The sequence below is a fragment of the Phoenix dactylifera genome, chromosome 16 (assembly GCF_009389715.1).
Source record: "Phoenix dactylifera cultivar Barhee BC4 chromosome 16, palm_55x_up_171113_PBpolish2nd_filt_p, whole genome shotgun sequence".
Lineage (NCBI taxonomy): Eukaryota > Viridiplantae > Streptophyta > Magnoliopsida > Arecales > Arecaceae > Phoenix > Phoenix dactylifera.
The window spans coordinates 514,622-586,019 of record NC_052407.1 but is presented as its reverse complement, the minus strand read 5'-3'; the positions used below and the strand labels follow the sequence as shown (position 1 = coordinate 586,019).

Below are 71,398 nucleotides of genomic sequence, written 5' to 3'. Positions count from 1 at the left end.
CTTGTTATGCCTAAGATATAAGCAACATCAGGCCTAGTACATAGCATAGCATACATAATCGATCCTACTGCCGAAGCATAGGGAATAGAATTCATTCTATTTCTCTCTTCAGATGTCTTAGGAGACATCTTCTTAGAGAGACGTATGCCATGACTCATAGGTAAGTAACCTCTTTTACTTTCTTCCATGCTGAATCTTTTCAACACATGATCTATGTACCTAGACTGGGACAAGCCTAGCATCCTTTTAGATCTATCCCTATAGATTTTTATACCAAGTATATAGGATGCTTCTCCCAAGTCTTTCATGGAAAAGCTTTTTGATAGCCAAGTCTTGACCGATTGTAACATTGGAATATCATTTCCAATGATTAGTATGTCATCTACATACAATATTAAGAAGACATGGTTCATCCATATTTTTGATAAAACCAAACTCTTTGACTGTTGTATCAAAACGGATGTTCTAACTTCTCGATGCTTGCTTTAATCCATAAATGGATCTCTTAAGTTTGCATACTTGATTTGCTCTCCCACTTGAGACAAATTCTTCTGGCTGTGTCATGTAAACCTCTTCCTCAAGATAACCATTAAGGAAGGCGGTTTTGACATCCATCTGCTAGATTTTATAATCATAGTATGCAACTATTGCAAACAAAATCCGAATAGATTTAAGCATGGCAACTAGTGAAAAAGTTTTATCATAGTCAATTCCTTGCTTTTGCCTGAAACCTTTTGCCACCAATCTAGCCTTGTAGGTTTCTACTTGGCTATCTGCTCCAATCTTCTTCTTATAGACCCATTTGCAACCTATAGGGTTTAAACCTTCTGGTGCATCAACCAAAGTCCATACTTGGTTGGCATACATAGAGTCTATTTCGGATTTCATAGCTTCTAACCATTTGTTAGAGTCATTACTCATGATAGCTTCCGAATAGGTCAGAGGATCATCATTTTCAATGATCTGGGCTTCATCATTCTCAATGATAAACCCATACCTCTTAGGTGCATTTCGCACTCTATCCGACCTTTGGAGAGAAGATGTGTGTTGTGGTTGTACTTCATCAATGGGTACATCTGGTTGAGGAATATCTTGTGTATCTATTTGTAGGTCTTGAACTTCTTCAAGTTCAATTCTCCTATCCTTGCCTTTTTCTATAATAAACTTTTTCTCTAAGAAAGTGGCATGTCTACCTACAAAGATCTTTTGTTCGGTAGGATGATAGAAGATGTATCCTATACTATCTTTAGGATAACCTACAAAAATACATTTATCTGATCTAGCACTTAGCTTGTGTCCAAAATTTCTTTGGACATAAGCTTTACAGCTCCATATCTTAAGATACTTAAGATTAGGCTTCTTTTCTCTCCATATCTCATATGGAGTACTAGATACAGATTTTGATGGTACCCTATTTAATACAAGTGCAGTAGTTTCTAGGGCAAAACCCTAGAAGAAAATAAAAAGATCTGTAAAGCACATCATGGACCGTACCATATCTAATAGAGTACGATTCCTCCGTTCGGCTACACCATTTAATTGTGGCGTATACGAAGGTGTCCATTCAGAGAGAATGCCCTTTTCTTTAAGATGATTTAAAAAATCACTAGAAAGGTATTCACCTCCTCGATCAGATTGAAGAATTTTAATACACTTTTCGGTTTGTTTTTCAACCATACTTTGATACTCTTTAAACTTATCAAAGGCTTCGGATTTATGTTTCATAAGATACACATATCCGAACCTTGATAAATCATCAGTGAATGTGATGAAGTAAGAGTATCCACCTTTAGCTAGAGTTGTCATAGGACCACATACATCTGTATGCACAAGTCCTAATAACTCACTTGCTCTTTCTCCATGTCCAATGAATGGAGACTTAGTCATTTTACCCATAAGACAAGATTCATAAGTTCCTAATGATTCATAATCATAAGGATCAAAGAACTCTTCTTTGTACAACTTGTTGATTCTTGATTCGCTTATGTGACCAAGTCGGCAATGCCAAAGAAGGGTGTTATTTACTTCTTCTCTCTTTCTTTTATTGCTTTTATCAATATGAAAGACATTATCATTAAGTAATAGAATAAGAAGACCATTTTTCATAATGCCATTCCAATAAACTTTATTAGAAAAAGAAATTGAGCAACCATTGCTCTTTACATTAAGTTCATATCCTTTCTTTGACAACAAAGGAATAGAAATTACATTTCTAATAATTTTGGGCATATAATAACAATCTTCTAATTTCAGGAGCTCTCCTGAGAGCAACTCCAAATGGTAGATTCCAACAGCTTCAGCCTGAATGGACTCTCCTCCAGCGCCATATAGCTCGAAATCACCTTTCTTCAAACTTCTAATTTTCTGTAGTCCATGCAAATATTTGCAAATATGAGAACCACAGCCGGTATCTAGTGCCCATGAATTTGAAATTGAAGAACTTAATGACAAATTGGCATGTAGCATAAACATACCTTTTGATGCAACTTTTGCATCCTGCTTTACACTTGCAAGAAAACTTTTGCAATTCCTCTTCCAGTGACCTTTCTTGCCGCAATGGAAACAGGTACTTGGTTTGGAGATTTTCTTTCCTTTCTTTTTCTTATTGATGCTTCTTTTAGGGTTCAACATTTTCTTAGAACCCTTATTGCCTACCTTTTTCCTGAAGGCACCATCTACAAGAAGAATTGGACCCTTCTCTTTCTTGATGTGGCCCTCAGTTGTTTTGAGCATGTTTAATAGCTCAGGCAAAGAGGTATTCAATTTGTTCATGTGATAGTTCACAACAAACTGAGAGAATGAATCAGGTAGTGATTGCAGGATCAAATCCTGACTGAGCTCACTATTCATAGCAAAACCTAACTGACTTAATCTGGTGATCAAGTTTATAACCATAAGACAATGGTTTTGCACAGATGTCCCTTCATTCATTCTAGCACGGAACAACTGCTTGGATATCTCATATCTAGCAGTCCGCTTTGCTCTTCATATAGTTCCTTTAAATTAAGAAGTATGGAGAGAGTATCCATGCTATCATGTTGCCTCTGTAGCTCATTGCTTATGGAGGCAAGCATGATACACTTGACAGTCAAACTGTCATTCTTCCACATCTTGTGTGTGGCAACCTCTTCTTTAGTAGCATCATTCCCTAGATCTCCAAGATCAGGAATTTCAAGAATATAGAAAATTTTCTCCTGAGTGAGTACAATCTTAAGATTCCTCAACCAGTCCACATAGTTTGAACCGGTTAACTTGTTGGCATCTAAGATGCCTCTTAGTGATAGTGAAGATGACATTTAATAATTCTACATAAGCAAGAACAAAACTACCATAAGCAGACCAATCATGATGACATATATGCAATTAGACTAGAACTTTATCTAATTGTTTCCTACTATTTTAATCGAATATCATAGTCCTCTCCTATGATAAATGGGAAAACCTAATCTTTCTTAGTAGGGTTGAGATCCTAATTCATCATAAAAGTCTTGTGGTTACACAGCAAACCCTTATGAGTTCAAAGGTAGGAAACTCTTTCCAATTGCATCTCATGCAATTCTTAACTTTATCTTGTCCTTTTAAAATATTTATAGCCTTCTGGTTGCACAACAAACTATAATGTTTTAGTTAAGTCAAACCCTTCATTTTCATACAGTCATATTCAAATAATATTACTCTTGTGGTTGCACAACAAAGCAAATATTAAAATATGCCATAAGCATCTCTATGCACCAAGACAGTATAACATCAGTCCCCATTGCAAGCCTTGTGGTTGCACAACAAACTAGCATGGATTTTGTCATAATAATGTCGAGGCATGAAGGAAGGCTATTAATAGTATTATATCAACATTAAACTTATCCATAATAGGCAATCAAACAATTAGCCAGGTAAGCAGGTAGGAGGCTCCCCTTACTCAGAGAGTAAGGTCCTAATTAGAGAACCACCTTTAGTGCTTTCCTTAGACACCAATTAGATTAATTGTTTTAGAATGGGTTAGCCCAAAGTTTTTCAACACTATGACTTAATATAATTTTTATTAAGGGCTAACTGGTCTCATGCACATTCTATAATTGTAATATATTGAATATGTCTTTGTATATGTTACAACAAATTATATATCTATCTCATAGCATATATATATCATAACCAACTATCATGCATCATATCTATCTCATAGCAAGTACAAATCATAAGCATTTGATTGAATCACTTAACATGCTTCAACATATCTTCATATGGAAAATTCATATCATGACATTTTATTACATATCATAACATATATGAATCATACATTTCAGCATTTCACTAAACATATGACATTACTATCTCATAGTAAACTAATAATCATACATCATACATAATCATTTGATTTAACTAATTAAGGACGGCTCTGATACTACTGAAGGGTTTTAGCATGTTATAATGCGCAGCGGAAGCTAGGAATTTTAAAAATTTCTTAATAAAGTCTCTTAACATTAAACCCTTATAAGCCTAGATCACCTTAATAGAAGCAATCAAATAATATAATATAAATGCAGAAATAGAAGAATACCTCTAACGCTAATCCAATGTGCAGAATTTTCACTAGGTGCCCAAATGTTCACCCTCCAACATTGATCCACACGAAAACTTAATTCAAGTCTTAAGCTCCAAAGACTTTGATCCTTAATGCAGAATTCTTCTAAAGAACTCTAATGGCTTGCTTTCCTTCCTTTCTATTTTTTTTTTTTACCTTCTAAAATCACTTCTAATCTTTTTGTCCTAAAGAAGACCACCTTGTCTTGGATTAGGACACCCTATAAGCAATGCTAGAAAGAGACAAAGCCTTGTAAGAAGAAGGGATAAGGGAGAGAGAATGCGGTGGAGTTGGAATGATGAAACCCATGGAGTGCTAGCCTATTTATAATAAGTGTAGGGATGCATCTCCAAGGGATGTATCCCATCCACACATCCTTTCATGAAAGGATATCATCTAAAGGGCCATATCAAATAAGAGGAGGCACAAATCAAGTGAGGAGGTGTATCAAATGATATGTCCTTTCATGTGGTGCCATATTTTGACCAAGTCAACATCACATGCCAATCACATGTCCATCATGCCTCACCCTTGATCTTTCATGATGATGATCCAAGGGCTCCAATGCAAGGCGCCATTCACTTGACCCATTATGTCTTCATCCAATGGTGAGATTAAGATCCAATGGTCAATTATGATAGCCATCCTCTTGGCTAACCCATATTAGAACATGATCTAATCAAATTAGATCAATTAAGAATCAAATTCGAATCCAATTCGAATCAGGAGCTAAGGGTTTGCAACACCTGCTAGGATGTTTATCTTGCAAACATGATCTAATTCAATTAAACCCTTGATAAGTTTTCTTGTGTGTGACCCATTGGGTTCCATACTTAGCCAGCAATAGGTGTGAGTGCAAGTTGACCCAACTTGATTAGAACTCTTCTAATCGATTTAAGTCCAAACTGCGCGAACCCGAACTTAACAATTAGAATCCTTTCTAATTGGTGATCGAATTAAAACTATTTAATTTGATCAAACCTATAAGACAAGATTGACGTCTAGCAACGTGTCATGTCTACCCAAAAAATATAGAATTTGGTAGAAATACCAAAAATACCCTTCAGTGGCAAGTTACCGTGCAATTCAATCCTTTAATCAAACTGCATCCCGAATATGTATATGAGTATGAATATATGTCAAACTCAATTTCATATTCATATCTTTCTCAATCTTTTAATGATAATTCAAATAATGAAACATTTGAAACTCTTTCTAATTTTCATTCTGCTTTGATCAAAGGCTTCCTGAATTATCATATGATTAGAATAAATAGGATGCTATCTTCTATTACTAGAAGTGATTAATTCCTTGTTGACCTACTCATAATCTTCGTACACAATTCACCATATCCAGAAAATCTCGTACGCAACTTATTGTCATGAATGAGCGTAAACCAAAATATGGGTTCATGTGCACAAGATACCATGGTGATCTCAGATCATAGGATGAGTTGCACAACTCCCACTAAGAGAATCATCTTTTGACATGTAAGTAAAACTTCATAAGATTTTTCTTTGTAGGTCAATTCAGTGAACTCATTCTTCTAATGAGCACCCACATCTTTGTATTAGTGTCTCCACACAAGTGATTGTGAGATCAATCACCCTCTGCATCAAGCATATATAAGATGTGCCAGTCTTTCTGGTAAACATTGATCCCCGACTCAATGTACCAATGACTTGGAATATTTAAGATTAGGATTTTAGAGTTTTAGGTCTTACTAGTATGATCTCATCATAGCCTCAAAACCATTGCCCTAATCTAAGGAGTTTATCACAAATATAATCAACAGCATATGATAAAACACAATGTCTTTATTCATATTTAAATGTTATGTAAATGATTTAGAAAATCAAAAGAAAATCTTTCGAAATACATGTTGCGATTGGCTTGTAGAGCATCTACTCTTTCAGCGGGCGCCATCAGCAACGAGCGTGCCCACACACGCCTGCCACGTCCGCTAACCGCGTGCATTCAAGGGTGACAATCATGGGCCAATTCGAATTCAAATGCCCGCCATGCGCACAATCCGCCGACCATGCTGCCTGCAGCACGCCTCACGCTCAGCAGCCCGAGCGCATTGCACGCGACCGACCGCGTGCTGTGCCAAGACCCCATGTAGATAGCGGCCATTGTGCGGGCCAGCCATAATCCGTGCAAACTTTGCCCGAATCAGCGCCCCACCCGTGCTTGCGAACCGCCCAACAAGCTATCATTCAAATTCAAATTCAAATGCTGCAACCAACCAAAAATAAACTTAGTACACAGAATTCAGAACTTAAAATAATGATCGGAAGACAACAAGTCCTTCAGGCTAGAATTACAGGAAAAGAAAAAATAGTAGATCAAGTTGTCAGCTTGAGTTGGTCATTTCATAAACAGGTTCTTTGATTCAAAGCAAAATTGTATCTGTAAAGACTGCAGTCCTTTGTGGCAATGGTCAGGAGAACTACAAGTGGCCGAATCACTTGCACCATTGTGATGAGACCTCCATAAAATTGTCTGACAAAGAAGTCCATCCAAGTGCAGTCCGAAGCATACAAGCCCACTCGGAGGGGCCAAATGCAGGCTCGGTCACCATGTTCGGCCGTCTGATGGCCATGGAAGCTAGGCCGCACCCAAATGGCCTGACCAAATTTGAGCGTAGCCTGTGCACACGCATCAGCAGCACACGTGCGCGCCATCAGCAGCGAGCGCGCCCACGCACGCATTCAAGGGTGACAATCATGGGCCCATTTGAATTTAAATGCTCGTCATGCGCATAATCCGCCGACCGCGCTGCCTACAGCGCGTCTCACGCCAAGCAGCCCGAGCGTATTGCATGCGGCCGAGCGCGCGCTATGCCAAGGCGGCGTGCAGACGGCGACCATTGCGCGGGCCAGCCATAACCCGCAACCCGCGCAAACTTTGCCCTGATCAGTGCCCCACCCGCGCTTGCCAGCCGTCCAACAAGCTACCATTCAAATTCAAATGCTGCAACCAACCAAAACAGCAGTTGAGGATCAAGCCACATCCAACTTGGCCAGCCAACAACAGCTCATGAGCCAACAGCAAACATTCAAATTCAACTTCAGAATTTGAATTCAAATTCTGCAACTTAATAATTGCAGCCAACAAAACCGCAGCCAAGGATGAAGCTGCATTCAACTCGGCCAACAAGCAACAACCCATATGCCAACTAGCAAGCATTTGAATTCAAATTCAGAATTTGAACTCAAAATTCTACAACTGAATAACAGTAACAATCAAGCTCAAGGATTACGCTCGGCAGCTCCATCCAAGCAACCACATGTCGCCCTCCCCTTTCTCTTTGTATTTCAATTTCAAATTCAAATTTGATTGCTTTTCAAATTCTGCAAGAGTCTTTGTAAAAGACTATATAAGGCTTAGGTTAGAAAGAGTTAGGCACCCTTTGAAGTATTGTTTTTTTCACCAAGAGTGTGAGTTGGCCGAAAGGCTTGGGAAGACATTGTGCCTTTTGTATTCGGCCTTCAAGCTTGGGCTAAGGTTGGGGTAAATCAACCCCTCCTTAGATTATCTTGTGTTTCTCTCTTTGGAATCAAATTAGAAATCTTTCCTCTCTTTGTGTGCCTCATGTGTTGATTCTACTTGGCCGACCAAAGGGATAAGCTATAGCCAGTAATCCCCTTGATTGATCAAGGATTCCAAGGAAGAAGCCACGCTCCTTCTTACGCCATTTTCAAGATAAGTTGCAGCCAGTAATCTTGGGCTTGGGGCAAAAGGATTCTAAGTATGCCGAACATCCAAATTAACTCGGCGTTGCCTACCCTTGATCGAGGCGGCACTACCAAATCCAAAGGCGGACGCCGAGCCTAGGACCCTAGTGGTGTGGAGGCGGCCGACTGACGCACCCCACCACATTGTTGATGGCACCAGAGACAAACTCCATCAGCTCAGGTTCAACAAATTCCCCTTGGAGAGTGGCCCCTCCATCTCCCCACTTGCCCTCCGCCAACAACTACGGGGAAGGGAATTGTTGTCTTTCTTCTTTTGTTGCACGGAGAGGATGCAGGAGGAGTTAGCAGCGATTAAGGCAAGAAGGGAAAGGAGGGCGGTGGTGATTATGTGGATGAATCAAGTTAAATGAAAGGAAGGAAAGAAGACAAAGAAGCAGCAGCAGCAGAAGCCATCATCATCACCAGGTGGCAAGTAACAACTCAACGATCGAAGCTTGTGGTGATGAGGAATGGAGTAGGAGGAAGAAGTGGTCCTAGACCACCATCTTTGTTTCGTCTCATGATAAACTTCTCTTATCTTGTGATGAAGTCCAAGATGGAAGCTCTTACTATGTAACAAAACATATCGAGCGACGAGAATGCACGATTTGTTGCAGCAGTTTAGATTGGCTTGCTTGTAATGAAGTCTTGGCTGCACTGCCACGTGTGAAAGCAGCCACTCGCCCTTTGCATTCACAAATCTCCACAAGCTGCAATAACGACGAGCATATATCTTGATATGAGGATGAATAACAAATGAACTGCGGCTTACAAGAGTCCCCATGAAATGACTGTGTAACCAAGGATTTTCTCATGCAACCACAATAAACAGTCTTGTGCGGCACCAGTGCGGTGCTAGGATTTCCAGTTCTGCAATATATAAAAAAATGCGCATTTCAGATGAAGGACTTGGTTTTCTGACATCGAAAAACCGGTTCCCTGCCGGTTCCAATTCAAGCTGGTTGGTGAGCTAACAAGTTTATTTCTCAATGTCAGTTCCAATGTTTAAGGGCTTCTGAAAAATAATACTGTTACATGTGGCCATTGTCTGGAATGCATGTAGCAGGAAAAATCCTATCAACAGCTGCTTCACTCTAAGCTTGTTTTCGGCTGCAAAGTTTGATAAACCATACACCAAGAACTCAGATCGTTCACCAATTACTGGAGTAATTGCCTTAAAATCAAAAAGTTCTACTTGTCTCTTGAAAAATCCTTTTAAAGACAGCCTAAACAAAGCGACTATTTGTTACACGCTGAGAATACACGGCCAGGTCTGGAAAATTTGGATTTCTTAAAGATAATAAGCAGTTGAAGGGTACATTGTCCCAGCAGGTATAGAAAGAAGAAACCGCAAATGTCATTCAACTGAAGGTACATAGAACAATTTATAAGCCTCGATGACTTCGAAATGCCACATTGCTTCCCTGTCAGGGTATCCTGAGAGATCAACTATCTTGTGAACCTGCATTTTGAAAGCCAGAAATCTGAACTGTCACAAACAATAACCAAACATCACATAGTTGATTTTGGTGGAACAATAATATAGTCATCCCTTTTATATATTCATTCCCCCGAATCATAGAAATAAATAACTAGAGCTTGTCTATTATATCTGTGTTGGGGCAGGATCAGGACCTATCAGAGTGGACCATATCATAGTTAAGTTCAGTGGTATATGCAGATTACAGTGTTAAACTATACCAAAAATAAAATAAAAATCGCTAACTAAGGAAAGGAAACGGCATATACAATCCAAAGTTGTATTTAATTTATATTAGCTATTCACTGTAACCACTAGATCTTCCTTTAATGGAAACAAATTTTGCTTGTAATCTCACATGAAAAGAAAGTTCGGTCAATCTGAATCATTCTATTATACATTGCTTTTTTCTTTCCAATTAGGAACTAAAGCAATGAAATATTACAATTTAGCGATAGATGGAGACTGAATTAGTCTAATTAGAAAACCCAGTCAAGGTTCTCCGTACCGGTACCGAACTCCGTACCGGTGCCGCACTAGTATAAGCGTACCGAATGTCGGTACGATATGGTATACGGTATGCCAGGCGTACCGACATTGACGTACTGATACCGGTATCTATCGGTATGGGTACGGTACGTCCGGTACCGACCGGTCCAGCATACCATGAACCCAGTAGTGGATTACCTATCAATGTTTTGATATAAAACCAACTATTCGATTAACGAAAATATTTTCAAAGAAAAATAAGTTTCTTTATCCATTCCTCAGCTCTTCAAGCAGTTTCTTCCATGGAGTTGAAGAATCTCCCTTGGTTATTCAGGAAACTAACTTCGCAGCCCATTTTCCTCAAAAAGGAAACTTAATTATAGGTTTGAAAAAAAGGACTTCTCTCAAAATGATGATCATTATCAAATGTAAGCACATTGCAAAGATGACTTTTTTCAATCAAAATTTCAACAAGCTCATTGATAAAGCTCATAACGAAATTGTCTACTTCACCCATCTGAAATCTAATACTCCCCTTCCACCATGACCATCTAGAACTGGGTTGCTTCCTCCACATTAATGGGCCTTACTAGATAGTGAAGACCTAGCCCCGCATAACTAAATTTTGATATCAGACGAATTCGGCAACGGCAATGATAACATAACCATCATCTTTACTCGGAACCCAAGTTTTCACTTTTCAGAAATTAAAGACAAATATAGCCATTACCACCTAACCATCAAATTGAAAATTTTGGTCCCATCAAAAGGAAATGAAGTACATTTGCAAAATTATAGATGAGCAATAACCAGCATTCCTATTTGTAATACTTCATTCCTATTTTTTTTTAAAAAAAAACAAAGATCAAAGAGGAGACCCGCTTCACAAAGATTGTGAACCAAGATCTCCCTTGGTTTCCTAACATGAGAAAGTGCCTTCTTAGGAGCATGAATTCAGTGCCACCAGGCCTCTATCCGCAATCCCAACACCCCATGATATCCACATGATGCACTCCATGCTCTCTCTATCTATCTCCCAATATCGTTCCTCTCTCTCTCTCTCTCTCTCTCTCTCTCTCTCTCTCAATTTCTTTCTTTCCCTCTCTCGTTTCTTTTGCCTTTTTACCTTTCTTTACTATCTAAACCCAGACCAAGACCTAAACTCTAGCCCTAAACCCAGCAAATTAACTCAATCTCATGCGATTCACTCACCCGTGCACTCTCTATCTCTCGATCTCTCTCTTGTCCTCTTCTTTTTTTCCTCTCGCATCCCTCCTCTCTCACACCATCTCTCGTTCACTTCCTTTCTCTATTTCTCAAGGTAGAATATTGTACGTTAAAAATCCGGATTGGTAAGCAAAAGTCGGTCTTTTTGTATTACCATCATGACTATAACTTCATGTATATCTTAGTTGCATATATTTTCTAAGTAAATAATTAGGGGATGTAATGTATTTGATGGGGAATGCAGGGAAGCTTAGATTTCAGCACTACGATAATAGGTAATAGTTTTTTCCTGTCAGGAGATGCCATTTTATAGTTGGCTCTAATTGAATACTATGTTGCATTATCTAGTATTCTGATAGTGTAATCTTGGCACCTTGTTGGAGGATTCTTTTGATTAGCTAAGTACTCTATCATCCTAGTATTTATAAATATATTTTATATTATTTATTAGAAAATTTATTATGGAAACATGGATCATGACTCTCACTGAAATGAAGATCTTACTTGAAAATCAATTTTACGTAGTTATGATTTGACAACAAATATTATGCTTAAGTTTACCTTGCACAAATAATAGATATTAAATACGGATCAAGCATGAAATATTTTTAATTAATCATGTTAGCTGAATTTATCATGATATAAATGTATTAAAAATATATTAGATTCATCTATCAAGTTGGAAATATCTTAAATGAAATTACTAAATTTTATCATGATGGAGATATGTTTGGAAGCTTATGAGCATTCGGAAACTTGATAATTTGTGTGTGGCTGAAAATTGGTTTTTGAATTGACATGGAAAAAAATGGTTTTTAATCTCTACTTTGACTATGATTCAAGCCTGGCCAAAAGGGCTCATTGCTAGCAAAGCATGTGTTCAGGCACTAATTTCTTTTGGGCCTCCATCACAGGACTAAATATGATTTCGGACTTACATCACAGAGCCAAAGTGGTTTGGGACTTTGTCATGGGGTTAATCATAGCCGTTGTCACAAAGAAAGAGAGATTTCATAATTGTCTAATTAGATTAGAGATTTTTTACCAGGCTGTTAGCTCATCGTTTTATTTTCTTGTTAACTTTCAAATGTTGAGGAGTAGCTCAGATCGCGGTTTTGCAATGTTATGGAATAAAATTCATGTTGCGGTTTGTTTAGTCTTGAGAGACAATGTTTCATGAATTATGTTGTGATGGATGTTCCTTAGTTTTGATGCTTTTTGAGATTAACATTGGATGTTTGCTATTAAAGCTATTTTGTTAGGGACTAACAGATGCTCTGAATTTTTTTTTTACCACTGCCTGTGCAGTGATAGTAAAGAACTCTATCTTGGATTTTCCATTGAGGAATTGCAAGCATGCCTTGCCAGTCTTGTCGGGCTATGCCCTATGGGTTGCGCGGCCATTTGTCATGTGTCTGGATTATACCATTGGGCCAGGGTGTGGCACTACTTAAATTTGATATTCTAATAATTTCTTCTAAATGTGACAACATTTATAAATTATGAGAAACAAAGTGAAGAGAAGAAAAGGAGACATGCAAAATGCAGCCTTGACTGGAGGCATGCTACTATCCGAGAAGAGAAATGCATGAACACAGAAGAATGTAGATCCTATAACTAAAGAACAGCTACACATTCTCTTGATAAGTCAGAGAAGACATCAGGGTTCAAGACATCCAAGTCCTCTTTAATAAAGTTCAACAACCATTGAATCTATGACACTCTAAGTCACTTTAAAACCCTACAAGATTCAGAACCATGGTCCAGTTCTTGCTGCAAGTACCAAGCGTTCTTCATCTCCAATTTATTCCTATCTATCTAGCTTAAAATGCCCAAGTTATAATTCATTCGGACTTCCAGCAACTCATTTGTATTCCTTTGAAATCATTTACTCCTTACTAAACAAAATGGTAACATACTGATAGAGTTTGGTCATGCAAGTAAACTCCTATTTTCGCAGAATGAAACATAATCTGGAGGTGGACTCCCAATTAATTAACACGGATTCGTATAATGTTTTAAACAAACAGGAAAAAGGCACGGCTACCTTGATCAGAGGAAGACCACCAGATTGAGCAGGAGCAGCGACAAAATGCCCCACAACCATAACATACATCCCTGAATGGAATCAGGAGTTCCGGACTTTATCTACTTGGGACCATCGAAAGCAAGAAGAGGAGTTAAGAAATAAAATCAAGAAACTCACCCGTCTTCCACTCCTGAGACCCGGACTCAGAGCACATGCCCAGTTCGATGACATCGGACCCGTCGTCGAGCACGAAACGCCCCTCCTCACAACCTGAAACCAAAACACCCTGCCTTCACCCATAGGTTAGCAAGCGCGCGCGAGAGAGAGAGGGGGGGGAGAGAGAGAGAGAGAGAGAGAGAGAGAGACCTGAAGCCAGGCGCGCTGGAAGAGGATGCCGTAGAGGGTCATGGCGGAAGGGGAGGAGGTAGTCGGGCGAGCGTCTTTTAGCTGGCAGCACAAGAGCTTCAGCGCTGCGAGGCTGTAATCCATGGCCGGATGGGGAGGGATTTTGGAAACCGAGCACTTCCCTCCCCGGCTCCAGATACTCCATAGGCGAGATTTTTATTTACAGGTAAGGATTGATGTGTTATTTAAACATTGTACAAGGGGCTATGTATATTAGTAGCCTATACCAATGTCGGCATTATTGTCGGCGTCTCAGTCAAATGTAATATTAAATCATGCGTAATTATTATGCCTTACAAGAGTTCTAACGGTGAATACGCTCGTGTTAATGTGATGATTGAACGGCGGTTTTATATAAAATGATATCTGAATATCGTTTGCCGATTGCAAACGACGTTTTACATTTTCTCCCAGAACCCCTTGTATAACATTATCATTATGTCTTACTGGTGGTTTCTATCTGAACATGCTTATATTAATATAAGAAAACTGACAGGGGTTTTTGTATAAACGGATTACGGCAAGATTGATGCCGAATTTAGATATTTGACAATTTTACAAATAAACCCTTTTCGAATATCAATTTTAGCAGCTATCTGCAGCACTTTTTAGTTTTACATTTTAGGATATAACCCCTTACTAATAGTACTATAGTTTTTGAGACTTGGAGGGTGTCGGTACAAGTGATCATTTCAAAATAAGGATGATATTGATGGAGGTGATGAGATCATCCTATTCCACAGTGATCCTAAATCATTCCCATTCTTCAAATTCTTGCCTAATTTAGTGACAATGAGCATCTAAGATCACCCCAATGTAATGATTTTGGACTGATATTTGAGGATACAAATATCCTTTAGTCCTTCAAAAAAAATTAGTATATGAGTATACCATTAATATATTATATCAATATATTATATTATATTATATTGATATATATATATATATATATATATATATATATATATATATATATATATATATTGTACTTATGATATATCAGTATACTATTAATATATTGTTCAATGATAATTTTAAATTATAGTAGAAATATATTATCATACGAAGTTATATAAATAAATATTACTTTGTAAATATATTACTTCTATTTATTCTATTTTTCTAAACAAAATAAATATTAATATTAAAAAATAATATATTATAACTATAAATAAAAATATTAATTCTACAATAATAAATAATATAATTTTATAGAATTAATAATTTATAGGACTAATAAATTTATTTTTATGTAATATATTAATAAATATATTTATATTTTATTATAATATATTAAATGTGATTAATAAATATATTTTATAAAATATATGTGGGGTAGTTTTAGTATTATGTAGTCTTGAATTTCTATAGAATATCAAATAGGTTACTCACAAATTACTAAAAAAATTTAATTACTAAAATATGTCATACTGAATGTAGTAATCTTAGATCATCAAGGATTAAATTATTTTGGGATAAAAATTACTGTAATGTAAGATTACCTTGGATCACCACGCACCAACTTAAGTTGGGAAATGAAATACAGTAATTATATAAAGTTTCATATTTTTGCATATAACCCTTAGGATATCAATATTCCTAGACGTAGGCAACGCCAAGGCGGAGAGCTTCCGGTGTACTTTTATTCGCTTTCCTTCCGAAAAAAACTAATAAACCCACTCGTTTCTCTTCGAGCCTCCCAACTCGGGCCTTCCCTTTCTCTCTCCGAGTCTCCCCCACTCCCACTCGCAGCCACTGCGACAAGGCCAATGGCGACAGGCCTAGAACAAAGACCAATAGAAGAAGACGAGGAGGAGGAGGCCCTAGTCGAAGAAAAAAGAGAAGAAGAAGAAGAAGCTCCTTCGCACCTCCCCCTCGCCCCTTCTTCTTCTGAGGTAAACCATACCAATCCCACTGTTTTAGGTCGGTGATGCAAAACCCTGGTCTCAATTTGTTGCTTTCTGCTTACTGTTTTCAAAACTCTGGTATAGATTATTGAAAGGAAAGAGGAAATACTCTCATTTAGTCATTATCTCAGACATTTGATGGGCAGCATTTAACAGATGATAATAAAGTTATTGCCTTTTTTTTGTCCTAATTTCTTTAAATTGATGAGTTGTCACGCTAAGAGGCAAAAACTATGAATATTGACTACACATACTCTTGAAGCTAGTAGAATATATTACGGTGCATATACATTTTATATTGTACTTTAGAACTTAGTATTTTTTTTAATTTGTTTATTTATTAAAGCTCACAACATTTGATCACTTTTGGAACTCTTTTTGGCGGCAGCGTCCACAAACTTAAAGAATTTGGTTCATGAGCCCCTGGGAATTTCAAAGTGATGTCTTTTCCAAGTAAATATCCTACCCACAAATACATATTGGGGGCGTTTGGTAACCCCAACAGGATCACTACGGTGATCTAAGATCTCCGGTGATCCGAATACTGGAGTGCTTTGATCTCCAGTGATCTGAGATCACTGTGTATGGTAGGCCATGGTCCAGTGATTAAAAATTTCCGGATATCTATGAGTAATTTGTTTGGTATGGTACAGGGATCCAAGATCACCGACCACATAATACCACAAATACCTCTGATATATCTTAGATAGATTTTTTATGTGTTTTTAATTCTCTTGAATCAAAAATGTAAGTCAATATGCTAATTCTTATAATAGCTCCATAATTTTGTCACATATTCTACTTTTAGTAGCCCTTATCACAAGAAAATCAAACCATATTTTCGTTCTATCAACTATACTCTTCATGACGTCAAGTTTGAACAAATTGAATTATAGTTAAATTGTTACAACATCCAACATGTTCTTATTATTCTATTAAGACAACCATGACTCGGCTCAATTGCCAAAGAATTTAGTTTTATGGTTTGGGTCCCATTCAAAAAATTTGTAGTCTTTAAGAACTATTCAAGGGGAAGGAATTCAAGATCTTTTCAAGATAGAATGGAAGTTATATGCTCATCTAGCTAGTTCAGATTTCACATGAATAAAATGTCTATGTTAATAAATGTAAAAAATTCGGTATACTAGTTCTATTGGATATTATCTATATGTATAATGTGTATGTGGCCAACACATGAATAAAATGGGATAAACAACACTACAAGAAGATAATCAATCAATATAGACTAAATATGCACATATAAAACAATTTAAACAATATAAAAAATGTTTAATAAGTATAAAATACTTAAAAAAATGATATGAAAATAGATAGCTGTCAAGTATACTATTTCAACAAAGATGCATGAATCTAACAAGAAGCCTCTTCAACTAGCTAGATGAGCATATTTAAGTATACTTAAATTATGACGTCCACTCTCCCACTCGGGGAGATGGTAGGCCAGGGCTCCCACCAAGTGCAATGTTTACCAAGAAGCCTAATTAATTATTAATCTAATGAATCAACAAGAAGCCTCTTCAATTTAATATAATTCTTGAATAGAAGCACAGAAAAATAATTACTCTAAAAGAAGGCCCATGAAACTGATTAAATAATTGAGATAATGTTTGGCAATACTGTTTACCATGTCAAGCAAGAGCAGAATAGGAAAAGGTTATCCCATGGCACTTCATGGTCAAGGTAAAGGAAAGAATTTGTCCAGAAAGGGACAAATTCACTCCATCTATAAGAGAAGGTAGGGGCATTATGAGAAATTCACTCCACCTAATTAATAAAAGTCCCATCCCACCATCTCCCCTTTGAGTACCCAAGCAACAACTGCAACATCACAGCACAGCAGCCATTCAACCTCAAGCAGCAACTGCAACATCACAGCAACTGTAGGCCAGGAAACTCTCCACCTCCCTTCCATCAAGGGGGAAGACTCGTGGCCAGCTCCTGTTCCCGTTTTATATGGGGCCTTTGCTTTCTTTTGGTCACGGCCAGACACAGAAAACAAGGCAAGGAACCTCCCTACCCCCCTTCTCTCCCTCTTTCTCTCTTTCTCTCCTCTCCTCTCTTTATTTCATCGCAAGTCGGTGCCTTTTTGCCTTCTCCCTTCTTTCCGTGGTTATCTTCTCTTTGCCTCCCGGAAGCCTTCCTTTGGGCGGAGGCTTGAGAGGTTATTGGTTCGACTTCCATCGCCGCTGACGGCCGCTTGGCGCCTTCGGACTCCTTTCTTGCGCTCACTGGAAAAGAGAGGGGAGAGATGGGGGAGATCGGAGTGGAGAGATGGGAGAGGTAACGACTCGAGCATAAAAAAAGGTTGAGGGGTATTTTTGTCTTTAATTTTCAACCCAGGATCACTACCCTGGGGTGATCTTGGATTTCCGACCTCAAGGACGGGTATCCTATCACCGGGTTGGGCGGTGATTTGAGGAGTGGAGGTAATTTAGGATCACCATGGTGCAACCAAACGCGGTGGTCTCATCACCTCCATCCACATCATCCTTGATCCTGGAACGATCACCCCATACCAAACGCCCCCATTGGCTTCATGTTAACGTTGGTACATTATCCGTAGTTTTTTGGTTTTATTATATATGGTTGAAAATTACTTCTCAAAAGTTTTGAAATAGACCTTATATATATGGATTCAAGTTGGGATAATTTTTGAATTTCTGTAAAACTTGTTTTCAAATATGCCATTTGCTGTTGCTTTACTTTTATGCAGTTTCTTTATCATGAAATAGGGTCTCAATGATGCATGTTGCATTCCCAGCCTTTTGAAATTTGAATTGTTTTTAATATCTGGGAATATGCTTGTTAGTTTTACTCTTGGCATTCCATGTTTAAACTCTTCACTGTTTTCAATTTCTTTGATAATGATGACCCTTCTCTCTTTAAAAGTAACTTTTTGACCTTTTTATCATCTACAAACAAATTAAGACAATGTATTCTTGTGAAATAAATTATTTTCACCATTTTCGCTGCAGTTATTTGATGTATCAACAACAGTTGATCCCAGTTATATTATCTCTCTCATAAGGCGTCTTTTGCCAAGCAATTCAAGTGTGGAGAAACAATGTCAGGGGGGAGATGACAAGGATTCTTCTGTCCAAGCATCAGAAATGAATTATCTGGAGCAAAACTTGAGGAATAAATTGACTGCTACACAGGTGCTTGAGGATCTTGTTTCAGATAAAAGTTTGGCTGATAGTCATGAAGGGAAGCTTGATGACCGAATTATTAGCCCAGAAAATTCCCTTGCTTCTTCTAAGGGCAATGGGATGAACCATGAATTTGGAAAGGAAGAAAGGAGTCGTGGTTTTGATGATGGGCAATCTGGAGTTGCAGAAACCAAAGACCCATGGGAGGATTGTGGCTGCACCCTGTGGGATCTTTCTGCTAGTAGGACTCAAGCTGAATTCATGGTATTATCTATGTTCTTTTTTTCTTCCATGTGCCTTTTCTTTTTGAAACTTACACTTCTTTCTCTTTAAACATTTCCAAAGCACTTTTAAATTTGATGTCCTATTTTTATGCTTACATGGTAAATTACTAGATTGATTTAAATCTTCCACTTAGCTTACCTTTTTTTTTTTGAGAAAATGATTGATCAAATTATACTGGATACTTTTTTTTAAACGCATGGAAATATATTTCGTAATCTTGTCGGTTCTGCATTTGATTGACCAGTAAGATTTATGTGGGCTTGTAATTAACACCTTGCAGGTGAATAATTTCATACTTGAAGTGCTTCTGGCAAACATGCATGTTTCCAAATCTTCCCGGATGACAGTAAGTTATGCGTGCCATCAGTAAAGTAATTTATATAGGTCTTCTTATTGAAATATTGATATTTCATACCGTTGAATAGTTATTTGGTAATTCACTTTGACTTTTCTTAGTCCATTCAATAATTTGAGCAACAGGATTGTCCTCTCATTTTGATATTTTTTATTATCCATCATTCACTATGTTGCAATGTTTATCTTCACAATAATTCCTCCAACCCCACAAAAACAGAATTTAATTATGATTTCTAGTAAATAATGCAACAATATATTGCAATCAGGGTGGATTGAAGAGTGCATGATTTCTCTTTTTTGGGAAACATAGGATCAGTTTTATGGGGAGAATAGGCCTGTTCTTAGATACTTGATTTCACATTTTCTTACACTGTAGATGGTGAGAGATGTAGGTTTCAGTCTAACGTATTATCTGGTCCAGATGTCTCATTCTGCATGATGCATGCATAAACGACACATAATTGCACTTGCCAACCATTTATCCATGGTTTCTTGGGTGAAGTAGGTCTTCATGAGGTAGTAACTGAGTGCAGGAGAGGAAGATAGAGGTCTTTTGCACTGAAGGCCAACGAAGTGCGGATAATCATGGTTTAAGTAAGTCTAGATGATGTATACTAGAGCAACACTGCTGATTAGGTTGCGTCAAATATTTCTTTCGGAAGTAAAAGGGAATCTGGGTGGTCGCTTCTAGTAAAGGACACTAGAGAGGGAGACAAAAAGGATGGAACAGTGTTTCCATAGCTTGAGAATACTGATCACACAACAAAGTTCTGTAATGGGAAACTATATATTTTGAATGAAAAATTTCTTTCGGAAGTAAAAGGGAATATGGTTGGTCGCTTCTAGTGAAGGACACTAGAGAGGGAGACAAAAGGATGGAACAGTGTTTCCATAGCTTGAGAATACTGATCACACAACAAAGTTATGTGATGGGAAACTATATATTTTGAATGAAAAATCAGATGACAGGAATGTATTTTGAAACTTTGAACTTGGAATATTTTATCTTTCAATGATAATAAAAACTGTTGAGGGGCTGTTTGAATTCGTTCAGGAATATCCTGCAGGAATCGGGCTTGTTGGCCCTTCTCAGAGTGCAGTATTCTAACGACACCCAAATCCTAGTCCTAGTCCCAACCTGTGGGCTTGTTAGTCTGCAGGAAAAAAAAAGGGCCCACGGGGGGTGGTGGGTTGATGTGGGTCATGCCCAAATGGGCTGTCCCACAAATCCAGTAAGAAATCCAGCCGCAATCTTGCTGCATTACCCAAACAAGCCATAAATAAGTAATCAAATGGTGTAAAGAGAAGATGATGAACTCCATCTTAGGTGGCTGTATAAGTTTGAGGGGAAAAAAAATAAAAGGTATATCATGTTTAAAAGCTCTCAAAATTTGTCGACCAAATACTAGAGCAACATCTCTTCAGCCATTGTGAAAACCTTGGTAGGTGAAGATGACCATATGTGAATATATTTAGTTAGAGAATTTGCTGAGGTAAAAAGAAGAACAAAGAAAACCAGTTTTAGGCTAAATTGACCCTAAATAAGTCAGATTCAATGACAAAGGGATGATCAGGGGACAGATCCAACCTATCCTTAAACTTGGTTCAGTGTTGGTATATATTACTGCGGATAGCCAGAGATAAGGTCCAGACTATAATGATGATCCAACATACAACAATGGTACAGGCATGTAAAGGAAGCAACATAGATTCAATTTAATAATTAGAATGAAAAACAGATGCCTGTACTGATAGGTTTTTGAGTTTGGCAGCGAAGTCTTGGGACACCTACCTTTTGGTTTGATAGTAACATTCAACAGCAACTGTTGCAGTGAATTCAACAGATTCTACAATGCAGCAAGGCCCTAACAGGAGGAAATAGCTCAATATCTGCACTTAACACAGACCACCTCTCATATATACAGTAGAGATAAGCATAATAATGAAAATCCATGGATGTATGTACACTATATCTTGCACAATCAATGCATCTCACAACACAAATATTTGAAACTTGCAATAACTTTTCATCTTCTTTGTTGGATTATTATGATGTTTGACATCCTTGTAGCCATGGAAATATGTAGTTTATTGTCCAATAATGAAAAGTTTCTATGAAGCTTAGATTTTATTCAAGTCTAAGTGAGATGCACTGTGCATGTTTGCAAGTTTCCATCTGTAAAGAGTCCTGCATTCTTCCAATAAAATTTTTGTTGCAATAGTAGCACATCTGACTCTAGATCAGAAGGTTACGTCTTCGATTCACATCAGTTTCAATTTCCAATCGCCACAATTTAGAGGGCAGCCTTGGGTGCAATGGCAAGGTTGCTCCATTATAACCTAGGTGTCATAGGTTCAAAAACATGGAAATTGCTTCTCTGCATGCAGGAGTATGGCTGCATATATCTGATCCTCCCCAGACCCTATAGTGATGGAAACCTCATGCACCGCGATGCCTTTTTTAATTCTTACATGAGAACCTTGGATCTGGTGAATATTACCGCCTAATATTGTATTCATTATCTTCACAACATGAGTAACCTTCAATTCTGTTTTACGATACTTACACACCTCTCATTTCAAGAGCTTCCAACATTGGATATTGTTAGAGCAGGAAAAGGGGATTGCGTCCCTGCACGTGGTATTGTCCGCTTTGGGGAAGGCCACCTTTCCAGGACGCCCCCTCACGGCTTTGCTTTTTAAAAAGGTGCCTCACGAGGGAAGGAGTGTACCCCTCCTTAATAGGGCACAATCCTTTTCGCTACTCATCCGATGTGGGACTAAGTTCCTGGCCCCCTCCACCCCCAATACTAGCCCCCCGAGCGGAAAGGATTCGTGTAGGGTCTATAGGGGGTCCACGATCACCGCACCATCTGTTAGAGCAGGAAAAGGGGATTGCGTCCCCGCGCGAGGTATTGTCCGCTTTGGGGAAGGCCGCCTTTGTAGGGCACCCCCCCTCACGGCTTTACCCTTTAAAAAGGCGCCTCGCGAGGGAAGGGGTGTATCTCTCCTTAATAAGGCACAATTCTTTCCGCTACTCAACCGATATGGGACTATGTCCGTGGCCCCCTCCACCCCTAACAGATATCATACATCATAACAATTAGGGTCAACAGTGTTGTATACATTACAATTCATTGGCTGCCTGAAGACATTTGATTGGTGTTACATCTGCTCTTAGAAATCATGTTATTTTTCCATGATACTGCCATCCAAAATCACCATCATAAAATTTTTTAAACTTCACGAGAGGCAGTATATTTTACGCTGGCAGTTCTATCATATCAGTAAGTCTTAGGAAGAAAATGTTCATAAGATATTATGATCTAAAATTATTTTGAATTTCGACCTATTTATTTATTTTAATTTTTTGGTGCAAGCCATATCTACCGAATGTAATAATTTTAAATTTTTTGCAGGAAATTTGCTTGGGAATCATTGGGAACCTAGCATGCCATGAAGTTCTAAGCAATGCGATAGTGTCTACAAGTGGTTTGATTGAAACAGTAGTTGAACAGTTGTTCCTAGATGATTCCGCTTGCCTTTCTGAGACATTCAGGTAGTAATTTTTTTTTTCAGTTCTACTATCAACTCGGAAAAGGTAGGCGTAGAGACTGTACCAATTGTCACATGTTAATTTAATCAAATGCATTTAATGAGCAGAATTAGATTGATCACCTTAGCAAACACGATGTTGAAAACCTATACCTGTTAAAAATACATGCTTAAGAACAACTGATCTATTAAAAGTTATGGATGATCCAAATTAATATGAAATATTTTTCTGTCATAGCAATGTAGTATCTAAGTGGTTACAAATATCTTGTTATTGATGGGTACTGTAAAGTGATTTAACCTTATCTTCATTATTAAAAGGTCACATTTTGATATGATGGTTGAATCCCTCTATCTAAGGGAATGGTTACAATTGATGGAAATGTTGTTCCAAAATGATTAACAGACTTGGAGATAACAAATAAAGAATTCATATTTGTCATGCCCTGAACCCATCACCTAGGTCGACCATATGATACAACTGCATAAACCCTAAAACAACGCCCTTTAAGACCTATATGACAAACACAATTCTAATAGACCAAATAAATCATAAAAATTAGCCGTAATAATAATCCCAACTAATTAAATCTGTCATTATCAATATCAAGGTTTATTCAATTACAAAATTTTAAATGTCTATCTGGTATCAGAAAATCATCTAGCTAACTAATGACTCCATTGCTCAAACTCCATGCCCAAACCCATCCGAAACTAGTTATCCTGCGACTCTGTAAAAATTGCACAAGAGATATAAGCTATATAGCCCACTTCACACACACACACACACACACTAGGATGAATATGGAAACTTCTTTTAGCAAATATATAGCTGATAGGAAATAAGTAAGATTCATACATCAACAATCCGATAATTGAAAAATGCTTAATGGATTAAGTGTATACATTTATACATTTATAAGACGCACATATAAGCCATGCCAGCATACGCATCAAGTTTTAACCATATAGCAACTCAGTTACATACGTATCGCCATAACAGGAGTCTCGAGATGCATGTTATGTATCTCTACAGTTTTGTTAAATACGCCATATATCAACAATTTTATTCGAAAGTAATTCAATGAGATTACTTGTGATTAACTAGTTAACATAGATTGGAATTATCATTCCGGTACTGGACTATTCTCGCCCACACTCCAGCCCATGGTAGGCCTAACACACACACACACACACCATATTTCAGCTCGTGGCCAGCAACCACAATATCATATTTCAGCCCATAGTTGATATCATATATATCATGTTTCATACGTGCTGGCTAGTGCAGATGCTCTTCTTTTTTCTGATCTTATAGTTATACAAAATTCAATTAAACATAATTTATCATCTTGATTTGATTTTGGCATTGGAGTAGTCACAGTTATGCTCCAGCTCGTGGCAGGCTAAACACATACCATGCTTCCGTCTATGGCCAACAATCACAATATCATATCTCGGCCTACGGCCGACACACCACGTTTCACACATGGCTGGCTAGTCCAGATGCCCTCCCTTTTTTCTCCACTCTTACAATTATGCAAAATTTAGATTAACTATGTCACAATTATGATTAAGCGTAGTTCATTTTTAGGAATTGACCTTCTAGCATTGACCTAGTTGCAGTTGCGCTCTTGCCCGTGGTAAGCCAAATACAATATTACACCTCAGCCCAAGGCTAACACAACATATATAGCATGTTTCTTGCATGGCCGACCAGTCCAAATGCCACCTATGCGCTGTCATACAATTATGCTAAAATCATAATTTCCTAAATTTATTTATACTTCATGTGATTTCTATAATTAAGCACCAATTAATAAGTTTCATATAGGGTTAGACTAAGTAACATCATAATTCATGCAACATCAAATCATCAATGCATAATACACAGACCCATATATATAAAATATACACAATTATATAGGTTACGTCTATGTACAAATTTTTTTATAATCATGTGGACGATTGTGTTGAGAGATTCTTATCTTTACTGAAGACAAACTCAATACAGTATGTATGGTCCCACACCATGACCTACAGATCAGGGTGTTGTGTACCCTACTCAAAGCCTTTTTGTACAGACGATTTCTTCTCTACAGAATTAAACCTCAACATCAAAAGAAAATTACATAGCGGATGTTAGCAACCTAGACCTTTTACTGGAGTCCACTAGGGGTCCATCACTAGGTCCTTGAATCCCCTTTACTAATCATTTGGATGAACTAGAGAGAGAGGAGAGAGAAAGGAAGAGAGAGGAGGGAGGAAGAGAGAGAATAGAGAGAAATCTTTCCTTCCTCAAATTAGAGGAAACTCCCACCTCTCTTTCTCAAAACATAAAAATGGAAAGGGCTAGCAGAGGGGTTGCAATGGCCGATGTGCAGTGACCTACAATGACATCCGCTGGTAACGGCGACGACCCAGGTGATGAGCCGCGGCTAGCGATGATCAGCAAAAACAAAGGAAGAAGGGTAAAACAGGGGAGACCCTATTCACGCCCATCCGATGGCTCACCAATCCGAATTTAAGCGGCGACAATGGACATGGAACCAAAAAACATGGAAGAGGAGGAGGTTTGACCCATTACCTAAGTCCAGCGAAGATCTAAGGATGGCCTGGTGATCTTTGCCGGTGGAAATCCAAAGAGAAATTCCAGGAAAAAAAAATTGGAGTTGGCGGCAATTTCTCGAGAGTTCAGTGATGGAGTTTGTAGGAGGAAGAAGGAACCTTTAAATAGATGAGATCCTAGGGTTTAGCCCGAATTTGGCTTGTCTTAGGACTCTAATAGTCCGTTGGAGTTGGGAGGGAAGAAGGCTCCCAACCGGACTCTTCTTCTCTGCCCAACATGTGCAAGGCAAGCGAAAACAACAGGTCCGGGCCTCTTCAGATCCGACCCATTGGTTTAAAAACTAGGTTATCACAATATCGTTGCTATAATGTCCTTCCAGATTGCCCTATGCACAAGAATCCATCTATGCATTTGCTTGCGTCACATGACATCGCATCCTCTTATATTTTATTGCATATATGCCTTAAGATTTAACATTAAATTTGAACTTTTTTTTCAAAACAGAACAGCAGTACCAAAGTTTATATATGGTGAGCTTGATGGAATACCATGCCAGTAGTTCTTTGTTGATTCCTTGCAAGGAAGAAAGGTTGATGGTAGAGAAGAAAAAAGGAATTTGTTCATTTGGTTTTGCCTTCCACTGTTTTTTTCACTTGCCCATTTGCTTCTCTACTTATTTCTTCTTTGTTTTCTTGGATGACAATCATTGATCTGTTAGAGATTGAGGGTATATCTTGTTCCGAAATTCAAAGTAAATGGCATGTATCTTCCAACAAACAATCCATCACATATCCTTTCGCTTGGGCAAAAGGGAGATCCTAAGACCCCAATCCATTTATTTATGCTACAGAAGCCTTGACACTTAGGTTCTAGTCACAGTTCCCAAGTCCATTTATGCTTCATTCAATGATTAAACCCCTGAAACTAATTATTGCACGGGAGTTCAGATTTTGAATTTCCTGAGACAACATATAGGTTATATTAAACCACTGCAGACAAGTTTGAAATCAATCTCTGTTCCCTTTTGGTAACAATTAGTGATAGATTTCATGATTTTTTTGGCTGCTGCATCTATTGTTTATCTACATGTTAGGCTGCTTTATATGTGATTGAGATTTCACGATCTCCTCAACAGCCTTTTGATTATTTTAATTTGTTTTGTATGTCTTTGTTGCTATCCCCTGCGCCCCTCTCTGTGTATACTTATGCTTTTCCATCCTTCCTATGTTATGTTATTACCAGTCCTCATTACCATAAATTCAGGTGGTGCTTTTTCTAACTCTCCTTATATCTAAGCAAACTATTAAACTTTTTATTGTGAAGACATCTTTAAGATTTGAATGGTACTTTTGGCATTAAATTGCTCGTCACAGTTATTGTTTGACACAGGTTGTTAGCTGCTGGTCTCCAGGGTAGTGGGTCCATTTCTTGGGCTGAAGCCTTGCTACATGATCAGATTCTTCTACGTGTACTCTGGATAGTTGGGAACACACTAAACCCTACTCTGTTAGAAAAGGTATTGTGGCAGTTTATGTATGATTTGTCTTGTGGATTAGTGCATATGCATCACCATTAAAGAACACTTTTAACATATCTGCATTATTAATTACCTATCTACTTTAATTAAGATTCATCCTAAAGTGATTTTCATGTTTCTTTTAATATTAGAGCTAAGAATTTTTGAACTTGTTTGAATGCAGAGCTTTTGCTTCAATTACCAGTATAATTATTAATTGATGATATGGCTTGAAAACAAAGTTCCTCCTTGTAAATGAAGATTAAACTATCTTTGCAGTTTTCAGTTCTAATTGTAGTTTATCCTAGATCTTGACTATCAAGTGAATGTGAGAGGGTTTATGGAAAGACATTGTTCTTCCAATTGATGCCTATAAGTACCTACCACAACATAAGTCAGAGGGCTTATCGCACCTATGTGGGTCGCCAGAATTCCTTAGGTAATTGCAAAAGGATATATATTGGAAGCTCTGCAACTTGTCAATAGGACTAATGGTGAGAGCAGTGCTTATATTGTCATCCTAGTTTATCAATCAATCCTTTACTATTTATGTAAGAGTTGCACTGACAAAGTGATCCCCTTGGAGCACTTTCTATTTTTATTGAGAAATTTAATTAATTACTATGGAAATTGCCTGAATTTTGTATCGGTTGTTTTCTTTTTTATGATATTTTAAATTAGGGTTTGGCATTGTTCTACATCCCTGATAAATGGTGATTGTTATTGACAGAGTATTGAGTTTTTGTTGGCCATCATTGATACTCAAGAAGTGGCAACTATTCTGATTCAACCTTTAATGAAGTTGGGTTTGCCAGAGCTTGTCGTTAGTCTATTAGCATGTGAGATAAACAAATCAGGGGATGATAGCAAACTGGAAAGGTGTGGTTAACTCCTCTATTAAGTTTTTATGATTTGACAAGTTTGTTTGGCTCCCCCCTCTCTTTCTCAGATTAGTCACTTAAATCTAATGAGAAGCATTTAAGCTGTACTGCATGTCTGGAGATATTGATAATGTTTCTTCTTCTTTCCTTATTTCCAAAAAATTACTCCCCAATCTTTTATTGGGATTTTCATTTTATTGTGCACTTGTATTTGTTTGTACAAATGCGCATTATGTCATTTATCTGTGATCATAGAGACATCTGCATCTGCATCATCTGCATGGCTATTCACATGTCCTTGCATGCATGTGTCTGCAGATGTCTTTGTGCATATATGTATGTCTGTGCTTTCATGAGCACGTGTTTGTACCTGTTGGTTATATATTTGAAGTGGAAAGAAAATAGATGAGAGATTGATGCTTGGGACATGTGAGCTTCAATTTGCAACTTATGCATAAATTGCATTTATATAAAATTATATATATTCAGCAGGTTTAATTGGTGCATGAGATATATAAAATGAATGAATGTAGCATGTGAATGTGTTGAAATGACCGAAAGAAATGCAGAAGCTTTTATTATTTAACACATTGTATGTTCATTTGCATGCCTATTCTTTTTACTTGTAACAAGGACTTCGAGTTTTTTTTTTTTCTTTTTTTGAGAGCTAAGATGATTAGGAATGTTTAAGTTGGGCATTTGGTTGTTTTCTTTTCCTAGTTTAGATTAATGTATACAATATTTAATATGTTTATGATTGCAGCATATGATTGTATGCAAATGATGCTGATTATTTTACCTTGTGATTATCTCAGGTCGTCTATTCTTGATCTAGTTCTTCGCTTGGTTGAAACACTTTCTGTTATTAATAATTGTTCACAAGTGATATCTTCAAATGAAGAACTTTTCCATTTAGTTTGTCGTGTGGTCAAGCTACCTGATAAATTTGAGGTAAGCATGACTCTAGAAGATGGATCGCTCATAGTACGTTTATATCTTTTTTCATGACCTTTTAACAGTGTACTCCCCGATACTAATGTCACAAGGTTCATTATTTGGCCTGCATCTTAGCAGTTCACTCAGAATATCGAATATTGGTGTTCTTTGTTTCAGTTTGTAACTGCAAATACTGTATTCTGTCATCTACTACTATTCAAATATAGAAGCTGAGACTATGTTAAAACAAAGCTAATCAACATTTAAACATTATTTTAAGCTTGCTTTGAATTATTTTTTTTCCATAATCTTGACCTGAAATATCTATCAAATATTCATTTGATCAACTAAAAAACCAGCACCTTCAAATCATCCATTTTATGCTGACTAATGCTGATAAACATACCCAATATGTAGATATCCAGTTACTTTTATAATTTATACTAAGAAAATCTATAATTTGTTGTATCATGAGATAGAAAATAATGTGCCAGTTTTATGCATTAAGGTACTCTTTCAGTGGCCTGGTGTATTACAACTAGATTATATATGTTTAGTGTAATTCATGAAGTATATATTGAAATATTGTTATTTTCGAGATGAAAGTTAGTCGTGCGCATCTCATGATAATCATATATAGCAAGCAGTAAAGATTGTTCTGGCTTGTGCATGCTCATCATCCCTTTACCATCTTGTTCACTCCAGGCGGGAAATGCAGATACAGCAATCTATGTAGGTTTGTTATGCATAGCAGCCCATAAATCTATGGTTCCTCAACATAGCTGATGCGCTGAATCAAGAATATCTTTGTTTTACAGCATGTGTATATGTGTGCGTGTGTGTGAGAGAGAGAGTTGACAATTTCTAGAGGTATGTTATCCATGCATGCATGTGTGCATGAGCATGTGCCTAGACTAACAATGTAAATCATAATGACGAGTCCAGAATGAAGTTGTGGTATCCAGTGCATACACATGATAGCTAGACAACCCAATAACAGCACAAAATCATGTTAAACATGACTAAATCTCAATAACCTTTTATTTTCTTTCTCCTTTATACAGGCTGCTAGCACTTGTGTTTCTGCTGTTGTCGTAATTGCAAATCTTTTAGTCGACATGCAGCACCTCATATCAGAGCTTTCACACGGTTCGTAGAGTTGTAAACATCAGATATGATGCCTGAAGAAATAGTTTGGGTTCCATTTTCACTTGCAGAGCTTTTTCTGATTTAGTCTTTTATTTCTGGTGTCAGATTTTTTGTTCCTACAGGGTCTGCTGGACATCTTACCTCTTGTTTCTTACGATTTGCAAGCCCGGAATGCACTTTGGTGCATCCTTGCAAGGTTGTTGGCTCACATTCAGGAGAGTGATATCAGCATATCAACTCTGCGCCAATTTGTGTCACTCTTCTTGGAAAAATCTTACCTTATAGAAGAAGACCTGGAAGGTCATCCAATGGATAATTTGGTAGAGGACTTGGAGAACTCTAATGCTCACAAGAAATCAGGTGCAACGGCCACTTCTGTATCCTTAACACATCCAGCACCAAGAGAATTTTTTTTGTGAGATTCTGTATAACTAATTGAGCACAAATTAGTCAAAAAATAAAGTTGGGTACGGAATAAATCTCTTGATTGCCTTGACCTCTAACACAGATTAGGAGAATTGCCAGTTTAATAGAGAAATGGATGGCAGAAAAGCCTTCTGTTTTGGAGAAAGATGTTGCAGGGACCGACGATGATGATGGCAAAGCTCACAGGTTGCTGAATTGCTGTCAGAAATATGGTCTATAGATGAATTCTTTTCTCCCATCATGTTATGGATGCAATTTCAACGTTGGAAAATAACACTGTAAATTACTTCAAAAATTATGATGTTTGTAAATTACTGCGCCCCTGCCGGCATTGCTGTCAATTTTTTTTAAAAAAAATAGAAACAGGAATCTGTCTCCACCTTTTTTTTTTTTATAGACTTCTGGCAACAGAAACATTGTTTGGTAGTCCCTATTTTTTTCCTTTAAAAAAACTGTTTGGTAAAAGCAAAATTAAGAATTCAGTCAATTATATTTTTTCTACTATTCTCTAATTCATCTACTGTAAGACCCACAATGAGTGATAGAATCATGCTTAACAAGTCCAAATTCAAAACTCAATGACTACTAAAAATGTTTTAAAAATGTACCAATGTTGTAATAATATATGTATCCATACAAAAATGAAAATATTAGTCCAGATGAAACATCAAACATACTTTTCTGGGTGATGGTAAATACCTAGCTTCATAATCATCCTTTTATATGGCCCCTTTTGAATATTATGGACTATAATGGGGAGACAAGATATGATACAATGAAAGACAGAGGGAACACAAGACTGAAGTAGGCGCTAGGAACATCGGCAGCAGATATCATATATTATGCCAAACTTCCCCTCCACACAAGAAACAGATCAATTAAATCCAGAACCCAAGAGTAAAGAGCAACCACACTGATGAGCAGAATCTAGACTTATCAGGCATGTTGTTAAATACTGGTAGATGAAGAACTTGAATTGGTGATGATTACCAGTTGAGATTAAAGTACCAAATAAGAAAGAGGAGACAGTATCACGGCGGCAATATTCCCTTTTTCTTTTTTTTGGAGGTGATGCTCCTTGAATATTATATTTTAGTAACAAATGTGAGAGGGGGAGGAGATTGTTTACCTGCGGTTTCAAGTGAGGGTGCGCCAACAGACACTGTAACCCTAAACACGTAATTGACCATAATGTCAGGGACCTACATTTTTTTTCCTGACAAGTTCCATATAAAATCCTGTTATCAGATATTAGTAATTAATATTTCTCCGGTAGATTTCGCATAAAATGAAGCTGGTACTTGTTGCCAATTTCATGCGAAAATCCTAACTCATCTTCCAGCAGGGACGTTGAGATAGCCATCAATTTATCATCAATTCATATGTAAAATAAAGTCGATAGGTTTTTTTCTTTCCAAATGAAAGAAAAGATTGATTGATACCACATCTACGGGTCAGGTGGGGCAAATCGAGTTACCCTAAATTGCGAAAGTTTTTGAATCGAATAAATTTCATGCCCACCCCACTCCTGAAGTTAGGGGATCGGAGCAGACAACATGTCGAATCTCTAGTCCGGGTCATGACAGGCAGGAGGAGATCTTCTCTCACAATTTGCATGTCTTTCTAAGAAAAATATCAATTTTTAAAAACGCCCGGCAGACATTCTACGTCCGTCAGCAACCTTCTAAATTATTGATTTAAAAAGAGACAAAAAGCTCTAACTGGACATCCAGAAAACTTCACACCAGGCTCTTCCAGCCGGCGGAGTCTCACTAGGCAACCCTTACCTCCCTTTATAGATCCTACTCCACAATGTTCTTCCACAACAAAGGGCCTCCAAATTTCCAACAGCTGAAGCCACCCAAACTGGGCGTTCAAGAGTGAGCTACTTGCATTTCATACAAGATACTACCAACACCCATTCGTTGCAAAGAATGAAATTCATCGAACTATGATAAAAAATCGAGTAAAATTGAGAGACTAGGATATATTTAATAGAACAATTATCAGTTTATTTACCTCTGTATTTGTATCTATCAAGCTTTTCCAATGTACCAATATTAGTCCATGTTATTAGAAAAGAATCAATCCTGGGGATGGATGCGAATGTTTAGTCTTCTCAGCCATATTGAGTGAAGGAGCATATGATACAAGTCAAACCTCCGTGGAGGGCCATTTATCATGAAATGCCTCTGCACTGTCCTTACTCTCCTCTGCATCCTTATATACTGTCTTGGTGATATGCTCATCAGAATGTTCTTGAGGTTTGGGATGTCCTCAACCGAGACCTGGACCGAGAAGGCCTTCCAGTTGAGGACATCACTGAAAGGCAGCACGTAATGGGCATTGATCGTAACCGGCACGCACTCGTAATAGATTGCCTCCATGATTCTTGGGCTGGCAACTTCGTATCCACTCGGGCAAAGGCAGAACTTGCTCTTCTTCATCAAGTCAACGTAGGACACTCCTTTGGGGAGGTACTCGTGGACCTGGACGTCGCCGTCTCTGTCCTTCCAGTGCTTCAGGAGCAGCGGCCGGACGGGCCCGTGACTTCCTCCGGCGAAGAAGGCAAGGATCGGACGGCCTGAAGCGGATGGTCCTCCGACCTTGACGACGTGGGATCTCACGTTCATCTCCGGAAGTGTTACGTCTCTCGAAGCGTTGAACCACTCCGATGTGTTTGCATTGCACAAGACACGAATGGAGTTGAAAAATAGCTGAGGATGGCCGCCTGAGGCATAAGGCCCCTGCAAGAACCCCAAAACGCAGTGATTTACTAAGAATTCGAAAGCTCCATCGATGCCGTTTGAACAGCCTCCTACTGCATTACTCGGGTCAAGAACATGAATGACCAATCTCCTACTACTTCAACTGTGACGGAATTATCAAAGAAAGAGGAAGTACTGCACTACTGCCTTGTGGCAAGAAACTTGAGAGGTTTCTCTTACCCAGTCATGGCATGAAAGCATGAAATGATCTGCACCAAGACTCCTGTTCCAGTATGGATATTTTCCAGAAATGACATTGATATAATCCAGGACGGTCCGTCTCAAAGGTTTCATATCATGGTGATCGCGCGGGTAGATGTATTGAACCATCCTCACCACACTGAATGGAAGGAAGAACACGTGAGCTCGGTCAGGATCCCTCGTTCTCAGCCGGCTTTCCATATCCATGCTGTTTATAAAAAATCCCTCTGTGGAATATATACTCTTGCAGGGGCCATCATGGAATATCGGAGGTTCGCCTTCTTGGTAAACATACACCTTGAACAACTTCTCCATTTCCAAGTAACTCCTGCAGTTTCTCCAAAAGGTGAGGAATTGATAGCAGAAAAATACTTACGAAGGTTATTTCAGAAAGATAAGGTCATTAGTCATTACTTATGAAACGCATAGGCATTTCTGTATACTGGTCCTTTAGGAACATAATCTTTATCCACTAATGCTGTTCGGTTTGGATTTCGAACAGCTTCTTTAATTGCAGCTCGAGCTCTCGCAAGACCAAGTTCAAGCCTCTCTAGCTTTGTATCTTTTCTCCTTGCTCTTCTAGTGTTGTTTGGACTGGAGCCCTCAAAGACTGGTGCTGCCTATCAGATTGTGAGCATGAACTCAAATGCGGTTAACATCTCATTCCAATAAAGCATTCAATTCTATAAACATTCTATCCGTTATATAACTCAAGAGTGTAAATAAATGATAGATAGATGAAGCAATGAAACTAGAAACAAATCCTTCATGCTATCTAGAATGTAATACTGGAAACAACACAGTTTCCTGCTATCTATTGCCCATCAAGAATAAGAGGAGTACAAGAAGACATAAGTTGGACCAAATTGGCTGCCCTCGGGCTGTTCCTATTGAAGATAGCCCTGTTCTGAGCCACCCCAACAAGATTCATAGCATGCACCGCTACAAGATACTCGACAAAAGAAAGTTATAGGCTGGTTGTTTATGCAACAAGAGTGTGACATTTCAACCAAGGAAAGCATTAGGATAACCACAACATTCACAATTACTTTTCTTAATGACACATCAATTGCATGGATGTATTTTATGAATATATTCAATTAATTAGGAATCTTATACTAAAACGTGGCATCAAAATCCCTTTCAAGGACTTAATGATTGGATAGAGTGGTGTTGGGGAGACATATTATTGTAGCAATTAGCCTGGAACTAGAAGGGCTCTAAGCAGAATGGTAACTTTCCCCCAATGTTTCCTAAATTATAAAGTGGGCCCTGAACGCTAGAGACATACTAATCCAAAGAAAAACATGAGGTGATATTGATCCTTAGCATTCATCTACTTATAACTAGAGTTATTCAAAAATTCTTTAACACTAGATGCATGCTAGACTTCAATGTGTTAGATTGCGACGAGAGACAAAATGATCGAGTAATATTAATCGCATGTAATTGCACTTGTATCAACAAAAGAATATCAAAATCGAATTAGACCCAACATGTCTTATTGTGTGATCTTTATAAATGGTACCACACCATGAGAGGCCGGCGGATACTTAAAGCAAACTTGTTGACAAAAAAAGAAAACTTGCAATTCACCTTCGCATGTGCCTCCTCATCCAAATGTAGCCCGAACTACTAGCATCTATTCTATTTGCGTAATGCGAGCACTTCAACTGTACAATAATGGATGCATGCATGAACATCATTAATTAATTTAATAGACCACTAGCTGCTTTCTTGCTCTCCATGCCAAAAATAAAACAAGATGAAACATTCCTTGGCCCCTTTTACTACATTGAGGTCCATGCTCGTGCAAACCTAGTTATCCATTGCTTAGCCATCAAATGTTGCATCCTCCGCCTAGCTATCCTTGATCACACTTGTTCATCACCTACATCTCAACCATCTAATTAATCTAATCACCTACATCACACTTGTTATAACATTACCCATGATCCAAACCAGACATAGTCACGTAGATGGCTCCAAGAATAAGCCCTATCAGTTGCAGAGCAAACTCAGACTCAACCAGCCTAATTGAGTCAGAAGATGTCAGCTAGTGCTTGGTAAAGACTCCTTATGGTTGTAACAAAAACCCTAGAACAAAAATATTTCTTTCATCATAATTGTGAAATTTTGAGACGTAAGGGTGCCGGTTGAACACCACTTCATGCATGGTCGTGCCGAGGACCAAGAATTGGCCGCTGTGTTCATCAAAATTGTGGGGTTTGGAGGCTTCCAGTCTTCCCAAATAGCATGTTCTAGTCTTAATTTTGTGAGCAATTATGTCAATCAGCTACAAAATTCCAATTCACCCGGCCCAGCCTAGGCAAAGAAGACCCACAGTATGAATGCTCAGACTCCAAATCTGGGTCCAAAGTTGGTTCTTGTTATCTTCAGCCTACTATACCAAGAAACATCCATGGTGATGAAATCAGAGTGATCATGGACATCTTCATCTATTCATGATATGAACTCACGTCTTTCATGCATGCAAAGGAATTTCCTCTTGGTTGTGGTAAAGATGCATGGAAAAGAGATTGATGGTCATAGAAAGGCACCACAGTAACTTGCTTGACCTCCACCTATGGGAGGACAGAAGGAACTTCTGGCAACCCTGAGTACCACAAACCCTTGATGTCTAGATATATCCAAGGGTTCTGATATCGTCATATCTCTCCATTAAAAAAAATAAAGAACCTTCAGATACTTCGATTCACATACATGTATGTACATCTCCAGATGCATGCATCACATCAATTCATTAGACATGTTCTTTACTGCTTTTCCCCCAAGAGGAGGACCCCTTGGAACCGTTCCTTACTACAAAATATTAAAATCAATTCTAATAAATACAACCACAACAGAAATTGTATTCGCTATAGAAGATTTTTTTTTTATTAAGGTTCTTGCCGTTTATCAGTAAGTATGTTGAATTTTTAAACGTTTTTTAAGTTTTTTCAAGTGCTGAAAAGTTGGTCCACACGAGGAAGGAAAACGCACGGGGAAGAAGAAAGAGGAGAAATTTTGAAGAAGAGCAGAGGAGGATAAGGAAGTATTTAAGGAAAACTATAAAGTAACAGAAGAAAGAAAAGTTTAAGGAAATAGAGATACAGAAAAAAAGAAGAGGTTGAGAAGGATTGAGAAAGACTCACCGGTTCCGGTGCGGGGCTCGGCGCTCCGACGGGCACCGGAGAAAAATAAGAACCATGGCCGGAAGTATTTACTTTATTCTCGAATTCCACAGGCCTCTCATGGCTTCCACCAGAACCACCTCCAGAAGAAGGAGAGGGAACCGAGAGAGCGCCCCAACTTCCCGTTGCGTTCCCAGTCAAGGAAGAAGCATAAGAAGAGAGCCAGGAGCCATAACTCCTAGAATCCAAGGCAAAAAACCCCAAAGAAACCAACACCAAAGGAAACAATGTGCAAAACACCACAGATTTCGCGTTATACCCATGGAAACATGATGTAGAAGGAGGAGGAGAAAAATCTCTCATAATGATTTCCAATGCTTTGCACACCAGCCTCGCCTCTTCTTATATATGGCAGCGTAATTAATGTATCATTAAGATGTTCCATCAAAAATAGGTCCTTACGACTTGCCAAATATAGATTTGATTCCTAACTTAATAGAAACTCCTGTCATGTTGCTTGTTTTGGAGCGAGATCGAGAGAGAGAGAGAGAGAGTCTAAGAGGTGGCTCAGAAGAAGGTGGACGGGTGGCACGAACCGGGCTACGGTGTAGAGCCGCGAGGATGACACGAGAGATGGGGAGAGGCGACAAGCGGCGCTTGGACCCTGAGAAGCGAGCCCAAAGGCTGCTTCTCTCTTTTATATTTGTGGGTTGCAGGGATTCCCATGGGAGCCCAAACCATGCAAAAGGTCGCGTAAATGACTTCTCGCTTTCCCACCCTGCAGGCTTCCGCCACCTTTCACTCTTCTCCTCCTTCGGGATTTGGATTCGGAGGGAATGGTTCTGAGTAACGGACGTTATGACGGCATCGGCATCTCCGGATGGAGCTGTCACTCACGATCATTGGAAAATAATCTTCTATTTCATGAGAAAATGTGGAATTAAATCGGATTGTTCAATGATGATGAGATTGGATTCGAGTCGGCAATTCATTAAATTTCATCCACGCAATTAAGGTTGTGAATCACCATTTATTTTGTGTTTTGGGTACTACCATTACAAGGTATTACAGCTTCCTCCTCCTTTTTTTCAGTGGGCATTTCATTATATAATGTATAGATGAACTAAACATCCGTTGTTATATAATGTTATGAGTGTTGCTGTTCCCATTTTCCCCAAGTCAATGCATGGAGTTTTCTATGTTATCAGCATGACAAATAACATCCAAATATAAATATATGGCAATTTTTTAGATGTTATTAACTTTTGCTCGAGTGAAAATATAATAATATTGGAAATGGTTGACAGTGATCCATATACTACTATTAGGTCTAAATCACATCCAATGCACATAGTTGGTATCGAAGAATATAAATTATATGATGAGTCATTGTCATATCAATGATTAGGACTAAAAATGGGCTTGGGCCCGCTCCGGATCCGTCTTATTGGACTGGTTTTGGGTTAGGCTTGGGCTCATCATTGCATGTCCAAAGCTCAAAGCCCAAGCTCTGAACCCAGCCCGGTCTTAGTTTGAATTCGTCATAAGGATCTTGTTCTAGAAGGCTTTAGATTGGGCCCAGTATTTTGGGCCAATGAGGCTAATAACTGTGGGGTCAATTGGGTCGATTTTGTTTCAGGTCTAGCCTTTTAGCCCAGACGGGCTTCTTCGGGTTGGAGCCCGGTTGGTGTTTGGGCTTGAGCGCGGGCAAATGCACAGCCAAGCTCAATTTTAGCCCTATAAACAATTTATAAAAGATCTTATAGTAATTTCTTGTTTATATTGATGGTTAGTAGTGCTAATATATCAGTACCTGTGCATGATCTAAGCAGTTGGATGTGATATAATATTTTTAAATCACTTACTCTTAAAAAAAAATGATTTGGAGATCCTACACTTCCCTAAATTTTACAGCCATCATCAAATTTAATGTTGGTGATCAAAATTAAAAATATAAATTGTTGGATATAATCTAGAAGTTCTAAAATGCCTACTCATGAAAAATCATATAATTTCTAGGTGTCTAGCTTATGTATTAAGTTGTCTTAAAATCAATATATTATACAATCCTATTATGACTATATATTTAAGATGCCTTGATGCATAAATTAGAATTTTTAAAATATGTGGTTTTTCTATATAGGTATTTTAAGCCTTTTAAATCACATCCAACAATTTATATTTTCTTTCGACCGCCCACATTACATTTGATGATAGGTATAAAATCTTTTCTCTATGCCTTATATATTTTAAAACTACATCCACATACACATATATAGGTCAAGATCAACATCCACACACACATATATAGGTCAAGATCAAGTTACACCTAGTATGTATCTTATAGAGTTACACACATTTATTTTTTTCAATTAAATGGTTTAGGAGTCCCACATAATCCAAGCCCTAATATGTGAACTACTATCTCTAAATTACTTCCACATAAAAAAATCATGTGCTTTTGAAACTCTTAACCTATGCATCAAATAGTAAAAAAATAGTTTCTTGCTATTTAGACTATCCAATTTTTGAACCACTTGATGCATAAATTAGGAGACTATAAAACATATGATTTTTTATATGTAAGCAATTTAGAAATATTAGATTATATTCAGCGGCTCGAATTATCAACATGGGATCCTCATCACGCAATTCATAAAAGTTATAATTCTATGAGAGTTACATAAGATGTAACTTAAATCTTTTTCTATGTATATATATGCATACATATATGTGTACATATATATTCTTAGCATTTTTTTAAAAAAAATGAAAAAAAAACAATGAAGTACATAATGGTACCTATGAGAGGAGCTTGATATCCTTACAAACATACATCCAATCATGTCGAGATACTCAAGAATTCTTATAATAAAAAAGTGTTAAATAATATTTTTAATGTTTTAAATGATAAACTGTGACAATACACATAAGTTTCAAGAATACGGGTTATGCAAATAGTGAACCTGGCAATAGATAAATATTATGCCCCTTTATTTTGGAAGATAATTATATATGATAGCTAGAAGCACAAGATAAATTTTTGGCACTAATTTCTCCATCAATATGACATCATCCTGATCTATAAAACATAATTTTTCAAATTCATGAAGGGGATGGGCATAATGCCATATTTAACTATGGTCCCCATCTTTTGCATCTATTTGTCGCCACACATCTCCATGCCATATTTTGTTTCTAATCTATTCATCACTGGCCATGTATCATATCTAGATGGATAGCAACATATGCATAAAATTTCCAAACTACACCTAGTGGCTGATTCGTGTTCATTTATTTTATAGACGTACCCACAACTTGAGCTAGCTGTTACGTTAATTCTAGGCAACTGGATGATACATGCATATTTTGAGATGGATGTTATTATTGCCATCTTCCAAGTCATGTATGATTGGAGAGTGGATTCAAGATAAGATGTAGCCATCATCAGCCACACCATCATCACCCATGCAATCTTTGTGTAGAGTTTATGATGTTATTTATTATCTAATATTAATTTTATTATCAAAATAGGGTGGGAGATTCTGAGAGCAGGCTGTTCTGAAGCACCCTATGTTTGGCTTGAAATTTAATTTAATAAAAGCTTGTCTAGTTAGTGAAAAGATCCAAATCTCGATACTTGCTTATCATCGAACGTCAATGTTAAATTGGCTTAGGTTGCTTCTGAGAAACTTTCCCTGCATGTAGCACTACAAATCTACCTAAATCTATTTTATCAACAAAAACATTGCTATTGCCAATGTCAATGAGCAGAAAGGTCTCCTTCTTGAGATTTTAAGGAGGCATCATTTCTTGAGAAATATAACGAGGATGCTCCCACTAGACTTAAATCATGACCTTCTCTCAAATAGAGAGGAATGCCAATTAGCTGAGTTAAGGCTAGCCAACAAGTTTCTAATTAGGTATAAAAAGTAGATGCAAGACAAAGAACATTGAATCGATTTTCTTCACCCGTGTGGAGGCTAATACTATTAATAGGATGGCGGGTGGATTTACTCATCTTATCTATTAGAAAATATAGGATTAAGTTCAATTTGGCATAGCTTTTAGAAGTTTTTAGTTTTTTTTTTCTTTTTTTTTTAAAAAATAGAATTTGAATTTGAAATTCTAAACTAAGTGTTAGGGCAAGAAGGCCAAAAAATCAAAAAAAAAATAATAGTGAGAGCAACTTTAATTTGCACAATTATACTTAGTCTAAAATTTGTCAACTACAGGTATTAGGAGTTTTATAGAATTTCATTGTGCAATCAAACACCTTGTGTTACAAAACATACATTATGTTATGAAAAAATATAACTAGAATATTTAAATTTAAAAAAATGTTCATAATTTTCTTTTGCACATCCCGACATGCCATATAAAAAGTGTTGTTATGGTTTTAGGTCTTACAAAGTGACCTTGCCATCTACAGCAATACAATGATTGTCATCTCTTTTTTGTTATATTTCATAGATTTTAGTACCTTCTCAATTTTATCCCAATATATTATTGCTAGATCTGCGAATAAGAATGTATAAACCCGATCTCAAATATTTGTAAAAAAAGCTATATGATTATAATTATAATCTTGTTAATCGGTTTATGTTATTCCATCAATCTCCTTTAATTATAGTTACATCTTTTAATAAAGCTATGGATGTGCCAGTCTAGACCATTCTTAGGATTTTTCTTTCCATGGTATGAAATTGAAATTGCTTAACAATAAGAAGGAATAATCTTCCCCAACCATGGAAAGTTGAGATGATAGAATTCTAAAAACAAATGAGATATGAAAAGTCACCTTTCCAATGAAATGGAGAATCCCAATTTTTTGGGGTTATGGGCTCTACAAAAGCCAGATAAGTTTGGTTTTAGTCATCAAACTCTTTATCCATGATATGCTGTGTCTGCATCCACTGTCCAAACAGACCCTAAAATAAAATATCGAGAAGACTAAAGTGCAAGCTCGAATTATATCCTTATTTAGCAGGATACTTCAAGGATTTAATGGACCAAAAATCTAACAGAAAATATTTACTTATCTGCAATGCAAACTCTCTTAGGCCCTGTTTGGGGGAGCTGTTGGCAGTAGAGCTGTTAGAAGTAGAGCTGTTGGAAGTAGAGCTGTCTGAAGTAGAGCTGTTATAAAAAGCTGTTTGCTGTTTGGTAACTACATTCGTAAAGTGCTCTGGTACTTTGTTTTGTGTTTGGTAAACAAACTGAGGAAGTACTTTTGTATGACAAAATTACCATAAAGGACATTGCATAGTATTATACAACAGAACATAATAAAACATAACATAAATTAATACATAAATATACGATATAGTATAATATTATTGTAATATAAAATAATATTATGTTGATATAGCATAATAGTGATATAATTATTAGAGTAAATTAATATTTGGTAATATAACATAATATTATATTATTTAACATAACATATTAATGTATTCTGATATAATGTAATATATATTATATTTATAGTATAATACAATAATAAAAGTATAAACTATTATAATTATTAGTATAAATTAATTTCTCATATTATAACATAATATTAAATTATTTAAAATAACATATTAATGTATTATAATGTAATGTAATATAATACAATATTTATAGTATAATACAATAATAAAGGTATAAAATATTATAATTATTATTATAAATTAATTTTTCATAATATAACATAATATTAAATTATTTAAAATAACATATTAATGTATTATAATGTAATGTAATATAATATAATATTTATAGTATAATACAATAATAAAGTTATAAAATATTATAATTATTAGTATAAATTAATTTTCCATAATATAACATAATATTAAATTATTTAACATAACATATTAATGTATTATGATATAATATAATATGATATTATATTTATAGTATAATACAAAAATAAAGGCATAAAATATTATAATTATTAGTATAAATTAATTTTCCATAATATAACATAATATTAAATTATTTAACATAACATATTAATGTATTATGATATAATATAATATGATATTATATTTATAGTATAACACAAAAATAAAGGTATAAAATATTATAAAATTAGTATAAAATAATTTTTCATAATAATTTCTCATAAAATAATTTTCCGCGGTCCAGGGGCTCTTCTTCGTGGTCCACGCTCGAGGAGGACCTCAGCGTGGGCCGCGAGGTTGATGATAAAAAAAAAACAATAGATTGATTTTGGAAGGTATGGAAAAGGATTAAAAAAAAAAAATTCTAAAATGTGGTTCAAGAGATGCATACAAAAATTGAAAAGAAAAATATATTTTCTTATGGAAAGGAGTCTGACGGCTAGGGTTCTTGGCTCCAGCAGATTTTTAGGTTTATAAAGGGACAAACTATGTAATTATGTTATTTTAATATGGACATATTTGTCAAAAATACAGTTTTCCGAAAAAGCTGAAACAACTTCCTCCCAAAAGCTCCAAATTGGAGCTTCCTCCCAAAAGCTGTTTTCAGCTTCCCGCAAAAGCTGAAACAGCTTTTTGAAAAATTTACCAAACACAGTTTTTCATCTAAAAGTGCTTTCTGTCCCTCCAAAAGCTCCCCCAAATAGGACCTTATTCCTCAGGAAATAAGAATTCCATGTCGGTCTTCTTCTCGGCACCTTGATTTTCTTGTGAACTCATACTTTATTTCATTCATTCTTAACATCGTTTTCGAGCAGAGCATTGGAAGAGACCGCCACATATTATGTTTTAGCATCAAATACGTACGTCATCTTTCACGTATCCGTTGTTTATTTTAGCTATCGATCTAAAAAAATTTATGGGAGACTTTAATGCTGCTGCTGATGTCAGCCTTCTAATTAGTCCATCAGATGTCAAAGAGGAGACCATCTTACGATCACACACACATCGTGCATGTGAATCTATAATATAAGACTTTGGAGCATATAAGCATCCCAAAATATTTTTATTCTATATTTTTAATCAAAATATGCAGTCTCAATGCCGATCTTTTTTTTATCGGTGTTATTTTATCATTTGTCGGTATATTTAGTATAGAGACCGATTCAATATACTGATATTTGGTATGTCCTCCAAACTATATACCAGAATCGAATCAGTATGGTACAATACTTTTCATACGGTATGATATGGTGTACTATATTTTTAATTTTTAGAATATAATCGAATTTATTCAATTCTAAAACTAGTATCCGAGATGGGCCAAAACTGAGATTTTTGACTAGTTGTTGGGGTCCAAACTCACCTTAAATAACTTGATCAAAACCGTACATGGTTGTTGGAAACGATGGCCACAATGTGCCTCTCAGTCCAAATTTTTTAGCTTGGGGTGGTAAATACTTGACCAAGGCCTCCATAAATGGCCAATTTTAGAAGAGATGACAATGGGACATGCCAAATTTTGGGCTCAAATAAGTACAATCATTAATAGAAATCAAGATAGCCAACCCTAACCATATGCATGGATTGGTCACTGATAGTTCGATGCCACATTATAATTGAATGATGGGTGTTTCAGACCCCTTGAGTCCCAATCAATTGCTTGGACCATTTGCACTTGTGTGTGTTTAATGGGATGACTGCCTGACCTTGGCAACCTACCATCCTAAAGATGCTACAAGATATCCTTCTCCGTTTGCTTCTTACTCCTAATCCTTGTAGCTTGTATTGCTTAAGAGCTAGATAACTTTATCCCAAAATCTTACCCAAAAAAAAAGGAAAAAGGATAAAAAACCTCTAAGTTGTGGATAAATTATGTATGTATGTGTGTATGTATGTATGTATGTATGCACTCGCGCATGCCAACGTACACCTAGTGGAGAAAGGTGAAGAGAAAATTACTAATAATGTGAAGAAACCAACTCGTATACACAAGAAAAATAGAGATAGCGGAGAAGAATGGAGGTGAAGAAGGCTTACAGGTTGTGGCGCGGGGCTCGGTGCACTGACAAGTGGGGGAGAAATAAAAGAAGCAATGGGTTCAAAGAAAACTCTTCTCTCTCCCTCTCCTCCTCCTCCTCCTCCTCCTCCTCCGCTAGCATAAATAAGAGCAGAGGAATTCAATGGAGGATGAACACCTTCCGACGGATGCCCGGAGAAGGAAGTGTACCAGAGGGAAGATGTTTTGGAGTCGGAGTTGAGCACCACCAAGGACACCAAAACCAAAGGAACAAGTATACAGAAAACCACCAAAGAGGAAGACCTTGTGCTCCAAAAAGTATAGAAGTTGGGAGAAGACGAGTCCCTCATGGCCACCCTCTATCTTTCACGCTTATTGGAGAATAGTCTCGTGTCTTCCTACCATTAGCAGCACAACTAAAGGGTTCCTTCCTTCCTTAGGTGTTATTCTTATAGCATTTAGTTTAATTTAAACTAAAGATGAAACGGGGTGGGACAAAAAAGGAGGAAGAAGAGGAAGGGAAGACCGGGGAAAGGAACCAAGCTAACTTGATGGGTGTAATGCCAGCTCTCTCTCTCACCTTTTCTATTTCTCTCTCAAATATTCTGTAACGAAGATTTTAATCTCAACCGATACCTCAGCTTGTATCGGTATCGTGCATCCCCCGATACGTTATATAGTATATCTCGATGCCAAATATTTAGACTGATATCAAAAAAAATCATAAACACTGATATTTATTGATCATCCTTCTATCATTTTAAATATTTTTTTTCAAAAATAGTTGTTAATATTGTATTTACTACATCGACGGCAAGATTTTGATATCTCCAACCAAAATCTTAAAATATCTTGATTTTTTTTTCTCAAAAATTTTGGTTCATCTCAATCTCGTCTACCCACCATGAGGACTAAGATCCTGACCTTTTTCGGATAAGTAATGTCTTCTTTGCTTAATTGTAGAAAATGGCGAGCTTAATTTGGTTACATCTTTCCCTAATTAACAAGTAGATCCCAGAGTACATTTAGGAGAGCTTTGTGAATACTTAAAGGTATAATATAGAAACTTGACACAATAAAGCCAGATAAAGCGTGACTTCCCAATTGTTCCAATTTGCAGCCTGTACAGCATTGAGTACAAACTGCCAGCAAATGGTATGGTCACAAGATCCTATTTAACTATTTAATGTTTTAATATGTGACGTGTTATAGAAACATTGGTAAATTTGGGCAAATTACATCGGCAAAATTATCAATGTCTTCACAAATCATTAATATTTGATCAAATCTTTATTTTATATGTACATTTCTTTCCACCTAGGGCTTACATCCATCATTTCTACAGCAGCCAGACAGATCACTTGTTTTTTTTTGGTAAACTGGATACGTCGTACCAAAATCAGCAAAATTAGATAGCGAAAAGAGGTGCTGAAGACTCATAGCTATTTACAGCTCTAGGCACTAGAGTATTGTGCAACAAAACGATATAACCCAATCAGCAGCTTTATTCGTCTCGTGATATGTTGTGGATATCCGTCATCAGCCTTAGCATGGCCTTGAATCTACCTAATCACAGTCGTCGGATCTCCTTCCAGGTGAATCTGATCCGCTCTCAAGGTAGGCCGCACATAGGTAATACCCTTTGCAGCGGCTCTAAGCTCAACTTCAGGAATAGTGGTATCATAGAGCCAACAACCTCTAGCTGCAACCAATATGGAATCAGTATTTCTGATCACAAAATCGGTCACTTCTCTTCTTTCATCATCAGGCATACTGCCATCGAAGTTCATCTCGAGAATCATTCGAATTAAAATAAGTAGCATATGGGTTCGTCCAATTTGGAGGTAGGATTTTCTGTTTTTGGAGGACCATGTAATTAACTCGGGAAGCAGCTTATTTAGCAAGTGGGCTCGCAGCATTACGTGCTATTGTTGACTGGGTTGTGCAACAGGTGTGTGAACACAAGTGGGTTATTCCTACATTGGATCCAACCCATGTCATGTGCATTGGAAGCAACATTTAAACATGCATGTGAAGCCAATTCACCTTGGGGTAGCAGCTATTTGAGTTAATTTTATGAATTAAAAAAGAAATTTCGGGTAACATGAGCTCGTTTTTCTAGTTCTTGGACTGGGTTTGGAGCATAATGGTCGGATGGCTAGTATTGTCATACAAGCATATGGGTAAATTGATCGATCTTGCTTAGATCCAGCAGCCTTGAGATGCGTGTACATGCGATCTATCTATGGGAGTTGATCTATCTTTACATGTAATTGTCACTCTTGAGAATTAATGGAAGGGGCATTAACCTTCTATTCTCCAAGTAAACATTTTTTTGTTTTTCCAGCTAGCAAAAACAATAGATTCTCACAAGCAACAATGTCAATCCATTATTTTTCTTAAATTAATTGCTTCCTTGCAATGATGCACTAACTTCTACTTCTCGATCTTCAATTAATAGTAGTCCTTACCATATTTTGAACCAAAGTCAATACTTTAAATTTATCCAAAAGTTGTCGCCACCTAGTTTTATACCCAAGTCTATCCTTTTCTGATAGAAAAAAAAAAAAAGAAAAAAGAGGGAAGCAACCAAAAATAACAGCATGTTTCAACCAAAAAAATATCTTCACCTTGGAACTGTAAAATTCTTTTTTTCTCATTCAAGTGAAAGGCTTTGTAAGTGTGCTTGTGATATACTACTTTTTTTTTCTCTTTTTGATGTAACTTGTGGGGGCATATTAATGCCCAAGATGCAACTCGTCACGTGCTCATCACCATCTTCTTCTTTCTTCTTCTTTTTCTTCTTCTTTTTTTTTAAAAAAAGAGGGATGAATCATATACATCTGGTATTAATATATCTAATAAAAATCAAAAATTAAAATATCACAAAGAGCAACTGATTTAATGACAAATAGGTCCACAATACCAAATCCAGTCCATAATTTTACTTGTCTTTCTATAGGTATGTCTGATATCCGGAAATGCATACTTCACGGTAATCCTCATAATGATGCCCAAGCGTCCTCGTCTACTTTCAACGTCTCAACTTACAAGCAAGGCCAAAGCCATGTTCCTCCCGCGAACTCCAAGGTCTTTACTAATCTGCTACGTATACGCTAAGCTTCCCTGCTTTTGAGACGGAAGATCCCGAGGTTGTACGTCAAACCCCAAAGGTCCAACTTCTTCCTTACCGCCATGGCGATTGACCCTAAAGCTAAGCTATTTTGTCAACGTGAAGGGCAACTTAAATAGGGTTGAGCCCACTTCATGAACTTAAGGATCTCTAGAAATAGTTGCACTCATTTCTGAAAAATGATTTGGATGGACACATACGTTAGACTAAGAGTTCAAATCCATTCAAATCTAATCACAAGCACTATAATTGGCTCGTGGTCAGTTCTAATAGTGTCGTGCTGCAGTATTTCCCAGTCTATATAGATTATGAATGGAATCCGCTCTGATACCATTTGTAACAATCCAAGACCTCACCCAAAATGACTAGCCGAAATATATTATTTAGATTTTTTCGATCCTATATAAATACCCAAAATCTATCCCGTGAATAATCGGTATGAGACTAAATATATATCCGCATAGATCCTTATAGATACCATGGATCAGATTTCCACTATTCTCTGTCCGTATCTAGGGTCATTTATTTGGAACTATTTTTTTAAATTTAAGCTTACTTTTTTTTTTCTGGATCTTAGATTTCCCTCACATCCATGTGTTTCATATCTAGAAGGGATTGTAATCGCACATACATTGCGACCTAAACTAGTTATGTTAAGGAAATCCATTATTTGGACCATGTCCTTGATCACTTTTTTTTATCACCTTAATGAGTTCTCCGAGTTCTCCTACTACCATCAAATTTACCTTATTTGATTGGATATGGAGCTCGAAACATGGAACACCTCGCTGATAGCTAGGAGCTCTCTCGGCTACTCGCCGTGCCATACCATCATGGTATAAATATATAATAGTCTCACTATAAATAAGTTATTTCGCATTATCTTTAATTACCAAGAGCATTATTATATTTGGAACATTAATTAGAGATGTATATTCTTTGATGTCTTGGAGGACTCAAGTTCCATTATATCTTTGTGGAAGTCTTTCTTGGCTTATGTATTGAAGCTATTTATTGCTAATATGTCACATGTTTTAGTGACTATTATCTTGTATGGACCTATTGCTCTGTGAGAGATCTTATTAAGATTGCTTCTTGTGATTCATTCCTTTGGTTATATAATATAAATTTTCTTAAAATGAAAATAATGCTGGAACTTTTATTTTTTTTTTTGACTTTTTTATTGTTTTTAATAAAGAACTTAAAGTTCATTTGCTATATTTTTTTGATGAACAATATTCATTTGTTATTTCTATTCAACTATAGAGCCAAAATTTGTTGTGTATTTCTGAAGCTTTATACCCCCATCCCTCTATTTTTTTCCCTAAATTCATGAATTGCATGTGTCATATTTTGGTAGAATTAAATTCAATTAACTTCTATGTTACATGGTTAGATAGATACACGCAAAATTGTAATTTGAAACATAATAGTATTTTTTTTTAACATGCATTTTTACTTGGATGCTTACTAGCAAATCATGTGTTTTGTGCAAAAAAACTGGATTCAGAGATTGTGAAGCTAATAGAGACTTATGCAGTTTGGCTTATGGCTTACGTCCACATATGAAGATGATTGAAGAAGCTTATTTAATGATAGACAAAGTACAAGGAATGGAAAATTCCAATTGCAAAAGCCACTCTCATAATCTCTTGAATGCTCTAAAGAAAGTGGCAAAATCTATACATATATGAAGCTTAAAATGGATCTTGGTTCCTTAGATAAATGCAAGAGCCAATGTAAAAAGAGATTATTGTTAATTGGTCTTGATCTTTCGTACAATAATACATTTCTTAACTCGGCACTTCTAAACCATTCCTCTAACGTTGCAAATAGAAATGTTATTAGGATGTGGATCTTAGGTGGTTTCACTAACAAGTATGATTAACTTCATACATGCTTGAAATCACATTTATATTCTTTCACTCGATAATAATCTCTCAAGCTTCGTGGCACCAGAATTTCACAGTTCGGCCATTCTGTAGAATTAGCTCTACAACAGAGCAAGAAGGCTTGAGTTCCAATTGATAACAATGATACGATACAGTATCATAATATAACTATCTCAATAAAAAGGTAAAATTTTTGAGGGACGATATCAAGCGGGGAAAAAAAAAAAGAAGCAAAGGTAGAGATTTTTTTTTCGCGCGTTAAAATATGTATTTCATCTATTACATGTACGAATATATCCAATAAAATTAGAAAATAAAAAATCGTGAAATGCTCGAGACAACTTCTCTACTTCGGCTCACATAATACTTCAGAAATGATTGGTTATGTATACAGACATTCAATTCGCAGTCCTGTTAGCCTCTCTAAATAAATGCTTGGCCTAGAAGGTCCTCCATTTCTTACCATCATTTAAATGTCTCAAAGCAAGGGATGATTCAAGCCAGCACTTCTGGATCTCTCTCAATCCAACTGATCACCGTAGCCCTGTTTTTGTCTCTGGATGTAGTCCTCACAGCCATCGCTAATCCAACGGCCCTCCTCTCATCACCGCATCATAGCGCCCAGCCGGTGCCCGCGTGAAGTCCAGCAGCGGACAGTCCACACGCGCTTCCCGTGTTTCGCATCATCAAACCGCAATCCAGCGGCTGTGATTCCCACATCACGCCATCACCCCCTGCTAGCCCTCCTGGACTCCCGCCTAGGGTTAGGGTGTCCTCGCCGTCCGCCACCCCCGCCCTCCGGCCGCCGTGTCCCTCCCCCCCCCCCCCCCCCCCCACCGATCGCGAGGATGTCGGTCGCGAGCTCGCCGGATACCCAGATGTACGGTCACGACGGCGCGTCCGGCGACGGCAGCGCCGGCGCCGGCGGCATCGAGGGCGGGTCCGGGGTCGAGATGATGGAAGTGGCCACCACCGCCGCGGAGCCGGCGCCGGATCAGGACCACCTTGCGGACGCCGTCGACGCGGCCGTGCCGCTCATGAGCGCCACCTCGAACCAGCTCACGCTCTTGTTCCAGGGCGAGGTATATGTCTTCGATTCCGTCACGCCCGAAAAGGTGCGCGCTTTTCCCTCCGTCGGATCTCTTTTACCTTTTTGGTCCCTTTTCCAACGTTCTCTGGAGGGATTTGCATTTTTCTGTTCGCATTTGGTTAAAGGGGATATCTTTTTGCTCGATTACGATGCTGTTATTTACGAGCTTAGTAAAACAGCGTTTTGTAACTTGATTGGAATTTGTAAAGTTCTTTGGGTGTTTGCTTGCTCTAATTGATGGATTTTGATGCTATGTAATTTTAGGAAAAGCACATGCTTCTTCTGACAGCTGATGTGGTCCGTGTACTGATTGTTGCAATGCTTACTTGGTCCAAACCGTCCAATTGATGATTGATTTTCAATTATAGCATTATTATGCTCATTCCGAACTGTTTGATTAATATACTTCTGCTAAATGAAACATTTTTTTTACTGTGTTTTATGACTGTTATCCAAGCCAGCTAACTGTTTGATTTTTTTTTCTTTTCTTAAGAGAAAGATAAGAAATGGATGCTGCTTACAGTTCAAACTGATCTGTCATAACAGTAAGTATATTTTCTTTAATTTGCAAACCCATTGGAAGCCATCACAGTTCGATCACTTGTCCTTACCTCATGATGAAAATCCTATAAGAGTCCAATTTAGCTTTTAAAATTTTCATCAACATGAATTTAATCTCCATGCTATCTGGGAGATTCCGAAATGTTTCATTGTCCTGTTAACTCTTAAAAGGCTGCGGTTGTTGTTTTCTGATAGAACGCACCAGTTCAGATGAGTGTCAAGATAAGTGATCTTCATGATTTTTAGGCTTCAGTTGTAACCATCAAAGCATTTGCATGCTGATTAGGATTTGTTAAGTGATTTTTTGCTATCATTCAAGATTTGATCCAACTTCATTGTTCATTTACAGATGTTTTTTTTTTTTGGAACTGTAGTTCAGGAGCATGCACATGCTGTAGTGACCATTGAAGAGCTGGCACTACACTCTCTCTTTCCATGGAATCCTGCGACTGTTGATTGGCGGTCTTATTTTACAATAGTATAATACTCAACAGAACGTAGTAGAAAAAAATGTACAATGTAATTGACAGGATTTAGTGGAAAAGGCCAAGCCTCTATGTTGCCAGGCTTTTCTTGCCTGCAAAATCGGCTTAAACCTGCTCCATAAGAATTAGTATAACTTCAGGAATAATATCTTTTAATATGCTGGATTCTTCTTCCATTGCTTTTTAGGGGACTAAAGGAGTATCACCAGAAAACAATAGATTTTACGTTTCTACTGAGCACCAAGTTTTGCTAAGCCTGCCCATTTTCAAAGTTTAAATAAAAGTCATAATGGCATGACTAGTTATATGATTTAACAAACAACTTACATGACTCAACTTGTCAAGCATTACACAGGAGTGCTCTCAATTGCTTGTGGAAAACTTGGACAAGTGTTGGCTATAATGCCAAAAAGTTATGTGCTACTTTACATTTATTTTATCGCCCTTTCCATTGCTCTAGCCTGATAAATTTGTATATGTGTATTTTTCCTTGGACTGTTCTGCTCTACTTTGAGATCACTTTTATTTTTAAAAAAAAAACACTCAAGCTACTGCTACGTCACTAATTTATTTTCTAATGTGCTTGTCACTAATTCATACAAAGGACTTGCTGTTTTATTCTTTTTTTCAAAGTCATATCTATGTGGACAAGTATAATATGGAAGGAAATGTTGGTGCACTAGCTGACATTTTGCTGATGATCAATCTGACATTTTGCGAGTTATATTTTAATTTGGCTTTTTAGCATGCAACTTGCGGGTAAATATGATTATAGTTTCCAAAACCAGATGCTGCCTTCTTCCTCTTTATGTAAACTCTTATCAAAACATAGAATGCTGGAAGGTTGGTCCTGGATTAACATTAATTTATCTGGCACTCTTTGTTACTGATGCAAGTGTGGGAGGCTACAATCTTTTACCATTCCTGTGCTCAAAAAGTTAGCATTGCTTAAGAGAATTCTAGATGATTGTATGATGTAGGTATATGGAGTCAGAAGTAGTTGTTATGAGTGCTACAAAATTCGGGGCCAGTTTAATGATTGGGAGAATCATTAAAATTGTAGCATATAGTCTTAACTGATCAAGAACTCCAACTCAAGAGAACTATTTCTAGAAAATTATTATCAGTTCAGTTGACAAGGCGGTCTGATTAGAATCCTAATCAACTGATTGATTGGTCAAGTTTGCAAATGGCATGCGTTTTGTTGGGTGCTATTGATTCTCTTACCAATAGAAAGGCATTTTCTTCAGTTCAATTTGTCATTCATGTTTCTACATTGCTGCTAGAATGAATCTTTTTTGTACCTGCTTACTGAAATTTTTGGTGAAGGATTTCATGTTGATGATAGAAAAATGGACTGAATGGGTGTGTTAGTGTACACAATAAAACTTGTTTAAGATACTATTATCACTCAAACACTTGGTGCCTTCTATGGCAAATACCTTCTGAGTGCAGAAAACTTGTTCATTCAAGTCATTGTGGACCCCTAACTACACTTGCTGCTGCTCTATTCAGAAGTAATTCTCTTTTAATGGTATTTTTGTGCTGCAGGTGCAAGCTGTGTTATTACTGCTAGGAGGGTGTGAAGTACCAACTGGTATAGCTGGCATGGCAGTACCCTGTCACCAGGATGACAGGGTATTCCCACATCATTCACTTACATCATTGAAATGCTAAATTTGTTTATTTTTGTTCATTCTTTTTAATTGCGTTCTGCAATAGGGTTATGATGATATACTACGACGAACAAATATTCCTGCAAAAAGGATTGCTTCGCTGATTAGGTTCCGGGAAAAGCGCAAAGAAAGAAATTTTGATAAGAAAATCCGGTATAATGTCCGCAAGGAGGTTGCTCTCAGGTATGTAAAGGATGTCACTGGTTTTGACTAGTTAATAATGAGGACTGTAAGCGGACTTTGGACTCTCTAGGAATGTGTGGAACATGGGATAATTTTTGACCAAACATCAATGTCTAACCCAAGAATGATTAATATAGTGGCAGCAAAATGGTCATTTAACCTATTGTTAGGAAGAGTGGGGGCAAATCAGTTTTTCTTCCACCTCGTTCAGATCTGCATTCAACCTTTTATAGCTTTTCAGTATAATTCTTAACAGCTTTATGGGTAAAACTAAAAAAGTCAAAGCATAGTTAGCAATAATTTTGAGAATAATGTCATATAGAATCACTAGTTTCTTAAATTTACTTTGAATATCTCTTTTTCTCTCAAACCATTATTTTATTTCATTTTTTCCTTTTTGTTTTTGTTTCTTAATAAACTTCAAAATCTCAAGATATTACATAATCATTTCAAACTACAAAGGCTCGGGCCTTAAACCTTATCATTTGTGCCTAAGATTGCAAATGGGTTGAATTGATCTGTTTAGATCCGTTTCGATCCATTTAGACCCGACCCAACCCAACCTGTTTAGATTCGACCCAACCCATTCTTGAAGACTCGTGGGGTTTGGTCGGGTCGGGTTAAAATATTAGACTTGTTCTATATTTTGGATTTGGATTTCATAAACTTTGACCCAACCTGACCTGACTTGATCTATATACTATATAGATCTACTTTGGGGCTTCCTATTAATTACCTGATCTGACTCGACTCTAATTAACATGAAGAAAGTTTTCCAAGTCATTTCTTCTTTTCCTCTGTTATGAGAAAAGGGCTCAAGTTAATCTCACTACATTAAGAAAGGCCAGCTATTAAGGTTATTAACCACTTGAAACAGCTAGATAAACATTAATTCATGGAGTTTTGATTATGTTATCAAACAACTTTGTGGTACTCAAAATTCAGTTTGATTTACAAGTAAGAATATTCTTTTTTCGTGAAATCTTGTTAGTAAACAAATGTAGACCAAGACTTGAACCAGACTTGAACTGGACCGACCTGGACCCGAATATTTTGAGTTGAAGATGGGTCATATATGACCCTGATTCGATCCGAATGATCCATTGGGTCTAAAATATTTTCCATGGACTCGATCCAATTTGACCTAATCATCTACTAGATTGGGTCCTTGTCCAATGTCAAGGCTCGTAGATGAAACTTGGTCGGGTCGGGATCAAGCATGCCCCGGTCCAACCCAACCTATTTGCAGCCCTATTTGTGTCTTTATGTGCTTGCATTTTAATTAGAGTGGCATGGGGGGTGAGGGTGGGCACACGGAAGGTTGTCGGTAGCTACTTAAAAAATCTTTTACTTAGTACCTCCTCTATCCTCATAAGTAGAATCTTAACTTTGGGCCTAATTTAAATTATTATTACCTTGTTCAATTGGATAGGCAAAAGGTCTCGACATAGATTGGGGGGCTTAGTGCAAACTTCGGAGTTACCCGGCAAAAGATTAAAATAAGCTATGCAATAAAAAAAACAATTAAAGCTAAAATCTTAAAAGCTTAAAGGCTAAGAAATAGGAGAAGGGATAACTAGTTGCTTCTTCCTTTGCTACCAAGGGGTCCTCATTGTTGCCAAGGACTCCATCAACCGACAGTTTCGAGATACCCTCAACTAAGGACTCCACCAACTAGCTGCGTCGCCAATTCTCAGAATCCACCAGGTTCATAGAATTTACCATGCTGAAAGAGAATAATATAGTGCACTTGGAAGAACATAACTTTCCTAATTATTCAATGATCAAAGCTGAGACATAGGAGGGATATTTCTAGGGATGGATTCCATAAAATTCACAACCTCCATATGAATATAGATTTTTGAAAAAAATAAAAAGATAATAAAAAATGGTTTTCTAGGTCTTGTTGGACCTATAAATTAATTAACGAGTTTTTGTGGAAGAGAAAAGCAAGAAAATTTGACCAAAAATCTAGAAAAATCATCCTTAATTTGGCATGACTAAGAAATGCTATTTTTGTAATTAAGTTGAACTTCATCAACAACGTATCAGCATGATAGGCCATCAATAAAATGGCCATAACTTCCTTATCCAAGCTCTAATTGAGGTGATTCAAGATGCGTTAGAAAGCTAACTCGATGTCGGACATCTTAGAAATAATTTGAATTTGAAAATTCAACTTGTGCTGACTATAATGATGCTATCTTTGGGACTGATGTGCGCTAGACCGTAGCATGGACTAATATTGACTCATTCCCGAAAGTTAAGCTCATTGGACACTTATGAGTCAAATGTCACCTTACATCTTTCCTTCATCAAGACTTAAAAGAGCTCCAGAGACCACCCAGGAGGCTTGTGGTAGTGAAGGGTGCATGCTTAGCCCTCAAGCTTTTTTCAACACAATATCTTATGCACCCATCACTCTCTCTCTTCAGTCTTAATGATGTTTGGCCATGTTTACCCACCATTTGAGGCCTTCGATTATAGAGCTTGTTGTTATAGGGTCCAGGATCGAATAACCATAAGGTCGAGCATCTCCATCTTGAATCAAGTCCACAATACAGCACACCTTATGTGGCTATATTTTGATAATTGAATAGGAGAAACTGCCACTGCCTTTGGTGAATAGTGTATAGCTTTGTGGATCTGGTTTGGCTGGTATTGTGGGAAAAAAAACCATTAAGCAATATAAGTTGATATTATATGATGTTGGTGTTTGCAGTTTATACGAAGGTGGCAACTAGTGTAGTGGCAGTTCATTTTTATATTTGTTATAATGCAAGGTGGCAAATGTGGTTGTTCTTGGCTATTTAGACATACTGAGTCTGTTGCTATAACCACAGTCCACAATCTAGGAAAGGAGTTCATGCAGTTGAACTGGCTCTTGGCCTGCAATTATGTGGGATAAGGTTATTGCCCGTTAGCATTGCAAACAAAGGGGATTCTTTGTTTTGTATTTCAAAGAAATCTTAGATCGATCATCTTTTTTCTTTATGAACATTTTTAAATCTGGCAAATATTATATTATAATTAAAGGGATATTGTTTACTTATTATTTTTCAGTGACCATGGGTGCAAAGAGATTTTAAAAACCAAGCTGAGTTTGCTGTTAGATTTTTGTATGGAGGTGTGCAATGCTATAACTTACAAATTACCAGACATGTTAGAATTTGTTCGTGATGGGTATTGTAACATTGCTGAAAATTTGAAATTTACATAAGTTCATAGTTTTATCCAACAAAAAAGGGAAGTTGACCAAGCTAAAAGAGGAGAAAGATGGAAAATAAGAAACAAAAATTGAGTTATTTTTATTTGTTGCCTTTTGATTTGACTATAGTTGCTTTTGATGCCAATTTGGAACGTTCATTTTTTGCTCTTTATTTTTTTTCTCTTTTGACTATAGTTTTCACGCCCGAACGCTTTTCCATTGTATTGGTGATCATCAACAGCTTTTTAAAATTGGTCCTCCGAAAATGTGATTGATTTTTATTGAAATGCAATGATTCAGTCATAATTTATGGAATCATGAACACAGACCAATTTTTCTAATGACTGAGGGTCTTTCTCTTGTTTTGGAAATTTCTTTTGTCTCTATTGTTTAGTTCTTACATCTTTGTTCTAGTCATGGTGAATTCAAGTTCATGCTCCAATCATATAAATGGCTTTGGCAGAATGCAGCGTCGGAAAGGGCAATTTGCTGGGAAGGCAAATCCCCAGGAAGGGGCATCTGCTTCATCAAGTGTTGATCCTGCTCGGAGCTCAACCCAAGATGAGCCTCCTCGAGAATCAAAGTGAGTCTCGTGCCATACTTACAGTTTGGCAGATATTGTAACTCTCAGTTATAGAAACTTATTGCTTCCCTCATTCCTTCCCTGCATGTCTCCCCCATCTGTTAATTGTTTTCTATTCTTTATGTGCTGCCACAGGTGTCAGAATTGTGGCATTAGTGAAAAGATGACACCAGCAATGCGTCGTGGACCGGCTGGTCCTAGATCTCTTTGCAATGCTTGTGGACTAATGTGGGCAAACAAGGTCTGTACCACTTTCTACCTTTACTGATATCATCTTTGCATGATTTATTGGTAAGTACTTTTCAAACTTGTCCGACAGGAACCATGAGTCGACTATTTATTTATTTTTGGGAACTTACTATTCCCAATTGGCTGGTGTTTTTTTGGTACATGCACTTAGAGAAAATGTTTTTAAAAATATAAAGTTGTCAAAAATGTTTAATCTAAGCTGCATGATGTAGCAACTATTAGAAACTCACTAGTAGAAGAGAACATGTATTTGATATGCCTATACAATGATGATACAATGCAATCTGCCAGGAGGCATATAATACACATTGGGTGGGATTTGTGATCATAAAAGCATATCCATGCACACACATATATGTGTATACGTAATATGTGCATATATGTGTGTATATCAACACATATATACCGAGGCATATATAGACATTTTAGGACTAAGCCAAAAGTAATGACATCACTGAATCCATACGGATGAGTATTTGATGGATCGCTGTGATTTAATAAAAGAATAAAAAAAATAATTATTGGAAATTCTGTTGTTTAGGTGCACTGTTGCACATGAGTTATTCGATGTAATGAGTATTCGATAGGCAATGGTCAATCAGTGAAAGCATGGAATTTCATTGTGACAGATTAAGGGAAAACCACAAATTCCACACAGACACACACACACACACACACACCCCCCTCAGGGGGGGAAATCTTATTCTTTCCTCTCCTAATTTCAAAGGTGGGTAGGAGGTGGAGAGCTCTTGTCTTCTCCTCTCATACCCACATGTTAGCAAAGGCGGTCCCCTGATATATCTTGCAGTAGGGTTCAGGTAAGGTGCCCGTGTCATCTATACAAGTCCATAATTTTATATTCATATTCTGTGTTTGAGCTCAAAGCTCAGATAATTGGCTAGAAAATTTGCAGTTTTGTATGTGTGAGGTCAAACCTCATTGTCCATGGAGGGGGGCAGGGAGGGTTATCTGCATGAGCATGTGTATATGTAACAATCCAGGACCTTACAAAAAATGGCTAACCGGAAGATATTATTGGGGTTTCTTGATCCTGTATAAGTACTCAAGATCTACTCAGTGAATAATCGATGTGGGATTAAACACACCTCGCACGAGTCCTCACATACTCCTCCCGTTCAAGCCCTAATTTCCTTGTCAGGCTAAAGGTTCAAATTCATTTAAATCTAATCACAAATACCACGATCGGCCCGTGGTTAGCCCTAATGGATCCGTGCTGCAGTGTCCCCTAGTCCACATAGGTTATAGGCTGGATCCGCTCTGATACCATTTGTTACAATCCGGAACCTCACCCAAAATGGCTAATCGAAAGATATTATTTGGGTTTCTTGATCCTATATAAGTATCCAAAATTTATCCAGCGAATAACCGATGTGTGAATAAACACACGCCTGCACGAGTCCTCATAGTATATGCTTGCATTGTTGATGTCACCTACTTACACCTGCACTTCAGTACAGCCTTATGGCTTGATCTTCTGTTGTCAAATTGTTGATCTGCTAAAAAATCATCATTGGATTTTGTGAAGTAAGCTCTTTTAGTTATATGTCAAGTAATGCATGATTTTTTTAATCCTCAGGGTACTTTGAGGAGCCCCGCTAAGGTGAAAATGAGTATTCGGAGCCCTGCCAATCCAAATGAACATGTATGGTTTTCTTAGGACGACTACGACAAAAACAAGAAGATGCTTAACATAGATGTCTAAGTGTACTGCTGTTTGTATATATTTTCCCTACAGGGTGAAGCTGTGGATTCAGAATTCGGAACCGACCACAAAACACTTGTTGACACATCAAACAATCATGACTCAGTTGTAAACACTGCTGATATGTGAGTATAAACTATCGCTATGTTTTGAAAACTCAAGTGTGATGAGAATTGCAGCTGATCTTCTTTTCTGGGTAACCATGTTCAGAGTGGCGGAGGGTATACCGGCAGGTCTGAGGCAAGACATGGAGGAAGACCTGAAGACCGAAATGTAAGAAGTATAACAATGTACTATTCAAATAATAGAAACTTTGGGCTTTTCTTGGTTAAATTTTTATAGGGACCGCTTGACACCGCTTGACCGAATGAATGATGATATAGGAAAGTGCAGCACCTTGTGTGAGAGCACGCATACATCGCTGTGCATGTTTTATGTGCATCGTGTCACGAGCCTTTTCTCTACTGATCATTGCATGACGATGTGCTTTATCTGCACCTATTGGTTTTTTCCCTATCTTTCAGAACTGTGAGAATCTAATGTTTATGGAACTGACCTCAAGCCATAAATAAAACTTGAAGCTCAGAATTTCAGTGGGTTTCAGATATTAGATTGATGAAAGAGTCTTTTTTTTTTTGTAAGTACTCATCGAATGCCAGTATTGCAAAAGTAATAGCTTCTGTCCATAGTCCAGGGCTGGAAGTTATTATCAATTTGTAGTCAAACCACTTTGAGACCGTTGTTCTAATTCATATTAAGTGGCAATTCTGTGGATTATGGCATGCATGTCTGAAAATAGGCACCTAATTCATATGTTTGCATTCATTTCTAGGTTCTATTTTATTTTATTTTTTTTTTGGTACTTGAAGAAGGGTTTGGCTTGTATCTTTATACTTTCACGGTGACAATCGTCAGTTCATGCTCTGCACAGATCTCAAACCATTCCAAATTTCTTTCTTCATCCGTGCGCATGGATTTCAAAGCAATCATTGCACAATCCAATAGTAGATTTATGCGAAGGAAGGTGAATCATTCTTTTGTCCGAAAGATACAATCTTTGTCCCTTGAAGAACTCCAATCTTGCTAAAGTAAGAGCTTCAGTGGATAGGCCAGCACTTTATAAGTTGTTTCTCAATTTGAAGTCAACTGATATGAGAGTAGCCAAGGGCCTTTTTTGCAGCAATTCCTGAGTTTTTCCACCAACCCCTCCCAGTCCTGCGATTTATTCATGAGAAGGCGCTATTCCGTCGGCAGCTCTGATCCTATTGGCTGCTTTCTTTCTTTCTTGGAGGTAGAGTGCAGCAGTAGAATCCGCATCTCTCGCTATTTGTTGTATTGGATCTCCATAAAGGCAGAGTTCAGTCGCAAAATACTTTGCTTAGTTGCAAAATAAGGAATGAAGTATTATAACGCCTCCACGTTTAACTAATAGAGATAATTTTCTTCAACCCCACTGCTGGCCGAAGCTTTGGTCGCATGGATCAACGCTTTCTTCTACAATTATTACTTGGCTTGCATGCTAATACTACTGTATTTACTGGAAGGGACGTAGACTGCCATGCTAACATTGCACTAATGCAGTGCAAGATGGCTTGTTGTTTCAGTACATTATTTTAGAAAAATCTATAAACTATTTGTTGATTAGGTTGGTAGTTCCTGTTTGATGGTAGGAAATTTATTTAACAATTGCACTAGCCATATATGTTGGATTCATGGATGATGAATCTCGAATCCTAATTATTAGAAATAATGTAACCTATGTATGATAGGATTTTTTTCGTTTTTTTAAAATAAAAATATAATTAAATGATAGACATTCTATATCTTTTCTTTTCCCTTTTTTTTAAAAAAAACGTACAGATAGAATATAGAACAAAAAATAACTACTTTTAATTATGTAAAAGAAAATATTGGTAGTAAAATTCGTTATTATTGAAAGAGAGGGTATATATCTGTAAAACCAAATCCTTAAACTGCTTCAAAGCAACAAAAAAAGAGAGAGGCATATTTATGTTTGGAGGGAGTCACAGATAAGTGCAGCAGTTTAAGCGTGGATGCTTAGGTACAGATACCACCGTTGAGGCGTATAGTAATATTTAGATTAATAATTGTATGTTTTATTTATAGGAGTAATTGATAGAACAAAAATGCTAATTTATATAGTCAGTCATTTTGATAGTATCCTATGAATCGGGGATGAATTGTGTTCCGGTCGCTCTTAGTTATTTTATTTTTTTTGATTTTATTAAATGCATTCATTCTATATGATCCATCCAGCGGAGGAAAAAAAAAAAACGCCAACGTCAGATATGTGTTGTATATATATATATATATATATCTTTGATATTTTGATTTTATAAAATATAAAAACAAAATTCGAGAAGCCCAGCTGCTCCAAGGGCTCGCCCCATCTCATCCCCTCCCTACTTATAAGTTGAGGGCTCTGCGGCACTTTCTTCCGAACCCTCCTCGAAACCCTCGGACGAGAAGGGAGTGCTGTCGACGACAAATCCTACCTTATGGAGAAGGACCGATCCAGCCGGAAATCCCGAGACGACCGCGAGAGGGATCGAGATTCCAGCAAGGATCACCACCACCACGATCGCGACCGGGATCACAAGCACCGGCGCCACCACGGCGAGGAGAAGCGCCACCGCTCCCGGGACGAGCGCCACCGCTCCCGGGACGATTCCGCCCGCGATCTCGAGCCGAGGCGGGACGAGCGGCACCGCGACGATGACCGCCGCCACCGCTTCCGGGAGGATTCCCCCTCCGATATGGAGCGGAGGCGTGAGCGGTCGACGAGTGGGGCTAGGGATTCGGTCGAGCGGGATGGGGTTTCCCGCGAGCAGTCTGTGGAGAGGCGCCACCATTCGTCTTCCTCGAGGAAGAGGAAGGAGCACGGAGGAGATGAGGGGCAATTGGACAAGAATGGCAAGCGGGTTAGGGTTTCTGATGAGGGGGCAGAGGAGAAGAAGGCAAGGCGGCGTTTTGAGGACCGAGCTGCAGAGGATTCGAGCGATCTGAATGGTGTCTACAAAGAAGAGAGGAAAGAAGAGAGGGTTTCGAAGAATAGAAGAAAGGAAGATGGATTGAGGGCAATGGAAGAAGATAGGGAGGAGAATATGGTGAAGGAAGAGGTCATGAGCGATGTGGAAATCAAGAAACAGAGGAAGGAAGTGAGGAGGGTTAGCGATAGTGGCAAGGCAGGGGACAAGAGAGATGAAGATGAAGCTAAGACAGTTGATAGGAAAGAAGTGAGAGAGGAACGAAGATTTAAGGATAGGGCCAAGAAAGAGGATTTGGGGACTGCAGATGAGGCAAAATCATCAGTTTTGTCCGTCAATTCCAAACATAAATCAGTCAACGAGCATATGATTAATGGTGATCAGAGCAACATGGCCATGGAGGAGAGTGGTTCTACAACTAATGTGAGTATCAGCTATTATGCTCTCTCTCTTGTTGTTTCTATTTGCAACTATGGTTTCTACATGTCATAGTACATGAATATGAATATCATATTAGCGGAAAAGCTTTCTGAGTTGAATTAGTTTGATATGGGACTGTCACACATTACATCAAAAAGACCACCATGTGGCCAGTTGTTTCCTAATCATATTGTTATTTATGACTTGTAATGGTTATTTAAATCATATTGTCTTTTATTCATCTTTCTTTTATCATCATACTTTGCACACACATTTAATTGTAAAAAGCAACACCATTAATTGAAAAAATCAACAATGCGGAAGAGAAGAAATAAAAAAAATGCCTTTCTACCAATGGCCTCATCAAGTTGATCAGTAGTGCCAAAAGGGTAACCAGGAGAAAAGTGGTACGCGAAGCTAAAATAATATGATCCCTGTAAATTTTTTATTGGGAAGAAAATACGGAATATGAAAGTTTTATCTCTCTAAATATAATAGATATGTTCTCATCAACTGTGCATACTATAATTCACAGATCCTACATAACCAAAATAACCATTCAACTACTTACTCAGTATCATAGACTTTCTATATACAACCTCATTTAGTTCTACTAATGTCAGATCATGTTTGGCCTTTGAAAAATTTCTTCTTACCTTCTATCAAGCATTCAGTCATATTGCCTTGTTACGAAAACTACCATGAGGGGATGTTGCAGTAATAACTGTGAAGATTTTTCAAACTCATTCCACATCAAAAATTGTTTCACTGTTGTGGTTTTTCACAACTTGATCATGAATGACCGTCTTTGAATTGCATATGTTGCAGGCCTGCATGTAAGAAATGCAATTTATTGCAGTCATTTTGATTGGCGATTGTGTTCCACTTTCAGATTTAGTTTTTTCTTTCTTTTTCTCTCGTAAACATGAAGAAGATATTAAGGTTGTTAGATGATAGTTTTTGGTTAATTAGACAGGGAAGACTTGCACGCATAGTTGATCTAATAGGGTTTTGGAAATCTTGGGGCAATCGTGTCCTCAAACATCCACTCACAGCTCAAGGCTGGATTTTGTGCTTAGGAAGATGATCGAAATAGATTCTTTCCGAGAAGATCTCTTTTAAGGAAGTTTGGAGCATTAAGAAAATCTTTCTCATATCTATATTTCTATTCCTCTCACTCTCAAGTCGTCCTCTCTACATTATTTCTTATGGATTAGCTGTATCTTAGCACCCTTCTTTTACATTTTTGCAGATTAAAACCTCCCTTATCCCAAAAATTTTCCAATAGGGTCGGAAGTCTTTTTTTTTGTTCAGAATGAAATTTTCACAAATATTTTTGTTGGGAATGACCTTTAAAAACTAGCGGACAAGATTTTCCTAATTTTGTTGATTGCTACAAGCAACCACTTTTGTAGCCCATCTTTCTCATTGATTTGCATGCCTCTCATTGTTTGGTCCTTTGGAGAGCTTGTACTAGTGACTTGTTCATTCTCCTAGATGCTGTCATTGTTGGGTTCAAACTTTTCACATTCACCCTTACTTTCTTGCCTATTAGTTTCCATGAAGGAACTAAATTGACAAGGCCATTAGGAATTTTCCTAGATAAGGGAGACATCATTCTACAACTATGTTTAGGATCGCTAAGATGTAATTAATATATAAAGTGAGTGGTTGTATGCTAAAGCTTTCACAAAACTAGTCATGAAAGGGAAGACTAACCTCAAGGTTAGGTTGACGTGGGGAAGTGGATAATTTAAATACTTGAAAGCAAGGAGGTTTTTAGAATGCAAGTGTAATTTTGAAATTTTGTGAAGATTCCAAAGTGGGTGCATTACGCCAAGTAGAAGATTCCTACTACTAAGTTATAGCCATATTAATGAGAAGACAACCCAAGAGACCTCTTGGGATCAAACAAAAGGGGCAACTGAAGTCCAAAGTCCAAAATTTGCACTATCCTCGAAAAGTACATGAAACATTAAATCTGAAGTTGTCCAAACATCTCATGGTTTGAATCAGGAAGTTAGTGTAAATTCGAACCCTCCATCAGACTAAACAACGTAAGGTGCTAAGCTTGCAGCCACAGGTATGAAATATGGCCAAATCCCTTCTCCATTACAAGTTTTTTTGTAGCAATATTCTTCATGGAAAGATTTATCCTCTTTATTATCATTGTTAAGAAACTATCAGATCTTCTGAGGATTCTTATGCACTCGAGGATTCTTTTCAAAACTCAATTAGGCATTGCGTTCCACCATTGAGCTGTAAAAGGATCTGTGAATGCTTGATAATCGTCTTTTCTTTAAATCAAGTCATTTTCTCCATTCCATCTGGATTTGCTGTCAAAAAGGATCATCAATGTCGCGAACATGTCTCTATTAATATATTTTCTTTGCCTTTAAAATTTTGACTTATGATTTTTGTACTCCAAAATGTGTGGTAATGTTTTTTATTGTTTATGGAATCATTAAAGCTGCATCTTTTCCATCTTTCCTTATGAGATTTAAATTTTCTGTCCATGACAATTTGGCATTGAAGTTTGCATGTCAGTCATAGTGGGTCATGCTGGTCTGAACATTTTGCACACTATTTTCTTTACTGAAGTAGGTGTTCTGAGCCCTTATTTGGGTATTGAACAATGTTAATGAACTTTTTTTTATTTAACTTGCCAAGATTTCTTGTAAGAAATTATTGGTGCATCGAAGTAGTACATTTTGGTTGTTGGTTGTTTATGTGAACTTTCACGGTGTTGCTTTATATACTATTGGAGTGCTTATGCTGTATTAGGAGATTGGCTCCTAACCATAACTCTTTCTATTAGTGGTTTTAGACATAAACCTTTAGAAGTTTATATCTTGTGAATCCAGATATATAAAATGTTAAAGAAGATGAAGTATTTGAAAAAAGTTGAGTTTTTTGAATAATAAGGTCTTTTTATATCAAGGTTTTCTGTTAGTCTTGATTGAGATGTTGGGTTCTTTGTGGAATTTTAAGAATTTCTTGGTTTGAATTTTCTAGTTGTAGATTCAATTTCTTTTTGTGGTGTATATTTGGAGGACAGGTATTGTTTCTAATAGTAGTAGGAAAGAAGTTGTTTTCTTCCTTTCAATTTGAATTGAAGGATTTTTCTTCCTGTCAATTTGAATTGTAGGACTTATACCTTTTGACATTCAGAAATGAAAACTTGAATTAAGTTTTTGAAGGTTTTGTCTGAAAATTCTGTGCGTTAGTTGTTACATATTGACATGAAGTCGACCATCTTAACTGCTAAATGAGATTGATTTTAGGGTGTGTGGACACTTCAGTGAAGTTGCCCTGATTTTTCTCTTTTCTTTATATATGTATATGTGTGTGTATGTATGTATGTCCGTATATTGGTCTTGTGTCTGTGTATAACAATTCACTCTTGCCAATTATTTAGCTTTCTTTACAATGTCGAAACTTAAAAATATGCACCTAAATCTTTTTTCAATTTTTCAATTTTTATTTTGTTAGCATTTTATATCATGAGTTGAAAATTTAGGATCAAAGTTGCAAACTGTATTCTAACTAGAGGTGACTGCACAACTTGGGCAATGACTAGTTTTCAATGACAGAGGGTGAGCCCTTTGGGATAACATAAGGTTGTTCCATTATGACCTAGCGTTTCCGGGTTTGAAACATGGAAACTGCATCCCCACGCATAGGGCAAGGCTGCATACATCTTATCCTCACCAAACTCTGCAATGGAGGGATCATTGTGCACTGTGCCTCCCTTTACTAGTTTTCAATGATGTGGATGGTTAATTCACTTCTCTTATGAAGGTGGTAGGACCTTATGTTAAGCTGATTAGATAATGTCTTGTTGGTATAACAATTATCTCTCTAATTCCAACTTGTCATTATTACTTTTGCCACTTGTTCCTTGTTTTCTCTGCTTCTTGTGTCGCTTTCTTTTCTCTTATTCATTTCCTATTGATTTTCTTCTGGGACTTGCTTCCCATTCTTCCTACTTGCCACCTGTTTGTTATTAAATTTTAAAGTTTGATCTTTATTTTTCTCTTTTTTGTGGCGAAAAATTTTCCCCCGAGAGCTGAACTTGTTTTAATTTCCTCCTAACTACTTCTCTATGGAACCAACAAAACTTGCTAACTTGTGTTTCTCTTCTTCTGATGTCACTTGGGTATTTAGGTATTAAATGGGGTATATTTGCTTGCTTGTAAGTTTGATGACAACATATAATTATAAAACCTAATATATAGTTCTAAGAAATTCGAAGGAAAAGGGAAGTTCTCTCACAGGTATCCGTAAGTGTGCACCTTCACAAAAATAGTGCTCGAGGTGTTGAGATAAAGCTACGATGCCACCATGGCCTGTGGTCTCATAAATAAATTTTGTTTATAGCAAATAAACGTATAATGGTTCCTTCACTCTTTATTTGACATTGTCAGGATATGCCAAAAGCAGGATTTTATTGTAACAAGAAAAGAAAAAAATCTGATGGCTAAACATTTAACTCCAGGTATTTGTTTGGTTGATGCGTCCCCATCCATCCATCGGGCACCATGATTTCTAAATTAGCCATATGACTTACATGTGTCTTGCATGTGCCAAATAGTTCATTTGGGGGGGAAAATCTGAGAGCAAGAACAAAAAATAATCCTAAACATTTATCATTTGATGGTATCATGGCAATTCATCAATGCTCTTTCCACTTGATTTAATTGCATGGATCAAATATCCTTTCCCTTGATACAGTCATGTGCATCTTAGGACCAAGTAATTCAGCTAAAAATGATTCTGATGGCAAAAAAAGCATAAGCTAGGGATGTCATTATTTGGTAGGTTATAACCACCATCAGATATTGTTGTAATCACTTGGGTCTGACTGGTATTGATGTCACTCCATTTCATTCTGCTTTAAGTTATAATTTGCCATTATTACCTGTTCTTGGGTTTTATATAATGAGTGTATATTGATTGGTCATTCTGTTTGTCTGAAATGTCAATGAACTGTAGCAGTAAACTTCTAAGCATATCTGAAATCTAATAAATATATTCACAAGATGCTTTCAAATAATACTCTAACTCTGACTATCAAGCTTTATTTCATCTATCTGCGGTTGACTTTATGTTCAGTGCTTGAGCTTTCAGAAGGATTTGTCAAAGTATTCCAATGTCCAGTTTTTATGATGCTTCCAGATGGATTGCTTGATATTCCTGTGATGACTTTTCCTCAAAAAAAAAAAAGAAGAGATAATCTTGTTATGAAATTGGCTACCATGGATTTTCCGTTTGCGCTGCTATGTCGTTCCAAATGTATAATGTGATAGTGATTAACAACATATTCATGGCTCGAAAAATTTTTATTTATTAACTGCTGCACATCCTTATGGTTTCTACAGGTTGTTGCTCGGGAACCCCTCACTGTGGCATCAAAGGTTTCTATTAGCACTGCTGCTACTCATCCCCTTCCTACCAAGGTATCTTCAATTACTACCACCAATGAAAATGAGGGAGTTAGTATTAGATCTGATGAGGTTCCTGGAAAATCCAGTACAGATGGGACAGCAACTTCAGTCTCTGGCAAAAATGGCAGCCTGTCTCTTGATGCTTTAGCGAAAGCTAAAAAGGCTTTACAAATGCAGAAGGAACTAGCGGAAAAGCTGAAGAAGATTCCTATGGTAATTCTAGTCTAGGCAATTGTCTCTTAGGTTTGGCTATGTACGTATGTATTGCAGTTGATCTAAATCTTCCTCTTTTTTGCTCCACAGCTAAATAAAGCTGCTAGTACGAGCACTGAGAACACCAAGGTAGTATCTAACAAGGATGGACCTAAGGCTCCTCCATCAGGTTTAGGAGCACAAGCTGGCTCTTCTGCATCTTTGACTTCTGCCTCTGCAGCCCCTGTTCAGGCAATGCCAAGATTACCTGTTGGGGTAACGCCGTCTGAAAAGCCGTCTGCTGCAGGTGGCATTGACATTCTTCCTGGCCTCACAACACCTAATATCGAGGCTGTAAAGCGAGCACAAGAGCTTGCTGCTAAGATGGGATTTCGCCAGGACCCGGAGTTTGCACCTCTCATAAATATGTTTCCTGGATCGTCATCAACTGATGTGGCTGCACCTCAGAGACCTGCCAAGGCTCCTGTTCTGCGCTTAGATGCCCAGGGTAGAGAAATTGATGAACATGGGAATGTCATTAATATGCCCAAGTTGACAAATCTCAGTACTCTGAAGGTGATTGTAGTGACTTCTCTTTCTTTTTTCTGATAGGTGCTTCCCTGTTGTTGATCATTTATTATTTGTTTTTGTGTTACAGGTCAATATCAACAAACAGAAGAAAGAAGCATTTCAAATTTTCAAACCAGATTTAGATGCTAGCGCACAATCAAATTCTTTTTTTGATGAGAGGATGGGTATTAACAAAACAAAGCTCTTGAGACCCAAAAGGATGACATTTCAGTTTGTAGAAGAAGGCAAATGGTCAAAACAGGCGGAGATGATAAAATTTAAGGTCTCATTTGTGCTACATGATTCTCTGTTTGCATGATAACTTCCTTCTCATGCTGATTTTCATTAAACCAATATCTTTCTTTGCAGAGTCAATTTGGAGAAGCGCAAGCAAAGGAATTGAAGATGAAGCAGTCACAGCTTGCAAAGGCTAAGGCTGAGCCTGACAGTAACCCAAATTTGATAGCAGTAGGGGTGAGAGTTACTAAAGAGAAGAAGGAGGAAGAGATCCCTGAAATAGAGTGGTGGTAAGTGACTATTGAATGCTATTATTCATAATTGATTCATAGTCTTCAAACATTTATCTTATTTCTGTATTTGAAATCAGGGACAAGCCGATTTTACCTTCAGGTTCCTATGATGATGTCGCCAATGTGAAACTGAACATGGACAGGATCACGATATATATAGAGCACCCGCTTCCGATTGAGCCCCCAGTAGAGCCTGCCCCACCACCGCCACAGCCTCTGAAGCTTACAAAGAAGGAGCAGAAGAAATTAAGGACACAGAGGCGCCTTGCGAAGGAAAGAGACAGGCAAGAAATGATCAGGCAGGGCCTGATAGAGCCTCCCAAGCCCAAGATCAAGATGAGCAATCTAATGAAGGTCCTAGGCACTGAAGCAACTCAAGACCCCACAAAGCTTGAAATGGAAATTCGTAGTGCTGCTGCTGAGCGGGAGCAAGCTCATGTCGATAGAAACATTGCTCGCAAGCTCACTCCTGCAGAACGTCGTGAGAAAAAGGAGAGGAAGCTCTTTGATGATCCGAGCACACTTGAGACTCTTGTTTCTGTCTACAAGATTAAAGACCTTTCACACCCACAAACACGCTTCAAAGTTGATGTGAATGCCCAAGAAAACCGACTGACTGGATGTGCCGTGATATCGGATAGTGTCTGTGTTGTGGTTGTGGAAGGGGGTAGAAAACCAATAAAAAGATATGGGAAGCTGATGCTCAAACGGATAAACTGGTCAGCTGCTGTCGCCAATGAGGATGAAACTGAGGACTCAGATGCCCCTACCAATAGTTGTGTTTTGGTGTGGCAGGGCAGCATCGCAAAACCTAGCTTCAATAGATTTCTTGTTCACCGGTGCAGAAGTGAGGCTGCTGCCAGGAAAGTGTTTGCAGATGCTGGGGTTCCGCACTATTGGGATCTGGCTATCAATTACACGGAGGAACTGTTGTAAGGGAAGCCACTATGAGTATAGTAAATCTAGTGACTGCGGGGATCCGTGAACAAATTGAACGTTTCCTTTGCTTCTATATGGGCCCTTGGACAATAAGCTTTTCAATTTTCAGACGTAAGTTGGTTTTGATGAATGCTGGACGTATTGCTCTTCATTTTCTGAAGCTTCTTTTCAACCTGAATTTTCTTTATTGATAAGCCTGAAGCTTCATCATCCGTTGTGCACCTCCTGCAAGAAAGCATAATTAAATTTTGAATGACCTGGCATGCGACGTGAGGTATCAGCCTACCTTCTGTTGAATTGAGCTCTCGTGGTGACTGAGATGTATAATGAGATTTTATTGTAGCATTTGTGGTGGTTATTCGTGGAATTTTATTTTACATATTTTTCTGTCTTATAAGTTGTTGACAATGAACCAGTGCAGTATTTGCTCTGCTCCTTCCATGGATTGATTCCAAAAAAAGATTATATTCTTGGATCAGTACAAAATTTGCTGCATATGGCCTGCTTTAGTAATGGAAACAGTTATAACCTGTGCTCTGCTACTTATCATTAGGGATTTGTAAGGCTTCATTATAGTTTGTCATTTTTAGTGGATGTGGTTGGTCCTTTATTTTTCAGGTTGGTTTGTTACCATTAGTGAATTCATAAGCTCGTTTAGTGTTTAGTGTTCTGCAAGGGAACATCAAAACAGAACTGCCTGCTCAGGGGCAAAAACGAATGGCTGGCAGATGCTGATGCCATCTTGACTTATGTGGCCTGCCGATCATCAGGATCTGATGAAGGTGTGATTCATGTTAG

General features: G+C 37.5%; 5 protein-coding genes across 16 annotated transcripts; 3 read left to right on the top strand and 2 right to left on the bottom strand.

Moving 5' to 3' along the window:
* Positions 1–9,469: 9,469 nt before the first annotated feature.
* On the bottom strand, positions 9,470–14,117 carry LOC103710189. Of its 5 annotated transcripts, none has more exons than XM_026805860.2 (4): positions 13,911–14,117; positions 13,722–13,830; positions 13,560–13,633; positions 9,470–9,781 (listed from the first exon to the last, which is right to left on the bottom strand). In XM_026805860.2, exons 1-4 carry the CDS (start codon positions 14,031–14,033, stop codon positions 9,677–9,679), a joined length of 411 nt encoding a protein of 136 aa, XP_026661661.1. In that variant the 5' UTR covers positions 14,034–14,117; the 3' UTR covers positions 9,470–9,676. The 5 variants fall into 5 exon arrangements, with proteins under 5 accessions (XP_026661661.1, XP_008794054.1, XP_026661659.2 ...); XM_008795832.4 differs by having other exon boundaries at positions 13,563–13,633; XM_026805858.2 differs by having other exon boundaries at positions 13,722–13,814.
* Positions 14,118–15,564: 1,447 nt separating this feature from the next.
* Positions 15,565–31,092, top strand: LOC103710188. 3 transcript variants are annotated; one of them, XM_008795830.4, is made up of 10 exons: positions 15,565–15,844; positions 18,853–19,290; positions 19,592–19,657; positions 23,088–23,227; positions 27,182–27,308; positions 28,039–28,187; positions 29,005–29,140; positions 30,190–30,274; positions 30,380–30,651; positions 30,783–31,092. In XM_008795830.4, the coding sequence occupies exons 1-10, from the start codon at positions 15,719–15,721 to the stop codon at positions 30,918–30,920; spliced, it is 1,677 nt and encodes a 558-aa protein (XP_008794052.2). In that variant the 5' UTR covers positions 15,565–15,718; the 3' UTR covers positions 30,921–31,092. The 3 variants fall into 3 exon arrangements, with proteins under 3 accessions (XP_008794052.2, XP_026661658.2, XP_008794053.2); XM_026805857.2 differs by having other exon boundaries at positions 30,380–30,634; positions 30,783–30,884; XM_008795831.4 differs by lacking the exon at positions 19,592–19,657.
* A 1,660-nt stretch (positions 31,093–32,752) lies between these two features.
* Positions 32,753–45,126, bottom strand: LOC103710210 (probable glycosyltransferase At5g03795). Its single transcript, XM_039134518.1, has 4 exons — positions 44,732–45,126; positions 34,084–34,289; positions 33,649–33,997; positions 32,753–33,447 (listed from the first exon to the last, which is right to left on the bottom strand). The coding sequence occupies exons 1-4, from the start codon at positions 45,059–45,061 to the stop codon at positions 32,785–32,787; spliced, it is 1,548 nt and encodes a 515-aa protein (XP_038990446.1). The 5' UTR covers positions 45,062–45,126; the 3' UTR covers positions 32,753–32,784.
* A 5,183-nt stretch (positions 45,127–50,309) lies between these two features.
* On the top strand, positions 50,310–60,947 carry LOC103710187 (GATA transcription factor 18-like). 4 transcript variants are annotated; one of them, XR_003386273.2, is made up of 10 exons: positions 50,310–50,851; positions 53,424–53,510; positions 53,595–53,731; positions 57,403–57,522; positions 57,658–57,763; positions 59,369–59,434; positions 59,528–59,619; positions 59,705–59,767; positions 60,426–60,582; positions 60,675–60,947. XR_003386273.2 is itself a non-coding variant. In XM_026805855.2 (9 exons), exons 1-9 carry the CDS (start codon positions 50,585–50,587, stop codon positions 60,520–60,522), a joined length of 1,035 nt encoding a protein of 344 aa, XP_026661656.2. In that variant the 5' UTR covers positions 50,310–50,584; the 3' UTR covers positions 60,523–60,947. The 4 variants fall into 4 exon arrangements, 2 of the variants coding, with proteins under 2 accessions (XP_026661656.2, XP_026661657.2); XR_003386274.2 differs by having other exon boundaries at positions 60,656–60,947; XM_026805855.2 differs by having other exon boundaries at positions 60,426–60,947.
* Positions 60,948–61,907: 960 nt separating this feature from the next.
* LOC103710186 (protein RDM16-like) lies at positions 61,908–71,146 on the top strand. Of its 3 annotated transcripts, none has more exons than XM_026805853.2 (7): positions 62,530–62,925; positions 68,304–68,381; positions 68,456–68,582; positions 68,673–69,137; positions 69,220–69,414; positions 69,501–69,658; positions 69,739–71,095. In XM_026805853.2, the coding sequence occupies exons 1-7, from the start codon at positions 62,876–62,878 to the stop codon at positions 70,595–70,597; spliced, it is 1,932 nt and encodes a 643-aa protein (XP_026661654.2). In that variant the 5' UTR covers positions 62,530–62,875; the 3' UTR covers positions 70,598–71,095. The 3 variants fall into 3 exon arrangements, with proteins under 3 accessions (XP_008794049.2, XP_026661654.2, XP_026661655.2); XM_026805854.2 differs by having other exon boundaries at positions 62,846–62,925; positions 68,461–68,582; XM_008795827.3 differs by having other exon boundaries at positions 61,908–62,925; positions 68,304–68,582; positions 69,739–71,146.
* The last annotated feature ends 252 nt before the right edge of the window (positions 71,147–71,398 follow it).

Bases quoted from the DNA above. Each gene is read 5' to 3' on its own strand.
- LOC103710187 (XM_026805855.2), top strand. From the start codon at position 50,585: ATGTCGGTCGCGAGCTCGCCGGATACCCAGATGTACGGTCACGACGGC. The intron at 50,852-53,423 runs GTGCGCGCTTTT...TTTGTGCTGCAG, and splicing joins ATTCCGTCACGCCCGAAAAG to GTGCAAGCTGTGTTATTACT. The intron at 57,764-59,368 runs GTCTGTACCACT...TTTAATCCTCAG, and splicing joins GACTAATGTGGGCAAACAAG to GGTACTTTGAGGAGCCCCGC.
- LOC103710188 (XM_008795830.4), top strand. From the start codon at position 15,719: ATGGCGACAGGCCTAGAACAAAGACCAATAGAAGAAGACGAGGAGGAG. The intron at 19,291-19,591 runs GTATTATCTATG...AACACCTTGCAG, and splicing joins GGACTCAAGCTGAATTCATG to GTGAATAATTTCATACTTGA. The intron at 19,658-23,087 runs GTAAGTTATGCG...AATTTTTTGCAG, and splicing joins CCAAATCTTCCCGGATGACA to GAAATTTGCTTGGGAATCAT.
- LOC103710186 (XM_008795827.3), top strand. From the start codon at position 62,014: ATGGAGAAGGACCGATCCAGCCGGAAATCCCGAGACGACCGCGAGAGG. The intron at 69,415-69,500 runs GTCTCATTTGTG...CTTTCTTTGCAG, and splicing joins CGGAGATGATAAAATTTAAG to AGTCAATTTGGAGAAGCGCA. The intron at 69,659-69,738 runs GTAAGTGACTAT...ATTTGAAATCAG, and splicing joins ATCCCTGAAATAGAGTGGTG to GGACAAGCCGATTTTACCTT.
- LOC103710210 (XM_039134518.1), bottom strand. From the start codon at position 45,061: ATGAGGGACTCGTCTTCTCCCAACTTCTATACTTTTTGGAGCACAAGG. The intron at 34,290-44,731 runs GTAAGCCTTCTT...ACAATCTGATAG, and splicing joins CGAGCCCCGCGCCACAACCT to GCAGCACCAGTCTTTGAGGG. The intron at 33,998-34,083 runs GTAATGACTAAT...GAGAAACTGCAG, and splicing joins AATGCCTATGCGTTTCATAA to GAGTTACTTGGAAATGGAGA.
- LOC103710189 (XM_026805858.2), bottom strand. From the start codon at position 14,094: ATGGAGTATCTGGAGCCGGGGAGGGAAGTGCTCGGTTTCCAAAATCCC. The intron at 13,815-13,910 runs GTCTCTCTCTCT...TTTTGGTTTCAG, and splicing joins TCCAGCGCGCCTGGCTTCAG to GTTGTGAGGAGGGGCGTTTC. The intron at 13,634-13,721 runs GTGAGTTTCTTG...GATTCCATTCAG, and splicing joins GTCTCAGGAGTGGAAGACGG to GGATGTATGTTATGGTTGTG.